This window comes from Agelaius phoeniceus, chromosome 6, assembly GCF_051311805.1.
Source record: "Agelaius phoeniceus isolate bAgePho1 chromosome 6, bAgePho1.hap1, whole genome shotgun sequence".
Classification (NCBI taxonomy): Eukaryota; Metazoa; Chordata; class Aves; order Passeriformes; family Icteridae; genus Agelaius; species Agelaius phoeniceus.
Genome location: NC_135270.1, coordinates 56,695,929 through 56,756,876, shown reverse-complemented (window position 1 = coordinate 56,756,876; position 60,948 = coordinate 56,695,929). Strand labels below are relative to the sequence as shown.

The window sequence follows — 60,948 nt, the reverse complement described above, 5'->3', positions numbered from 1 at the left end:
TTGGGAACTGGCCCAAAACTGAGGAGTGGCAAAATGCACTTAGTTCCCCTGCCTTTGTAAAAGGCATGTCTGGATGCCAAGGGAAGTTTCCATATCCTGCTGCCTTGTGTTCTCCGGGGCTCGTCTGGGACCTGCTGTGCCTCCAAGTCCCCCGGCTGTGACCGGAGTCTGGGAGCTCTGCTCCTTCCTTTATGCAGGGTGGAGAAGACAACGGTCAAGTGTTTTCAGCTTTTCTGGCTGATTTGTGCTCATTACAAAGCTGGCTGCCTGGGCCAGTTTTCTGACGTGGGTTGGGTGTCCTGGGGACATTTGCTTTGCTTCTGCTGGGGCTGAGCTTGTTCTGGGGACAGAAGGCTTGGTCAGAAATGTGGGGAAGGTTTTGAAAAGATGGCTCTGAGCTTGAGGATGCCCTCCAAGAAAGACCCAGTCCAGGGTGAGGGGGTGAGTGAGCTGCCTTGCTTAGAAAGCAAATGTAGTGTGGGGAAACACTAAATCCTAAAGACACTAGAGTGCGTTTTGGCTTGAATAAATTGTGAATATTGTCCATAAATTACCTTTTTATCAGGCAAGATGGGTTCTTTGGTCCAGATCCTTTCCTTGTGATTAATCTTGTGGTGAAGGGGTTTTGCCAACACTCAGTATTGGGACAAAAGATAGCACAGGCTTTGTAAAAGGGAACTAAAGAAAATGATACAGATACAGATGATCAAATGACTGTTTATTGGGAATTACTGCTGTGTGGGGAAACTTTTCACAGATTGGTGCAATTACCTGATATCAAGATGGTGCTTAAGCTGTAAAAACCATCCATAGTGGTACGATGGGCAGCAGATTATGAGGATGAAAGCAGGCTGTCATTAAAATAAAGATGCAATTACAGGAGGTGTTTTAATTTGAGTTTATGCAGCATGAGAATTTGTATGTAAAAAATTCCTACTTTGGGAAAATGTGGGGGTATGTCTTTTGTTAATTTTCTGTTAAGACTTTGCCTCTGGTGTGAGTTCATGTACTGGACTACTTAGGTTGCCTTCTACAAGCACACCTTTCAGGCCACCCAGACAGGGCTTGGGTCCATCAGACTGGAGCAGCTGCAGGCAGCTATCATACTGGATCAGCCAAAAAGCATACTTAATCTTAATCTAATATGAAAATAGCAGTAAGTGAAAATCTGCCATTTGTTTGACAAGAGCATCTCCCAGTCTGGGGAGCACTCCCCTCGATGGCCACGTTTCGTGCAGAAGAAAAGCCAGAGCAGGCAGAGAAACTCTGAAATGTGCTATGTGCTTGATATGAAAAGCATGTGAGGCTTTTTTTTCTGTCTTCTGGAAGGAATTAATATAATAGAGCTGCCACCTTTCATCAGTCAGATTTGGTGGCAGCTGAGCTCAGGGACGGTAGCGGAGAGGAGGGCGTGTGAAAGGTGTGGAGAGAACTGGAATTTGCATTGCAGAGGAAGGGATTTTTCTGTGCATCTCCAGGAGAAGTGAAGGGCTGTTCTTTGGTGTTTGCTTCTGTCAGAGACTCTGACAGATTTTGGGCTGGGCTGAGCCTGCTGGGGTGGGCACAGAAAGCATCTGGGTGTGCAGCAGACGTTGCTGCCAAAGAAAACCAAATCCTTTCTTTCTGAGAGCCTGTCAGGGTTATTTAGAGGTGGGTTTAAAATGCACTGCTGTTTTCCCTGCAGTGAGGAATACCTCTCTCTGAACTCTTCCCTGAGGATAGGCTACACTGCCGAGTAGGAGGGAAACATCCCAGCCTGAGCTCACATCTGAGTGTGTCTGAAACACAGTGGAGCTGACACATTTCAGCAATCTAAGGGGAACTCTAGTGCAGAATTTGGTATTCTACGTATATAATGTCCTATATACAGTTTTACAACCTATATATTCAGATTTTTTTTTTTTATTGGAGATGTTTATGTACAGTGTCTAGCACACTAACATTTGCTCTTACTTGCTACAGCCATAATTGTGCTGGATACTGAGTGCCCCTGCTCCTGCTTGCCCAAGTCTTGACCTTACCAGTATACAAGAACCCCCTGGGCAGGGATGAGGATCTGGGGTTCTCACTAGGGGCCACAGAAGCAGAGGACTCTCAGCAACTCACCAGAGATTACACATCCTCAGGTCCTGTCCCAGCAGGACATTTGGATAGGTCCTGCAGGGGATTTTGGATTTGGTGGCTGCCCTGCTTGCCCCTGTGGAGCACTGGAGCTGCTGCTCTGAGACACATTTCTATTGAGCTGATTTTTATATTGGCTCAGTCTTGGCATGTCTAAGGCTCCTGGGATGGAGCTGCCACAGCTTGCTGCAGGCATAAACCTGCTGTTCTCCTATGGCTGCCCCCAGGATTTTTGGCTGCATGGTAACTACCTGCAGTTCTCAGGACACATCAAGCCTCTTTCTGTCCCTTTACAAGAGTTTCTCTTACCCACAGAGAAGCAGAGTTGAGCCACCTCAAGAAAAAATGTGACTGATTTGAATTAAGAAGAAAGTGGAGAAAGAAAGTGTTTGGTTTCCTTCCTGAAGTTTTTTGGAAGATGTCTGGGACATTGGGACATTCCACCAGTGAGTGATAAAATTAACAAGAGTTCAACTCATCTCTCATTGTCAGTGTACACCTTGAGAAGGAGCTTGAACAATTCTGTTAAAACTGCACCACTGCAGATAGAGCTAAAGGCAGGGAACTGGATCTGCCCACTTGTTTGTGCCACAGGTTTCTGTCATCCCTATGACATATCCTGAGGTCCCTGGCTTTTTTTTAAGAGGCATTTACCTATGCCAAATCCCAAGGTTTTTTTCCAGAGGGGGTTGTACAGGGAGAATCAGAATGAAAATCAGGTGCAGACCTGGGGATGTGTTTTCTCTCTCCCAAGCACTTTGAGTGATCTGATATGATGGGGAAAGGGTCTCTTTGCCAGCCTCAAACAGGATAACTGGTGTCACCTGGCATATGAGGCTAAAGAAAGGGGAGAGGTGGGAGATAAAGGTTTTGGTGTGAGGGTGACTGGGTGGTGCTGTCTCACTCCAGATAGCAAACCCAAGATACTGACCCCTGTTTGCCTTTCCCCTTCTTGCTACTTAATGACAGCATCTTAAAAACATTCTGCACGTGTTTTGGGGTATGGGCTGGTTTTATGGATGCTATTGTAATCTGCACAGTGCCTGGCACAGAGGGGCTCAGATCCTGATAAATCCTGGGGCCCCCAGGGTGGATGTCCAAGATTTCCTCCTTTGGCATGGGGACTGTCAGATGGAAGGTACTATCTGATTTTTCACTGTTGAATCTCTTGTCCCTGCATTTTTGATTGTTCCTTTGCCTGGACAGTATAAAAATGAGAAGAGGCTCTGTTCCCTCCTCCCAGTGTAAAGCATTATTCAGAAGCTTCCATTCCCTCCTCCCAGTGCAAGGCATCATCCACAAAGGGGTGAGCATTACAATCATCCAATTTCCCACCTTTAAACCAACCAGTTTTGACTGAGTATTTGCTTGGCATTCACACACTGAACAAGAAAATATCATGGTCTGTGAGCCTCTTGTTTGAATGAATCACCTTGTGAGTAAGGGCCACTGGGTCTCAGACTGCAACTGGCAATTCTCCTGATAGAAAATCTTATTTTAGTGAAAAACCTCAAACATGGGGATCTTTTTATTTGAAGCCTATCAGCATCCCATCCTTCCACCCCTTGCAATTTCAGCAGAGATAAGCCAGGTCTCTGGAGTATATTGTGTTCAGAGTGACCTTCAGGGAGCTGGCGCCACGACCTCGGTGCCGTGCCCCAAGCAGATCTCTCTGCACCTGCCAATATCACCAGGAATCTGCTCTGCACAGCAGAAGGTGTTGCTTCTTGGTGGACCTGGCAATTGGTTTGAAACCTCCTGTTCAATCTGAATTTCAATCTGGCATTGAATGTGGGGGTTTTTTTGCCTGGTTTCTAAATGGATCAAATCCTTCATTTTCTTATTTTGTCTGGTAGGCATTTTTGTACTGTGTACATTTGTGAAGACTGGCTTTCTTATAGATTGCCCTTCTCTTGCTATCTCATCACTGCAGTTACTGCAGGCCTAGTCAGTATTTTTGATTCATGGTTGCATAAAAAAAAAAAAAGCTATTCAGGACAGGACACTGGCAGAACTTTGACATGATTTAGGAGCATTTGATGATTTCTTAGTTATTTAACCTGAAGACAGTGTTAAGCCTGTCCTCCCACCACTGTACATGACATAAATGAAAAATTGGGGGGAAAAAAGCAGCTAGAGAGCCACTCTTCTGCAGATGGCTAACATACACGAAAAGGATTTTCTATTATGTATTTGCTTAATTTAAGTAGAGATAGCATTACTAGCAGGTAGTACCTGGCTGGCATTTACATCTGTCAAGCCTAAATGAGAGTAGGGTGTTTGTGAAGTTGAATGATTTAACATACCAGTCTTTTCTCAGCTGTCATCTATTTCAGGAATTTCAAATCTTTCTAAATTCAACTTTTCTTCTTCTTGTTTGGCTTCAGAGTGGGGGAAATTTTTACTGGAATAAACAAGTAAGTAATTTTAGTAAAATCATAGTGGTGGCGGGGGGAAAAGGTGAAGGAGAATAGAGTAACTAACTCAATGAAATATTGACATGGATAAGTGAAAGAAGGGATAAAAGGGAGAGAGAATATGTGATTATCCAGCATCCCAAATGTGCAGTGTTAACAAAACTTTTCATGTCAAGAGAGATGGTTAGCAATTGGCTTGGTCTGTCAGGATTAAGAGCAATTGCTCAGCCTGCTGGGAAGCCTCACTGCTCAGGTGATGGAGCGAGAATTTCCTATTTATTCAGCAGCTTCCCCGTGAGCCAGGGAATCAGGTCCTAGTGTCAGGCTCGGGCAGAGAGAGTGGCAAGTTCTCTTTCCAAAGTCTGAAAGAGAATTTTTTCTAAAAGCTGATTCTGCATGGTGGAAGCCAGGGTGAGTGCTGCCCTTGCACACAGTTCCTTTTTCATGGGTCCCTTAGGAGGGAATGACAACTCACAGCCATTTGGAAGAATGTTCTCATGACTATTCCAGATGTTTCCCTCTCACATTGAGCTCTTACCAGTTTCCACGACTCTCTCCTTGTTTTCTCCTTTTCCTCTTCCCTTTTCTGCCTTGTCCTGAACATTAAGTAGCAATTAGTGTGATCTGAGCTCTTGCAGTGGCACAATACCAGGAAACTGGATAGTGCGCAATTCCCACTGGTGGATTTACTGCAGTCACTTGGTGTGGGCGAGGAGAGGATGAGCTGTTGGTGACTAATCACATTTCCTCAAGGGCCTGGACTTTTCTTGAAGGTCTTTCTCAAGGCTAGACTCATCTAAGGAACTCCTGATAGCTTCTTGACAGATCACCTGTCTGGCTGCTTATCTGCTGCTGAGCTGGGAATCCCAGGTGGGATTAAGCACCCTACAAGGCAGAATCACCAAAATTCAAAGACATTGATTCACACTTGTGGATTGCAATGTGCTTTTCAGAGGTACAGGCCTTTGAAGAAGCAACAACAATGGATTTTGAACTGTTTTCAAGGAATAGGTGAGAGAGGAACCATGCCAGTTTTAATCCACAGCAGCTACGGTTTTACTGTTGGGTGCCAGACTAGCAGCTGGAGAATGCTGGGGAGCATGTTGAGCTTTGATGTTTCCAAATTGTGGTCCTGGGGGATTTCACTGTAACCAAAAATGTTTGAAGTGCTGGCCTCTTGCCACAGTTTAGGATGAGGAATGTTTCTGAAAACCTTCACAGATCTGTGTGGAACTGGAGTGCATTTTTCCCATGCAATCCCAGGCAGGACTGAGACGGATGTACCATGGAATTGTATTACTGTCTTAGGACATCTCTAATTCACAACCCCAGGGCAACAGCAAAATACTAGGCACCAGATTTTCAGGATGTAACTCTAACTGAATATCTCATTCTTATTGTCTTGGGAAAAAGGAATATCCAATAGTTCATATTTCTAAACTGTAATATGATTTCCAATCCCTAGATTTTTATAAAGTGTAAGAGTGACATGAATTTGGTGTGTGTATATACATCTCTGCATCTTTACATGCAAAAAGTACTGCAGAAAGTAATGTGGGTTTTGTTTTGGTGGTTTTTTTTTTTGTTTGTTTTGGTTTGGTTTTTAATAAGGCAGTGATGTGTCTCCTGTTAAGGTGGCTGTAAAGGTAAAACACAGAATACAAGCCATTAGATTAGCTGTAATTAACATGATTCTAATTTTGGCCTGAAAGAAATTAGTGTAACAGCTGAGGGAAAAACAGGGGTCCTGTTTTGTTGTTGTTCAGTGATGATTAGAAATAAATTGCTCCCTGATATCCATTAGGAAACTGTGAGTTCTGGAACTCATGAAATACTATCAGAGAAGAAACTCTGTCACCCATTAATGTTGGAATGTCTTTAATCAGAAGGTTCAGTGGGACATTGCCCATATACTTTATAAAGAAGCCCTATGAATGGAGATATTTTCCCTCTCTCTCTACACAGCCCTTCACCATGCTTTTCCCTTCTCAGCTTCATTTCAGGTCTGTGCCTGCATTTGGCTTGCAGAGCTCTCACCCAGGTCTCTGGGAAGCTTTTCAGCCAAGAAACGGGTTAAAGAGCCAGTTTTGCAGTAGACAATTAGTCTCTTCTGGCAATATCCTAATTAATCCTGTTATTAGGCTTTGCCACTAATTGCTGTAGGAGAGGTCTGGCCCCGATATAAGCCACCCCCTTTGGCGTGGTGCCCCCAGCGCAGCCTGACCCGGCGCTCCCATGGAATTCTGTGCAGGAATTCGCCAGGGCGGATGGCAAGGGGAAATGTGCTGTGACCCTTCCTGGGTTACAAGGGGAAATGTGGTGTGGAACCCCTTCCTGCATGTCTGGGCAGTCCAATTTGGGGGCGATCACCACGCTGTGTGTGCTCGGTGGTGTGTCCCAGCCTCCAGGTGCACGATGCGCCACCGCAGCCTGCTGTGGATAAAAGGCTTTAGATTAAAAGCCTTGATCACCTCCCGTTAATGCTTCACGCCAACGGGGCTTTTAAAAGATTGTCTCGATGATAAAATGAGTGACCTTCAGATCAGAGGGTTTCAGAAGTGCCAGCTATGCCCTCCTATTAGATTGTTATTACGGGTTATAATGTCCTGCTATAAATTGGATGAGACTGGGTGTAACAGTGAGGCTGGGTTCATTCCTTCTCCCCAGTCCCCATCTCACCGGGACCACGTTTCTCTTTGTGCTCACTGCACAACAGCTCACACCTTCACAGTTTCCTGCACTTCTCCCTGAATTTTGCTCCTCGGCGTTTGTAATGTTTTGTAGAGTGCTCCACCATCCAAGGAGCCCACTTGAGTGCTCACTAAAAGCAACACTCCAGCCTTGTGTGGGTGATGCTGGGTGCCCCTGGCCCATCAGCCAGGTGGTGTTTCCCCTGATGAGGCAAAAAACGGGAGAGCATTCTCTAAACAAGGGCAGGAGGCAGGGAAGATGACTACAAACAAGTGTAACAGTGCTCTTGTGTTGCAAACTGCATGCCAAACAGGAACCTCTTGTTTTTCAGGAGCTGCGTGTCCTTGAATTGACTGTGCTCACCTCTCTTGCTGAGCCCATCCTGCTGAATCACACAACCTCACCTGGATGTGCTGTGTGTGTGATGCAGCAGGGAGGAACAATGCTGGGTTCAAGGGGGTCTCTGAAACTGCACTGAAACTATTCTGAACTAAGCAGAGTGCCAGGCAAGTCTGAAAACCCCGTTTGTTGCTTCTGATACGGGAACGTTTGGACGACAAGTTGTTATCAATAATTTTAATAAGGTGCCTGTGAACAGTAACAGAATTGATGCACAGATGGTGAAAATCCTCCCAGAAATGGCTTTTCAGTTCAAGGGAGTGACTCTTCCTACTCCTACTCACTGATTAACACTGGGTTGGTGAGTGTGCTACAGACCAGGGGAGAGAAACTCCTCATGAGATGAGGCTGGCAGGGTTTGGTCCAGCTTGTGCATCCCATCTCTCTGCTGGCCTTTGCAGCTCACCTTTCTGCATTTACTGCTGAGCTTTATGGGCTTGCAGAATGATTTCTGGAGCTCTTTCAGATCAATACACAGTAGAGGTCCCTCTCTGGAGGGCATGTTCTGACATGATATTACCCTGTCATCGGTTCTTTTCTCAGTTTATAGCTTGCCTTAATATTTAAATGGGTTTCTTGCTGCAGTGCTTGTGCCCCGTTTACCCAAATAATCTATAACTCAATGACTTCTAAATCCACTTCACAAGTTGTTATATTCATTATAAATGAGTTGTAGTGCAACCTGCATCTCAAGTAGACATTCTCATCTGGAGGTCTGTGCTGAGATCCAGCAGGAGCAGCGAATATATTAAACCCATAAAACCCCCAAGACATCCCATACCATACAAAATGAGCTCTAACTACAGACTTTATTCTTCCTTATCACTTCTATTTGCCAGCCATTCAATGGAAATGTATCAAACACACACACACACACACTCTCACCCCAGGCAGCTGTTCCTGCAGCCACAGCACCTCGCCAAGGTTTTGCAAGTGGCTGCACTTCCAGCAAGGCTGTGTGGAGGTGGCTGAGACTGCAGATCCCTGCAGTTATCTGTGTGAGCCTTCAGAGCCTGTGCAGCAAGGAGCCAGCCCAGCAGCATCTCCTGTTGGGCTCCAAGCCTGGTCTCACTGATTTCAGTGGCACCAGGATCCCTGGCTGCTTTTTCCCACTTGAAGAGGCAGCTTGGTGCTGACTGGCCAAGGATTCAGACATGCCTCTGTGTCTTTGGGGGCTTTATTATTGTCACAGTCAGCTTTATCTGTGCAAAGGCTTTGTCTGGTAGGGTCTTAGCTACTTTTTAATCTCAAATCCTGGCTGATTGCTGTGCTAAAGCCAGCTTCACTCCCAAAACATTGTTTATCTGAGAATCCTCCATAGATGTTGCTTTCAAGATTTAACTTCCCTTTTAACTCTGGTTTTGTGCTGCTGTGGTTTTTTTTTTTCCTTTGTTTTTTGGTTGGTTGGTTTTTTTTGTTGTTGTAGTTTTTGGGTTTTTTTAAACACCATGGAGTAGTAGATTTAAAAAGGATTTTTAAAAGAGGAAATCTGGAGTTTGGAAGAGACTCCATACCCCATTCTGACATTGAACACAGGAGAAATATTAGAACTTGGCAATATTCCTTTGCTTGTAAAATCTGATAGATTTGGATTTGACTGGTTTGCCTTGGATTGAGTAAGAATGTTAATAGTGTATGAAATTCAATGAGCTCTAATGCTATTTAAAAAGTCCTAATGAGAAGGGTGCTTTTGTGTCAAATTCTATTGGTTTTTTTATTTCCTTTTCTGCCTTCCGTATTTGAAGAGCACTAAAAATATTTTTAACAACTAAGGAGGAAAATAGACTTTTGTCTGAAGGACCTATGGGAGTAGAGGAGTCTGGGGGAAGGCAATGGAATTTATTTGGTTGGTAGCTTTTACTGTATAGATTTATTCCTCTGTGAACCATTAAACTGGGGAGTTTGCTTGGCTTAAAGCTGGGGCTAATTGGGATCTGAGTTACTGACTGGCTTCCTTCTCTTCCCAATCAAGAGTCATTGTCTTTCCTGCCTGTTGAGACTTTTGTGTGATTTACTGGAAAGTATCAGCTTGAAGGACAAAGAATTGAGATTATAATTTTGTACAGTGGTGGGTTTTTAAGTGATCCTTAGATTAAATGCAAGATTCCTGTCTATAACAAATGGTAAAATCTTGTGCATTTTGGTTTTGGTTGGACACACAGTTTCTTAAAAAAAATCCATGAGGGGAAAAAAATATCCCTAAAGTGGTATTTTTTTATCCAAATAAAAATATTTAGTTTGTTGAACTGAACTGAAGCTTCTTGTTTTGAACATTATTAGATTGGGTCTGTCTGTGTCCTAAAATCACTGCCCACAGCACAGACTTGGTTCCTTTACTGATCTTTCTGCTTTGACTGGGTTTTGTTCCTACAGAGGCATCATAGGAGATATATGCTTGGTATGGAGCCCAACTCACAGAAAGGATAAGAGCAATGAACTCTCAAACATCCACTTGTAGTAGGCACCAAGGACCATAAGCTGATGCAGTTGTGCCAAGCAGCCTTGAAGCAAGCTGTTTCTAATGATGTTAAAATAAGATCTTTCATAATTTAAATAATCTTTGAACTTAAATTCTGAAAAGAACTTTGATATTTTAGCTTTTTCTCCAGCCTGGAGAGGAAAACAAACATCCAGTGATCAGAATTCACTATGGAATATTAAATCTGATTTTATTGTTTTGCTTTAATACTACACATACAAGCAAAATTGATCAAGACCTGATGCTCCTGAGTTATATCTTATACAATTTTATGACTTTTCAAAAAATATTTTCAAACATTTCTGCTCCAAAAGCTTGACAGGTCCCTGCACAGAAAGCCTTAGGACATGGAACTCCAAATATACTGTTTCATTCATTCTCACTAGCCTCTTAAAACCTAGTACTCATTTTATGCCAACAGACAGAAGAGCCTTTTTCTAACTGCAATAAATCTGATGACAATTTACTTTTTATTAAGTCTTATGTAATGCACTGTTTATCTCCTGGATAGAATTTCTTTTTGACTTCTGACTTAGTTGGAAGCAGAAACAATTACTCCTGCAGCAGGGAAAGCTGCTCCTTCTGCAAGTGCTCCCAGCGCTGTGCTTGCCTCTGCTGCTCTGTGTGGATGGGAGGTAAGCACTGCTCTCAAAGGCTTCTACACCAGCCAAAAGCTGGGCTTTAAGTTGTGCTAGGTCTGGTGTGCAGATTTAGCCAAAGCACCCAGAAATTCCAGTTTGCACCTTCCCAAAGGCTGCCTGGGCTGAGTCCCAGGGCAAAGAGATGCTCTGCTTCAGCTGCAGCTGAAAACTTCACCTTGTGGTCCTGAAGATGCTTGCTCAGCTAAGTCTTTCCTAGAATAAAGCAAAAATGGATCTGAGTGACAAAGCCTGGATGGTGCAGAGCCCAGCCAGGTCACTGGTGGGACTGGTGTGGCCTCCACTGCTATCTCCAGAAGGGAAGGAGGCTCAGCATCTTGCACAGGGCAGCCTCAGAAAACCTCCTGTGACACTGCTCATAGCATCATACAAAGCACCAGCCATCAGCAAATAATCTTTGCCAGTTATGTCCAATAGTGGTTTCAAATCCATTGCTTGTTTTCTCTTTTCAGAGGTTCTGCTCTGGTTTCCCGAAGGAGAAGTTGTAAAAAGCCTTGCAAAAGGCAGATCTTGCAGTGTAATGTCTCTTCCTCTTTGAAAAGGATCAAGTCCCATAAATCCTGCACAAGAGCTTGGTCTTTGCAATCATCTAGTCCAGGCTACAGACCTAAGAAACAAAAAATAATCAGCTCAGGCTGTGGATGCCTCATCCCCAGAATTAATTGTTCAGGTTTTTGTCATTATCTCTTGGCTCTTTTGCAGATATTTTTTTCCAAGTTCATTTAAGAGAAATCTAAAAAAAGAAGCTTTCATTGCAGTATCAAACATATTTCTGTATACATCACAAAAATACCTCTCTGTATAGTTCAAGGATGTATCACTGTTCTATTAACTGTGTGACATCTGCATATTGGCACAGGTTTCATGCCCTGGCTGCTCTCGAGGGGCTGTACCCCTGTTCTATTGCTGGTACAGCCATTATTCCAGGGTAACTGGTGCACAAGGGCAGTGTTATATTAAGTGCAACATATGCTAGAAATCAGAAATGGAAATGCCTCATCATTGCAGTAAGAGCACTAAGCCAAGGCTTAGTTAGCAGCTGGGACTCAATATAAAAATAGTAAACCTGGGTGAGAAGGGCTCATAGGAGAAAAAAAAAAGGCAATAAAAGAAGAAGGAACTTCTAATTTTAATTTTTAAAACCCACTGGGGAAAGCATTTTTGCTTGATTTTTCATCAACATAGAAACAATGATAATAAGAGTCCTGAAATCTTCAATGAAAAATCTCAAGGGTTTTGGCTGAATGGTCTTGCTCTCTTCTGAAGTGGTTTTTAATTTCTGCCTTTCGTCAAACCTCAAGTTTGAGCACAAAAGGGAAAACTTCTGAGATGAAACTTCTACAACTTTTCAAGTTTTGTTTGTATTTTGTTTGTTGTTGTTGGTTTTTTTTAATTTTTGCCACAGTTGTTTGTAGAGCATATCAATATTACTGTTAGCTTTTTTTTTTTTCCTCCTGGAAGAAAAAGGTAAATATATTCCAGAAGAATATCTTATAAATCTGTGTTACATCACAAAGGAAAACATCTTCACTAAAAAATGTAAATACATTCCAGAAGAATATCTTATAAATCAGTATCATCTCACTAAGGAAAATATATCTTCATTGGTCTTGAAATAACTCAGGAAACCTAGAGGCAGGGACCCAACTGCACTGCCACCAGACTGGATGTGGAGCAGGGCTCTGGCATGGGGAGCACAGCAATAATCTCCTTTGCTCTGTAGGGAGACACCCAGCCTCATAACTTGGTGATATTCAAGGTGTTTTCCAACCTTAATGATTCCATGATTCCCAAAAGGCTCTAGAGGCAGAGTGCTGTGTGCTGTGCTGCTCCACCTGGGGCCCCTTTCTGTGAGTCTTCATCCAGACTGGATGAACCTCTGACCTTAAATCCTTGAAGGTATCTAGGTGGTTTTTGTGTAGACAATTTGAGAAAATTGTGGGTTTTATTAAACTGTTCAGTCAAGGGACCCAAGTAGGGCAGTGGTTCTTTGCTTGAGTTTTAGGTATTTCTTGAATCTCTGTCCTTCTGTGCTTCTCAGATGTGCCCCCTCCTTTTCAATACTTGAATCTACTCACAAATCCTCTCCCAGAGCTTTGATGCTTTATGGGAAATACAACACATTTGAGGACATGGCACTGTAGATGAATGAACAGGAAAAAAAGAAAAGGGAACTAGACCTCCTATCAGGATCTACAGCTTCTATTTTTTTTTGCCCAAATACTTTTTAAAAGAAGTTTTTAGGGGAAAAAATATCATTGACTGTAAAATTCGAATGAGTGGTAGTGCCATTAACATTTTCCAGTTGAAATTCTGTTTATCTGTTTCTGCCAGCCTGCTGGCTCTCTGTTCACTGATTTAAAGGATATGCCATGGCTGGTGAGCAAACTCAGATGCCTGACTCTAGTGCTGGCCCTTTCCACTGGGCTCAGGAGTCCCTGGTGTTTCCATGTTGGGATATTTGTCTGTCTGTTCATTCAAGTCTGATCAACAGTGCAACTTCTCTGATAGATTTGGAAGTGATGCTTCACTGCAGCACCAGTTTGTGGGCCCAGACTTTATTGCTATAGCTGCTCTTGTGCAAGCTGAATGGGCTGATGATATTGTTTGGTTTCCTTTCCTTCCTTGTGTCTTCAGCATTCACACACCTTTCACAGCACTACTGCTTCTTCCAATACATATCTAACAAAAAAAAGTCCATAGACTTGCTGGATCTGACCAGAGCTGTGTGGACAGTGTTGGTCTGGCTCCTGCTGGTCAGTGTCACTGTAAGAAACCAGGTGTTCATTGAGGGTAGGGAAGAAAATCTTTCCTAAGCACGCTGGAAAAGCTGCCTTGACAAATTTCTGTTGAGAAATGTGGCTGGAAACACAGATTTACTGTTCTAGATGGTACCTGCAGCCCACACACCTCACCTGGAACCTCCTCAGCCAGGTCTGTCCTGTGTCACACAGGACCTGTAGCCCGAGGAAGGCTGAGAGCACAAACACCCCTGCATGTCTTGTAAGCCTCCTTGCAGCCTCTGAGACAAGCACTGGTGCAGCAGGGGCTTCTGCTGCTGGTGGGGCTGGCACAGATGTGCACTGCTCTGGATCCTTCTACTACAGCTTTCACAGAATCACAGAATCACAGAATCACAGAATCACAGAATCACAGAATCACAGAATAATGAGGTTGGAAGAGACCTCTAAGATCATTGAGTCCAACCTATGCCCTAACACCTCAACCAGACTATAGCACCAAGTGCCATGTCCAGACTTTTATTAAACACATCCAGAGATGGTGATTCTACCACCCCCCTGGGAAGGGCATTCCAGTACTTTATTATTCTTTTGGTGAAAAATTTCTCCCTAATATCCAACCTATACCTTCCTTGACGTAGCTTGAGACTGTGTCCTCTGGTTCTTTGCTGTGGGGATCCTATAAAAGCACTCCTTGAGGGAGCTCCTGTAGCAGCAGAGGGCAGTAACTTTGGGAATTGCTTCAAGGATGCCCTAAAAAACTCCCACCATCCTCCTGTGTGGCATCAGCACAAAGAGCAGCCAATGATTTGTCTTGCTCCATCCTGAATTTGCAGAAAACTCTGTTTTACCAGCCCAACTCTGTTTCATCAGCCCAGCCTGCCAGGCCTTGAGAAGCTGATGGCTGAGGGAGGAAATGAGGCACACCAAGACTGTGCTATTGTGGTGGAGTCACGACCTTGCTGACCTCTGGCCCCCAGCTCACACAAACAATACTGTGACCAAATCAGGCTACAGCCTTCAACAGATGGAGAGTCAATACAACAGCACTGAAGGATAATATATTGATTTCGTTTAAACAGCCAGGAAAACCCAGAATACACCAGTTATAAAAAACATGTTCTGCCCTCTAAGTTGACCTCTTAGAAAATTTGAACAGAGCTATGTAAAAAGTGAGAGAGAGACAGAGGAGATGCTCATCAAATTAGGAGAAGAAATTGCCTGAAAATGGCATTTGGGAGACAGAGTTAGACAATTTTTAAATAATAGAGTTGGAAACACAATGAAAATAGCCCTATCAAAATAGAATATATGTGACAGAATTTTTATAAAGCTTCACAAGGCTTCTGCAAATATAATATGCAAGCTGGGAATATTGGATTCCAAATAATGAAAAGCTCCCAGTCAAGCTCCATCTCATTGCAATGAGCTGTAGTGGCTTTAGGCAGATGCTAAGAGGTTGCAAGAAAGTGCTTAAGCAGTCTTACATAAGAGATAAATGTGATGGATCCACGTGTAATAGAAACACTTTTGGGATAAAAAGAATCTCCCATAAAATCACACTAGAGGCAAAGGTGGAAGCTGTGATGGATTCATCTGTGTCTGCTGCAAGAACTACAGCATAAGAAAACAATCTCAGGCTGGATAGTGAGTAGATTAGAGGATCAAGGATGTTTTGCATTTGAAAACCCAATGCAAGGTTAGAACTGAAAAGTTAGAACTGAAAAAGGAAGATTCTTGCAGAAAATATCCTGTGGGCTTAGGATCCAGCTGCTCTCCACAGCTGCACCTGTGACCTTTCCACGTGCTGAAGGGGCATTTGCAGGTGCACTCCTACCAAAAGCTGAGATTCTGCTGCACACACAGGGCCTGACCCTCATCCTGGGTATGCAGGCATGGGCTGCTGTGCACCCATGAGAGGTCTGGATTTCCACATCTCACACAGTTTGCTGCAAGGAGAAATTTAGGCAGAGAGCAGCAGCAGCAGAGCACCTCTGTAATGGTCCTCCTGGTGTGTGCACACACACAAGCACACTTAGACACTCCTGTGATGAATAGAGACCTGCACAGGCTGCCCCTCCCTCTGACTGCACAGTTACCCATTCCTAGCCCAACACAACATGTGGTGCACTCTACTTTTTCATAGAATACTTCCCAAAAATAAAATGGAAAGTTTAATCCTCCCTCTCAACACTTTTTTTTTTAAACCTTTGCAAATGATGTTTCTTTCTGCTGTAATTTAGGATCTGTATAAATATATTCTGCTGCAAAGGGTGATAATTACCACACCCACACAATTTTATAATACACACATCTAATTGTAGTACAGTTATTTGTGGCAGCCAGGCACTGAAAATATACTTTTAGTGTATGCCTCTAAGCAATGACAAAAAGTCTTTTTACTGCTACCTGAATCTATACTTTCAGGGCATTTCTCTTTCACCTCACTAATCTGCTTTTAGATTTTGCTCTTTGTGTGGCTTTCAAAACTTCCCCTCTGCAATTAAAAATATAGGTAATTAGTAGGGACATAAAAAGACTCTTTAAGAATGTCTTGTCAGTGTGTCACAGTGCCTTGTGCAGATGCCCAAGCTGAATCCAAAAAAGGTGAAGGACTTTCCCATTGGTACAGCAGAAGGAAATATAGATATTGCTCTTTCTTGTGGGTCAGTCTGGTCAGGGCACGACTTTGGCCAAGGCAGGGGGATGGTCATGGTCTATTTTCATCCTTTTATGGATGTCTTGCCAAAGGAGAAGCCAGGTCCTCCACTCCCTTTCTTTTCTAAGAAGCAACAGCATTTTCCACAAGTCACCCTACTCCCAGAGGTTTTATCTGCATTGTCCAACAAACCAGTGCCATGGTTTGCTCTCACATCCTGATCTATTGATTGCCAGCACCCCATGAATGTCAAAAAGGCCCTCGGAGGCAATCAGCTATTTCTCTTCGAATGTAAATCCCAGCATTGTTCGGGAACCCTTGCTGCAGGGGCTGTTCCCTACAGGCAGTCCCTGCAGTTACCTTGTCTCTGAATTCACTCCTCATCTACCCAGCCTCTCCCTGCATGTGCCCTTGAGGGGCAGCTCATTCCTAAATCGCTTCCCTAAGCCTGGATTTCTCAGAACTTGAACCGGGATTTGCTGGAGAGAGAAGCCTGAGCCTGAAGCGCTCACTTCCTCGTGTAGTTGTAGCTCCCCAGATTTAGGATGCCTGAAAGGATTATGTGCTGTTGCCAGAGGCCTTCATCACCCAAAAAGTGAGATATCCTTACTGCTCACCTTTTGCAAGGGAAGAGGACATCCAGTGCAGTCAGAGAGAGCTTTGGGTCAGATCTCCAGGGGTCCTGCCTCTGGAAATTTTGAAGTCCAGACAGAAAACCAATCCCAGACATAATTAGACAAAGTCCTTAATGAGTCACAGAGTCAGAACTTGCCTCTGCTTGATGGAGGAGACAGAAGGAAATGTTTGTGACACCTAGGGTGAGACATCTGAGGGCTGTGAGCTGGTGTGCAGTGTCAGGGATGCTGTGGGTGACTCAGGCTGGGTTTAGCAGGCAGGGCAGTGCCTCTCTGCTTCTTTGGGACATTCACCCTCTTGAGGTTAAGCTGCAGAAATTTCGACTGCAGAGGGGAAAAAACACAGTGCAAAGGCAGAGTTTCAGAGTTGGGCACATATGTGGGATTATGGCAGAAGGAGTAGGGCTGGGGCAGAGGCTAGAAGGGGGCAGGGACAAAGCTGGCATGGAAATTGTTTGCGGCAGCAGCCAGCAGCACAGGCTCCACACGGTGCCAGGATGCCAGAGCATGCCCTGAGCCTTATCTGTGGATCTCTGCATCTCAGCTTTGTGGGTTGGAGCAGGCCTTGGCCAGTCTGCAGCTCCTTCTGTCCTTGGGGTGTTCCCTTTCACCCTGTGGAAAGAACTCTCCTTGAAAACAATGCAAAAGCCCTTAGTTCTCAAAGGTAGTGAAATGGTTTGAATGTACCCTGCTCCCTCTGAGTGGACTCCTGTGGCATTACAGAGGTGATTACACCCTCTGGCAGTGCAGAAACCCTCTCTCCTCTGCCCTGCAGCACCTGTGGGACCTGCAGGAGCCCTGGAACTTTCCAGCCTGGTGGCACTGTCAGGAGCCCCCTGCCCTTGTGGCACCGTGCTGTTCCCTGAAGGGCACCCTGCACCTCTCCAAGGCTAAAGCAGGGGCAGGACCAGGCTGCCAAGGTTCCAGGGGCACAGCTGCAGCCTCCTGTCACAGCTTGTTGTCAGGAGGCAATTAGTCTAATAATTGCTGGAGATGCCCCTTGGGACCTGACTCCATTCTGGGCCCTCTGACCCTCTCTAGACTGGATTTCACCCTGAATTGTCCATGTCCTCCTGTCCTCATTTCTTCTCTTCCTCATTTCTCCTCTCTCTGGGTTTCTGGAACAGATCCCAGCATCAGCCCCTCCAGTCCCTTCACCCTTTCATTCTTCCAGCACTTCCTGAAACCAATTTTCAAATCAGCTCTAAATGTGAATCTTTTCTCATGGATCTCCACTGCCTATCTTATCTATCCCATGACTGTGAGCATTAGGAATTTATGGAGGTATCACTAAAGCCCAGCCCTGAGGACTTTTGTTGCACAGTCACACAACAAACTCCCAAAACCACCAGCCTGGCCCAGCATCCCCCACTGTCTCTCCAATACAATGACAGCAATAACTTTGTAGTCTAGCTGTCTTCATTGATTCATTTGGATCATTTTTGAATAATCTTGCTCAGCACCTTTTTCAAGTCCTGGCTGATATTGATTAGAAAATCTGGAAAACATTAGTTCATTGGAGGTAAACAAATATGAGAGAAGTCTTGAAGAGAAATATGTCAGAGACATAGAAAGATAGGTCAGGTATTGATTTTTGTCTGTCTCCATGCCAAGGTGAGCCAGGCTACACTGAATGAACAGCTGGAGACGTGAGGAGACTGCAGAGAGTCCCTGCTTTAGGGGCTGTTACCCTGGGAGCAGTGGCACAGCACAGATTGCAGCAGGGTCTGGACTCTGGGATGCTGTGGCTGTTGCTCAGTGAGAAAGGTGGCACAGTCCTTGGGGAATACAAGCAGAGGTCTTCAAGGCAACTTTCCTACAAAGCTCAGAATGGATTTTTTTTCTCTCTTTGAGAAGATGCTGTTCCTCCTTCTTTGGGTCTGATCTGACAGATGAATTTGGGGAATGCCAGTTACCCAAATGTGGTGCCAAGTACCACTGAGCCTTGTGCAGTGCAAGTGCAGAGCTGCCCGGTGCTGGGAGGGTTTAATCTCAGCAAGGATAAGTCTGAAGCAGGCTGGAAAATCTTCCTGGGCAGATATGCAGTACATTCACTTGGAGTTACATTGCTGTGCTTGTGCTCCAAGACACAGGACCCCAGGTGTCCTGGCTTTCGTGCCTGCTCTGCATTCCTTATAAGTTATTGAGTGGTTGGGAATTAAAAATATCCCTGTGAATATTCTGATTTGACAAGTACAACTACGTGCACAGATAATAACAGAAAGCTTTTCTAATGGAAATAGAGATAAAGTTAAAAATCCAGAGCCCTGTTTATTAAAGCTTAGGTTGCACTGTGATGTGTTACACTTGGTGACTCACCCTGGTGTCACTGGGACCTGCATACTAATGCTGCAGGGCAGGAGGCTGGGCCATGAGCAGGCAAAGATCATTCCAGTTAGGAAGATGACCAAAACCAGCTCTGCTCATGCACTACCTGCAGCTCTGCCATGAATAATGTGCAGAGCACCTAATCTGTATCCCTAATCAGTTTAAAGGCATGACTCACACATCAGGCCCGTGCCAAAAGATGATGAAGGCAGATCTGAATGCTGGGGCTGAGAAGTCCCCTCTGAGCAATGGTGGCCCCTGGTCCTGGGGCTGAGCCTCTGAGCCAGTGATGATGCTGCAGCCCCAGTGCTTGGGGCATCTCTGCTGCCATGGCAGGGCAGCACTGTGGTGAGGTCACTGTCACTGTCTCCTGCTGGGGCTCTGCTCCTGGCTCCTGGTGGGTGACTGGGAGCCCTGGAGCCTGGAGGGAGCATTTCAGCTGCCAGCTGCAGTGTGCTTTGGAAATGCAACTGCATTAAGAGCGTGTGAGGGCTGAGAGATCCCTTCCTTCTCCAGGCTGAGCTTTGTTAATTTGAAGGAGCAGGTCCAAGCAGCTGAGAGGCTCCCAGTGAATGCAATCTGTACCAGGGCCATTTCTGTGTGCACAGCCCTGGCTATTGCAAGGTGCAAGGATTTGCTCCTCATCATCTTCAGGAGTGGGGAATTGCTGCAACTCTCTTCTGGCTCCTTTCAAAACAGTTCAAACCTGCCAAATCACTAGGGAGGCCAAGGGCTGCTGAGCTCCTGTAAGAAATCAAATGAACACTCTCTCTTGAAATGGCAAAGTACCAAAGCTGGTCACTGACAGGGGGGTTCAGGGATCCTTCACTCAGACAGTTGCGTGGGGAAGATGGAGTGGAAGAGATGACAGGAACAAGGGAGACAAGTGGATTCACAGACTGGGACCTGCTATTGAACTGCTGTATACCCACAGGAGTATACTCAGACATCTTCAGGTGGTGCAGGCTCACTGTGGAATATCTTGGCTCCCTCCCTTGTGAGTGCTGCTGCTTTTAACTCTGAAGCTTGCCTCTCTGAGGGATGTCTGTGTGGATCAGGGCTGGGTGATGCTGATGGAGTGTTGCAATATCTTTCCCACTGAGTGACAGGCAGCATATGAATCATCAACTGGTACTGAAGTGAGGTGGGGAGGGGTGTGTGGGGTGGGCAACCATCTCTTTCAGTCTCATTTCTCTTTTGACAGGTCTCCCAGGGCTTGTCACACAAGGCTTGTATAGCCAGGGCCTCACTCTTGGTTTTATCCTGGGAGCAGTAACAGAATAATTGCCTATATAGGATAAGGAAATAAACACCTTGATGCCTCTTGGGAAAAGATTCAAAGAAGACCCCTAAAAAAATATAAAAAAAAGAGCTTCTAAAAGCCAGGCATTGCAGCATCTAAATAAGAAGAGCTTGGCCTCTGTTGCCATTCAGCATTTGGTGAGAGCAGGCTGTGGGGCCTGAGGCAGGTCAGCCCCTGGGGCTTAGCCAGGAGATGTCTCCCACCTGCTGTCAGAGCCTGCAAGGGAAATACTGAGGGCTTTGGTGCCTAAGTGGTTTTCTGGATCTGCCTCTTGGCAAAACTTCTGCTTATTTTAGAGCACTTGGGAATTCATCTGCCCTTTTCATTAGTTTCCATTTTGGGCTCCTGCCTTCACCCTGCAATGGGCAGAGGCAGCCAGGTGAAATGGCTGAACTGAATCCATCTGGACCAGGATTTTGTAGGGGTCTCTCATGAAACAAATTGGTTCTCCCATGCTGTTCAGACCTTCCAGCAGTGCTGTATTGGACACATCTTCTGACACACGAGTTCTTACAGGGCTGCTGTGCCACTGGTCTAGGAACTGCCCAGGAGCTGCTGTACCCTCAGCAGCTTCACCCACCAGGGGTGAGAGCAAAGATTGTGACTGCCATTGCCTGAGCAGAAACAATAAATATACAGCCCTCTCCCACTCCTCTGTAGTGACTGATCCTCTCCCCCCACTGTCAACAGGGGGTGGGCCAGGGCAGGGTTGGAAGTGCTGCTGCTGCTGCTGCAGGGCTTGTCCTTGTTTATTCCTCAAATAAACCCTTTCATTTGTCAGCTGGCATTTTGGCCCAGCTGTCTTTCCTTGGGGCTTGGCAGGAACTGAGATAGAAACTTTAGCTTGAAGAAGGGCTCTGCAGGAAGAGAAGTTTGGTGCTGCTGAAGGGTGCTGGGGATTCCCTTTGCAGGCAAAGAAACCCTCACAATACATCAGCCTGCTCCTAATGTTGGAAAACACACCTGCTTAAAAATTTTTGTAGAACTTTAGTCAAGGGGTTTTGTTTGCCTTTTCCCTGGGGAAAAAAGAATTTTAACTTTCTTTCCAGGGCCTTGTTCCACCAGGTGGGGTCTGATGAATTCAACACATCAACAGACTGGGAGCAGCCCAAAAGACAAAGGGACACCAGTGGCCATCTATGAACATCTACCCCAGACTCTGCTACTGGCAGTGATGGACACATCTCCTCTGGAAGTGACTGATAAGAAAATCAAGGAATGAAGATCCAACTAACATCAGAAGCAAAGAAATTCAGATCTAATAGGGGACCAAATACTAAGAACTACACAACTTGGGACCAACAAACACTGACCCAATTAGTTTCTATGAGTGTTGACTGTATAAAAGATCTGAAAAATCTAGTAAAAGTCATGTGTCGTGGAATGATTCTCTCTGCATACCCAGGCTATATATGGATGAGATGATTTCTGTGGTACATCCTGGCCCAGATAATAAAGTAATGCCTTGGCTCTCTAACTTTAAAAAATGTTGTTGGAGGGTTTTTGTTTTTCCTGCAGTTTTGGTGACACTAACAGTTACCTCCTGATGTTCATCTGCTTAGACTTCAGCCTCTTCAGTGGTCAAATGGGAGTAATTTAGTCATTATTTCCAGCAGCAAATTGACTCCATTAGAGTTCAGCTGACCGATGCTCCAGCTGCTAAAGGGGTGGGAGTGGTGCTGCCTGGCTGCTGTAAATGCAACATCATCTGGGGTCCTGGTTTGCCTTTACATCTCTGCTTTCCCTCTCTGCATCCCTTCCAACTCATCCCTTGGTCTGCTGTGTTTTTAACCTTTTCTCTGCCCGTGGTGTCCCTTTCATTGCCATGAGCACTGCCAGGCTGGCAGGTTTGTCAGCTTTGCTGTGTGCCCCTGAGCCCTCTGTCTTTGGGATGTTCTCCTTACAGGCAGTGTGACGTGGGTGCTGCAGATATGTAATTCCCTGTGGCCCCTTTGACTTGTACCCTGCAGCTCCCCTTTGTGCTCACAGCAAGAGGTGAGCCTGGGGGAAGGGGAAAACCCCCCTGCCTCCATGGCAAGTTCAAGCATGGGCACAGCTACCACCAGGGCTTTGTGTCCAGGAGCAGAAACTCCAGAGACCCTACTGTGTTATACTGACCATTTGTTAGATCTTTAAACTCCATCTGTTTAGGCTGAAATCCTTTTGATGGCTGGGCATGAACAATTTAGTGTTGATGTTCTGGGATAAAATTGGCTCATTTTGAACTTTGCTGCTCACTGTTCCAGCTGGTAAAGCTTGGACACTGGGTTAGTGACATGTACACAGCTTTGCTAGGGATCATTAAGGGCTGGTGGCCAGCACCATCAGGAGAGTCCAACAGATGTGATTGTCTTATCTCTGGCACCCCAAGGCTCTCCCTCTCCATTTGCCTCTCCCTGTGCTGGGAGAGAAGCTCTTTGTTCTGCTGATTGTTTCATTAGGAAATTACAATTCTGTTGTTAAACACTTGTATTTTTCCATTCCCCCCTCTACATTTATCCGTGTTTAGTGTTCAAGTTTTTTTCCATCCATTTTTTGTCTAAACTGCTCTCCTCTATGGCATATGTTGATGCACAGAAGGGTCAGAGCCACAGGGATCTGATCTTTGAGATGAAACAGTTCAAACAGAATGGCCTCAAACACCTCTGCTCTGAGTGGTTCTGAACAACCTGTGGGTTCAGGGGTGGAAAAGAAACCACCCAGGGAACAAGAAATCACACTAAGCAAAAAACCAAAACAACCAAAAGTCCTGCTAGAGCTAAACATTTTATAGAGGTTATTTGGGAGATAAAAGCCATTTCACTCTGTATTTGCAAGGTACAAGTGCCAGCAAGCAGGAATGTGGCAGAAGGTGACCTGATTTTGATAACAGCTTTTTCTCAAGCATTTGATGTTTTCACTAGTTATGCTGGGTTTTTTTGTTTGTTTGTTTGGTTGGTTTTGGGTTTTAGTTTGTTTGTTTTTTATCTTTTCCCCATAACTCAGGAGGGCAAAAATGAATCACAGAAACTGGAGATCTGGAGTTTGTGGCAGATCTGGTACTGATCTGGGACTTTGCTGTTTTAGCAGAAGGATTAGGTCTTTGAGACCCTCATATATCCTCACTGAGGCATGGGGCCAAAATAAACTGGAAAGCATTAAACAGTGAAAATTGGCATTTTACAAGCAAAGGGAGTTATCAAGTTTAAAATGAAATACATAAAGCACACAGATATCCAGAACTCTCTGGGAAAGGAGACTGAGAAAGAAAAGGGATGTTCAAAGTGATGCACCACAAAAAGTGACACACTTAGCTGAATGTACTGCAGATCATCACACTGTCCTACTAGAAGATCAGCAAAGTCTGAGATGAGTCCTGTCACATCTACTTCCAATAGTCATATTAGCTCTGACAGTGATCCAGAATTTCATGGCATAAATTTAAGCAGTTTGCAGTGAGTGCATATTGCCACTAATTTCAATTATCTGTAATTCAGTGGAGTGGAAAGGACCAATGCCAGTCCTGTGAATGATCTGCTAAGGAGGGTTACAGAATGGGTTTCTGGCCTGGTTGTAGTTTGGTGAAGCACCAATAGTGCAGCACAAGCTGTCATCTGCTGAAAACAGGAATGTTAGGCACTGAAAGTCAGTGGCATCTGTGTGAAGTGCCAGGTATAGCAAGGGAGATAAAGCTCTGCATTACACTCAGTGCAGTGCAGAGCCATGCTCATGGAGTACTTTGTAAGAATGAGGCTTTAAGTGTCTCAAATTGGAAACAACAACTGCAAACAACAGCAGTGTTATGAAACTGTCCCTGTATCTGGGTGTTATTGCCATTTAGAAAGACACACATTCAGAGTAAAGGGAACCATCTCCAAATCCCAGGAAGAGTGGTGAAAAGGAGCACTGAGAAAGTGTCAAATCCAACAGCCGTAGCAAGCTGGAGTGGCTGGAGCTCAGCCATGGCATGGGCAGAACTGATGGATTTACTGCTGCTGGGAAGCACTTGTGCTGACAGCACAGGGTGATCTGTGGGCACATGCTAGAGGGGCCAGAGAGAATAATTTAATGTAGTCTGAGGAAGGCAGAGTTGGAGGTGAGTTCTGAGTGCCTCCCTGCCCTCCAGAGCTGCTTACAAACCTGCGTTGTGCTCTGCCTTTGGGGACATAGAGCTGATGAGGCTGTGAGGCCGAGGATGCCATGGTCAGCAGCTGGCACAGCTTTCTGTGACTCCCTCCCTCTTCTGTGCTGCATCACTTCCCACCAATGGCACAGACACCAGCACTTGAGAAAACACCTCAGAAATAGCACTTCAGGAAAGAATTTGGACTTCAAGTGATGGCAGATCTCCCGTGTTGCTGGTAGGTGTTATTTTTGTAAAACAGCAGCAGCAGCAAAGGACTATTCAGTGCTTATTTTCTGGCAGAGCTTATGTATCACAGGCTCTCCTCGTGTTGGAGTCTTCTCAGCTGGATGAAAAGAAATCTTTGTATCACATGAAGATATTCAGGTCTTTGAAGGCAGCCTTCAGTTGCATTGGTTGTTGCATTTCTCTGTCAAGCATTCTTACTGCAGTGGCATCCTGGCAATTTGAGATAGGGTGGGCTTTTTCCTGAATTTGTTTTAAATGAAAAACTGAGGGAAGACCTCCAATAGTTCAGGTGTAGACCTCTGGAAAGATGCATTCAGTCACCATCTCTGCTTTGGATGCAGCCACTGGAGGGAAATGGCAGTTTCTTTATTTCTTCTTTATACTTGACTTTGGCTGTTTAGGGCTTCTGATATGTCAGCAGAGGAGAGGTAATATCTGTGGATTTGGAGCCTGTTATGCTTTTCAGCAGACCCTCCTGTTTGTGCACAAACCAGGGTGCTTTGGGGTTTTCCCTGGGGAAATCAGGGCTGGGTGACCCTGAAATCAAATGAGACCTTTCTCTGGGTCAGAAATTGCTTAAATGCTGGCCAGCAATTTCTGATTTTCTCATCATGGGTTTCATGCCACAAAATAAAGGCCCTCACAGACTGTTCTGATCTGACCACCCCCTACACTTTTCTTCTGCACTTCCTCAGCTTTCATTAAACTTCTTTAAGGAAATCAAACTTTCAGTATCCCTATAAATAGGCACCTTTTCATTACTGATTAAGAGGGTGAAATGCAACCATTTGCTGCAATTCACACTTCTAGGGATGTGGCATACACAACTTCTCCTGAGCAACCTGTTCCACTGTCTCACCACACACATAATCAAGAAAATAATTTAGGTATAGGAAGATGCTTGATGATAAAAGTACTGGGCAAGAATATATTTCCTTTCTTCTCACTGTATCCCATCCATCCTCATGCTGCTTTTGATCCTCTCTGTATCCTCTGTTCTGTCACATCCATCTCCCTCAGCCTGGGGTCTCTTCTTCCCTGCTGCAAGCACCACTCTCACCTTGTACTTGCCACTCCAGAAGGAATGAGTTTATCCCTGAGTTCTCTTTGCTCCTGGCCTTTGGCAGCTCTTCCTCACTTTCAGGCTTTGCTCTCACGTTTCAAGTGAGAGACCTCTGCTTTTTTTAAGTGTGAAGGCACTGGCCAAGTTAGACACATCAATCCTCTGTTTATTTACAGGTCAGGTACAGGACAGGCAACAGCAATCTCAGATTTCCTGTGCTGCTTTACACATCCCTGACCTCTGCAATGACCCAAACTTCCATGAAGGGTAAGAGTTAGTTCAAACTCTGCATCACATCAGCTCTTAGCCCACAGAATATCATGTGGGATGGCTCAAATATGCCAAATTTTGTGTTGTGATTAAGTGGAATTGTCCATGATCTATTAAGATCTGAGCAAATTACAGCCACATTAATTAAACATAGGCACTCTGGTTGAGCCTAAGCCACAGATGGCATCCCACAGATGGAATGCCACTCTTGATATTCACAGAGCCACTCAGCCCTTTAACTTCAGCTTGTGCTGATTAGTAGAGCAATTTATTTTAGGTGCAGCTATTGGCCTTTGCTGAGGAGAGTGCTGTTAAATGGATATCACTGACAAGGGCCCAGTATACACAAAAAAGGGGCAATGGAGAGCAGGGATAATGGAAACTCTAAGAGCTCTCAGCTGTTCTTCTGCCCCAGCCTTTCAGAGCAGCAGGAAGGGAATTGGACACTGAGTTCCAACTGATATTCAGCAGCATTTGGCTATTTTACTACTTTAGGTGCTGGTTTTTAACTGATTGTAGCAGTGATCTGTTGGAGGATCTTATGATTAGATCTTCTAGTACTCAGCATGGAGCTCTTTTATAAGAGAAAAACCCTTTGAAACGGAGTCCTAAAATCATCCTTGTCTCTCCCTCCAGAAGGCTTAAGTTATGGCTCACTTGGTTTTGTGTTGGCTTTTTGGCAGTGCTTGTGGGAAAGGTGCACAGCAGGGTTTATTTAGCAGGAATGGCCATTGGTGATAACCTAGAGTGGGGCCCCATTCTCTTAAGCACTGTGCATCTTCTGTGCCAAAGAGGGGAAGGATTAGACAAAATAAAACTTCTTACATCCATCCACGTGGAAGCCAATGCACGGATATGAAATGACTTTTCATACAAAAAAAATCATACAAAAATCTGTGGCAAAGATAAGACCTAGCACAAGACAGCCTGAGTTCTAGGCCAGCACAATAATGTCAATTATAGTCATTAATGTCAAAGGAGGAGGAGGAGGGAAGAATACAGGGAAGATATTTCTGCAAGGAAGAGGATGGTGGGGAAGTATTTAACACTTTAGGGCATCCCAACACTTTGTGTAAAGATGTGTGGGATTCTAAAATCAAAAGAGATTTCAAATGCACCATTTGTTTCAAACAATAATTTTTAGTTTGAGAGGTGGGAGGGAATTTGCTATTACTGTCTTTAAAAGAAACCAGCCTCTTAAATTGGTATTAATGGTGCTGGAAAGGCTTGTGAGCTTTTACTTCATCTGCTACAGGGCCTCTGTTTTTACTCTAAGTAACCAGGTTTTCCTGAAAATACAGTGTTTGTCCTGATAAACATTCATCTTCAGAAATAAGCTGAAGGTAGTTTGGAGGCTCTGGTGTGGGTTCTGTCAAGCTGGATCAGAGCTGGCTCATGTCCTTCAGGCCCTTCTTGCTAAAGGTAGCACTGGCCAACAACCACCACCATGTAATGGCACAGCTCCTGGAAGAGTGGGGAGCACGTCACTGCCAGGCCCTGGAAAAGCTGGAAGCTCACCTTTTGGGAGAACAAGGAGAAGAGCAACCCAGTGCTTTGGCAGCTGATGATGCACATATCTCCCTTCAGAGAGCAGTGAGGCAAGAAATACCTGGGAACGAGGTGCCCTCATCTCATGAGAGAGGCATGGAGTGAGTGTTTGGGGCAAGGCATGGACTACAGAGTTTGGAGGGCAGAACACTGTAAAGACAATGCTTCCCACCTTCTCAGCAGCCCCTTCTCTCCACTGACATCTCCAGAGGACCACCTGCACCCTGCAACAGAAGGTCAGGACCCACCAGTTTGGAGCTGTGACGACACAAGGGCGATTCGCTCTGGACTCTCTCTCCTCTGCAGCTGAAGCACATTTAGGTTCTTTCATGTGGGCTGTGGCTGTCCTGGGAGTGCTTTCTCTGCAAACAGCTGTGGGGAGCACGAGCTTTCTTTAGTGCAGCATCTGCAGCTGCTCCTTGCTTGGCCAGCAATAGAAGGCTGTGGTTGTGTGTCTGTCCGTCGTCGTGTGTGCTGGCTCCAAGCCCAGACCTTTGGCCAGGACTGCTCCCACTTTGCTCCTCAGCACTAAAGTCTGTGATGAACCTCCTGCCCTTTCCATGTTTCAGTGGACTTGACTGAAACAGAGGTGAAGTTGTCTTGGGCAGGGGCTTCTCGTGCACCTAGAGGGACTCACCCAGAGCAGTCAATATCAACAGCACCAGTGTGCAGAGCTGCACTGGGGCCAGAGGCTGCAGACCTGAATGCTGGGCTGAAAGAAAGACTCTCTAGTGTCATGGTGGGATGTGGGTTACACAGTTTGTGGTGATTGGGAGTGGGGCTGTGCCCAGCCTCATCCCCAGTGGGTGCAGCTGTGAGCAACAGTGATAGCAATGAGCCATGGAGTGCCCAGGGGCACTGAGCAACCACCCAAGGGAACAGAGGGCACACAGGTGCAATGCATGAACATGAGGGCATAAAAGGTTGGGCTAAAGAACAATAAGAGCAGATGCTTGAAGCCTTCTGAAATGATTTGGTGTTTTTCTGTATGGTTTGAAGCTTTCTGAAGTTGTATGATGATACTCTGTGTATTGTGGCCATCCCAGCTGTGGCAGTGGGAGATGTCTTGATAGCAGTGGGCAAGTTTGTTCTCTCTCAGTTTTCTGGCTGTTTGGAGGATTTTTGGGAGTCAGGGCAACAAACTTTTTCATCTGGTTTGGAGAAAAAAAAATTATGAGAAATATGTTTCAGAAAAAAAATAGTTAGACTATTTTATTTCCTATAGGGAACTAAGATCTCAAGTTTTCATTTATACTCTGAATAAAAACTGTGAAATGTTGGGCTTTTCAGTAGGAGAGAAATTCTAAGTTATGAACAGTTCTGATTGGAATTATACTTTCTTTTCCACTTTGGCCTTGTCTTCTAGATAATTCTCATTTCCATCCTGAATTTTTTAGGTTAGGATTAGCTGAACTTGACCAGGTGATTTTGCCTGCTTTACAAGACACCTACAGACTGCTGGGAATCCATTAATCTCATGACTTTTGGAAGATCTATTTTCCTGTCAGTTTGTTTCTTTGATAAGATGTTGGGGTGCTCTGCTGGGCTTAATGTTCTCAGTGAATCCTTGATCTTGGTCAGCCTGAAGCTCTGCCACTGTTATTTAGCTTCCAGAGTTTTGCCCAGAGACATATTGAAGCCTTTGGAAGGCTTCTCCTGGTTTTATTGTTTATGTAATTAGAACTAAGTTACTTGTTTTCAGACTAAGGAACATCCCTATTTTTTTTTTTTTGCTCTCCATCATATCTGAATGTACGGTTTTCAATACAAACATCAGCAAACATTTATTCCAGACTGTAATTAGTTTTACCTTTAGGAATGTTTTATATAAATTCTCATAATATATATTCCAATATAAGGCTTAGTTGTCTTTTCCTTTGGAAAACATTTTTTTGTGCTTTCTTCCCTAGCTTGATAATGTTGGGTGATCTATACCTTCCCAAAAGTGTGCTGTTGGTATATGTGGCTGTTACTGGTATTTACAGACTTCTTTGGGTTGTGCTCTACAAAAATCACTGCATAGAGAGTGGTGAAATGGAGAATGCTGAAAATTATCCTTTAAAAATAGTGTTGAAAATTTTTAGTATCTGCTAACCTTGACATGAGCCAATATAAGGACAATAGGGAAAAACCAGGTTATTCAGAAGGAGATAAAGATATGAAATTAGAGTTCCAGAATTTAATCAGAAAACTCCTGACCACTGAGAAAACCAAAATCCTTTTCATTTTGAAGTAACTGTTTCATAAAATATTCACCAGTCTGTCCCATCTGTGTTAGTAGCACAGCTTATTGATTATCTCCCTGTATCCATGTTGCCCTTCTTGACCCTATTTAATTTAGCTCCTGTGTGGGCACTTATCTTTGTGGTCACTGTGGTTTAATGTTAGTGACTGGAAATTGATACACAGAGCTGGAGTCTTCAGCACTGGCTCTCAGCCTCAGAAGCCATTAGGCCCTGTCATCTTTGGTCACCATCTCTCCTGTCCTACCTCAGGATTGATAAGCTTCCTGTTGATATGATGATATCCAACAGAATATCATTATGCTGTTGGGAAGAGGCTTTCTGTCATTTCTTATCTGGCTGTTTAAATTGTTGTGCCCATGGGCACAGAGTGATAGGAAAAGTGGGAATGGCTTTAAACTAGAAGAGGTTTGGGATAGATATCAGGAAGAAAGTGTTCAAGGCCAAGTTGGATGGGGCCCTGAGCAACTTGATCCAGTGGGTGGCAACTTCATCTAGAGGAGGGATTGGAAACAGATGCTTTTTAAGGTCGTTTCCAGCCCAAACCATTCTAGGATTTTGTGTTCCTACGATGTGATGAAAACACAGGGGGCCTTCATCACTGGGGCCTCACAGCTGATGTCTGTGGGGTGTTCTCCTCTCTTCCAGCGTGCTGCTGCACAGCCACGCTTACTTTAGGGACTGGAGCGAGTAAACTCAGCTCCACACACACACACAAAAGTCCCATGCATCCAGCTCTGGGCTGGGGAGGATAAAGCCCTGGATTGTGCTGTCCATGCCCAGAAGCACCGAGGTGCAGCCAGGCATGCAGGGGAGCTCCAGATTCCTTTAAGGCAGTGGGTTTGGCCAGCAGTGGCAGGAAGCAATCCTGAGGTGCAGGACAGTGCCAGGAGAACAAGGAGCCTGTTATAAAACAGGCCCCAGCACAGAAAAGGTAGTGCTGGGAGACTCCAGAGGAGAGGTTGTTTCATGGAAAAGCCAGCCTGTGGGAGGTGAATGCATCATCAGAGAAGCAGGGATGAAGAGAGCTGTGAATGAAGCGAGGCTACGCAGTTACTGGTTTGGAGGTGTCCCCTACCTGTGGGTCTCCTGAGGAGTGTGTGCCCATGGGGGCTACACAGCCCTTAGCAATGCCTTGTCTGGATGCTGTTAAATAAGGTTTGAAGAGTCAGAAGACAAAGCCTTATAGGCTGGAGGGGCTGGGACTGCAAGGCTGCAGCAAAGGACTCTTTCCTCCCCTGCCTGCAGGCTGCTGAGCGCAGCAGGGCCCCAGCCTGTCATTAGAGCTCACTCAGAGCCACTTCAGCCCCAATCACCAATATGATGGTTGACTGGCAGGGGCTTTGGAGGGGGAAAACTGGCAATTACAAACTAAATGGAAAGGAGGAAATAATGGAAAAATGGAAGTTACAGAACAGAACTGACCACAGAGTGGAAAGGGACTTTGTGGAAACTAATAAAGCATCATTACCTTCGCTGGAAGTACATGGAGCACTGCAGCTGTAGAATGTGAATCATAAAAATCATCATGCCTGCCCCATGCTGGCCATAGACCTTGGACCAGATCACGCTGGCCTTTTCTAGCAGCCTTTTCTCTGTTCTGCCACAAAAAAAGAGAGGGGAGCTCATTGCTGTTCCCATATTCTGCCCATTCCTCCCCTTCCACTCGATAGCATCGTCATGCAAATACATCTAATTCAATTTTTCTACCATTTGCTGAAGAAAGGTAGTCTCTATAAACTCTGAATCCCCATGGCTCTCAGAGAGTTGAGGACAGGGGACAAAGTTAATGCATTTTCACTTCTCTCTAGGTAGTTTTTTTTATTTCATTTTTACTTAACAATATGTTTCTGTGACCCTTCTTGCTTTTCCACCAGGGATCTGATTACCTTGTAGCAGTCCAACATAGTTTTCTATGGGTATAAACCAAGCCATAAGAACTAGAGATAGAAATAAATCTACTTTTAACTACTTCAGCTATAAGAATGTACAGAAGCCCTTATTTACTGTGAAATTAAACAAGGACAGATACCTGTTTACAATCCTTGGTGTGAAGCCAGCAAATGTGTTTCATTACTATGGCTAGAAAGAAAAACATCCTCTATAGATATTTTTTTTTTACCTAAGTAAAAGAATTAAAAGAAGTGGAATGACCTGACTTCTTGTGTTAGACTAAAAACTCGAAGCAGGGAGAATAGGATGACTTGGTTAAAAAAAAGGTCTTGAATCATGTTCAGAAACAAATTTCTCAACAAACACTGACTCGTTCTATATACCTGCATTTTTACTGAATATTTGGGAAGAAAAGCTTGAAATGCCAACAATCATCCCTTTAAAAGAGGGAAAAGAAAGAAGAAATAAAAAAGCCATTAGCTAACTGCTGTGTGTCAGCTGGTGAGCTTGATCAGTGGTGCATTTTACAGGGTTGTGCACTGTCATTATAGTAGTTGATTGTCCCTCAGAAATAAAATATTAGTATGCATCTGACTGCAGAAGCTTAATAATAATAATAATAGCAGATAGTGGTAATGCATTGCAACCAGGGACAGTCAGCAGCAGCAGCAAAGTACTGACTAATTGTCTGTTTGAGGCCCATTTTGTCCCTCTTAATTTAGCCAGCTGCCAAGAATTGCTTTTACTTTCTGTTCCAGATATCTGGGTTGGGATGGATGCTCTGACTTCCTCCACTCTGTCCCTGTCTTCCTTGGCATAGATAATTGTGACCTTTAATTCCAACCCAAGGAAGTCTTGCCCACTATGCAAACTACTTATTCAAAAGCAGATGGTAAGCCAAGGGTATTGCTTTAGGGGGCTGCTAGTGGGGTGACCCAAAGCCCTGAAGGTCTGATGCACATCTATACTCTAAACTCAGAGCAGAGATGGTTTTGTGGTTGTGTGCTCATTTTTGTGAGACATGGGATTTCTATATGGAAAAAACCCCAGATGAGCAGTGATAGTGCAGGGTGTGCCAGCAAACAATTAGTGTCCTGAAACCACAGAATCGTGGAGTGTTTGGAAGGGACCTTAAAGACTTAATTCCAACCTCACTGCTGTGGGGAGGGACACCTTGCACCAGCCCAGGTTGCTCAGGACATTGAATCCTGCATTTCTGATTGACATCCTGTTTTTACCTTTCCTTCCACTTGCCTGTACATTCTTGGTCTCTCTAGCCCCTGTCATTTTCAGCTTTGGTCTCCTGGGGGTTGGCAGTGCAGCTGGGCTCAGGGATGCAGGTTAGCTCTGCCCCTCTCAGCCACACAGGCATCAGCTGCCTCCTGCTTAAACCCCTGTACCTGGGGGAGCCCTGCTGCAGGACAGGGCTCATTATCACCGAACACTGTGTGCTGATGACTCTAAATAGCTTCTGGAGGGAGCTCGTGCCTTTCCAGCTCACAGGGGGGGTGGAGGGCTGTATCTCAGGGTATCAGTGTCCCCTCTGCTGGGCTGGGCTTGCTGAAGTGCACGTTTCAGTGGGAAAGGGAAGACAAATAGATAGATTTCTAATTTCTTGCCTGTTCCTTCCACAAACAAGCCTTCCCTCGAGCCTGCAGATTTATCACAGCTGAGAGGGAATTCTGTGGCAGCTTCTTATTAAAATATTGGCAGCCTATTACTGCTCCTTACAAATGATGCAGATGGATCACTGACTGAAGCAGTGCTGAAAGGCAGCTCTGTCTGAGGTGAAGTGCTCTTTGTCCATCATGGCTACCTGCACTTTTCCTTGCTGCAAAGCAGATTTTAATTTTTTTTTTTTTTAGATACTTTTCCTACCTCAGCAAATCAAGATCTTAAAAGTTATTCCAGAGGCTCCCTTATCTTTTAACAAATATCTATGGTCTCTGGCTCTCCTGACCTTGAATTGGTTACCTGTGCATTTCTCACATCAAGATTAGATTATTGCCACTGCCTCCTGACAGCCTGGCCTGATAAGACCCTGCACAATTTCCAGCTGGTGCTGAATGCTGCTGCCAGGCTCCTGTAATAGAGAGATGAGCTCCACATTTCACCTCTGTCCAAGGCTCTGTGTTATTTGCCAGTTAAGCAATATATTGACTTGAAGAATTCCCCATTAAAGACAAACTGCCCTTTTTATCCACATTTACACACGTGACTGCTTTGAGAAGTGAGGTGGAAGCACGGGCAGGTGCTGGGAAGGGCACCTGACACATGGCCTCACATCACCTGCATTAGTGACAGATGATTTGTGGCTCACCTCTAAACTGGATGGCATGAGTCCAGCCTGTTTTCTCCTATATCTTTTTTATTTCCTCACCTAAAATTGGAACCAGCGATGTCTGTAGTGTCCTGGCTGCCCTGCCCTGCCCAGTGGTGTCTCCTGTGTTTTCCAGAAGGGGTTGCAGGAGGTGCTCTGTGGCCAGAGGCAGCAGCTCTGAGCCCTGCACTCCAGAGCTCAGCTCATTCCCAGCCTGCTGGAGGTGGATCAGGGAGCATCACACACCCTGCACCATGGAGTGTTACTGCAGGGCCTGCAGGAAACAGCGTGGTGCCAGCTGAAAAATGAGTGGCAGGGGGCTTAACAGGAGAAAGAGGTGCAGGGAATGGTTGAAATGTGTTAAAGTGCATCAACTAATGAAAACCAAGGTGGGTGAATGACTTTTTGACTTCTTAGCTGGAGATGTTCCTTTTTTATTCTGTATTTAAAAATATTTTCAGTTTCAGTGATTGGTTATAAAAAGGAAACTAGGTTTGGCATTAAAGCTGTTGATGTTCTTTCTTGTGATTGGTTGTAAAAAGGAAACTAGGTTTGGCATTAAAGCTGTTGATGCTCTTTCTTGTTTCTTTTTTTTTTTTTTTTTAGAACTATAAAGTTTTACATCCTTGATATCTGGGCCATACTGAGAGAGAGGAGGAACTGTAAGTTTTAACAAATAATTATCCTCCCTACTTCCCCTGGACTGACCTCTTTCCTTCCTGCTCCAAATAGGCAAAATGAGCCTCTCTGCCCCAAAAAGGGATTAACCCCTCTTCCAGTCTCCAAGGGGCTGGTGGATTTTCCATCACCAGAAACTTTCAAATCTTTTCCTAAAAGACAAGTTGTGGATTAAATAAATGTTTGTTTGTTTTCTGTGTGTGTTTTTTTCCCCCAGTGGTCAGACTTACAGGAAGAAGTGGATGCTCCAGGCCTTTTAATCTTTGCTAACAATAAAATACGAGTGATTGAGACAAGGTGGATGCTTCTCCTCTGTCCCTTGCTGCATCCTGAGGACACTCAGCCTTCACAACACTGAGCTTGAGGCTGTGTAAGATTCAGTTCTGCTGCTCCAGGATTGTACAGATACAGGTAGAATGGGTCTTCACAGAAAGTGAATTTTGCTGTCGTGTCCAAGTGGGGTTTTGTGTTGTTAACTAATTTTGTATTAACTGGGAACTTTTTACCTGCCATTACCTGCACAGGCAAAAGTGAAATACCACAGACTTGGTAGAGTTACTTCTGCCTCTTCAAGGTCAAAATTCTGCAAGGGAGGAAGGATTTTGTGTTACTTTTGTTATTTGAACCTGAAGAGGGGAGAAGGTGGTCAATGAAATACAAATGTGTGTCACTGGTGAGAATCCTTTGGGATTGTATTAGTGAGCAAGAGGGTAGGGAGAAGTTAGTAAAAATTATGTGGAGGTGCTTTGCTTTAACTTCCTCTGCACATCTTTTGCCAGTTTTTGTAGCTTTCCAAATCTCAATCCAAAGACTTCTCTTAAATATTACAAAGCAAAAAAAAAAAAAGAGAAATGCTTCTAAGCAGAGGAGCTCAGTCTGTTTCAAGAAATATCATGTTCACCAAGCATATGCACAGTACTCAAATTAGCTAATTACTTTTAAGCAATGATAGCTCTAGAATGCCCTTGACCTTCCAAGGAGGAGAAATTTGTACTACTGCAGTATATAGAATTTTAATATTAAAAGAGGTTAAATAGCAAAAAAGTCAAAAGCTCTTTGCTTCCTCTTTGGTAAGAAGTGAGCTAATGCCAGCAATTTCCATGGCAACTGCAAACAGACTGTCCTGTTCACTTCCATGTTATAAATAAAACAAAAATATTCTCTAAATTACATGCTGTGCCTACATGTATTTGCTATCACCATGTTCAGCAGACACTGGGAAATATTTCTGTACACATTTGTAAGAAAAAAATTACAAGATTTATGGGTACTGCGTAGCCTTGGTGGGCTGCGTTCCTTTGACGAAGTAATAAAAATAACCTCAAAACAATGCCACCCTTTTTATTGCTGATATTCTCTGAGTTTCACAAATAATTACAAGTCCAAAACCTATATCTTTCCAGCAGCTAGTATACACAATAGTAAACTTGCACAGTTTTAAACAGGAGTCAAAAATAATTTTAAAAAGGGCAGGTGATGATTGGGAGTTTTGCCTTTTTATTTCTGCTGGGGTGCACACAATGGAAAGACACTTGGTTTGTGTTCTAATTTTGTACATATTCCTGTAGACCAGTCCTACATTGTGTGCTTTCACTGCACCTTGTATTCTGTTCTGTTTCCCATACAATAGATCTGTTTGAGTTCACAGTGACTCTTTAGGTGTGCACAAACCTTCATCCTGCTCTTCTTTATGTCCAGGTGTCCTTCCCACGTGTGCAGCTACAGGGCTCTGATAAAGCTTTGGGGTGAGGGATAAAGCACATGAGCTTCTTGTGCAAGAGCAGCTCAAGAACTTTTCTGGAGACTCCTCAGCCCCAGAGGGTGCTCAGGCAGAGGGCAGGGCCTGCAGAGCACCCTGGTGTGCTCACTGCCTGCTCTGGGAAGGGAGGTCCATTTGTTGTGGGGTGACCATGCCAAATGCCACTGCCCAGCCGTAAGAGAAGGACTGGGGGGTGTGAGACAAGCTCTGAGACAGCTGCTGCTGTTAACCCAAGGCTGAGGTGACCTTGGAGGAATCACCAGTGCTGCTAAAGGCAGAGAGGTGCATTAGGCTGAACCTGTCACTCTCCATAAGGTCTTGGCTGGGACTGCCCTGCCCATTTGCTGCTTGCTGGGAATTCAGCAGGGCAATGGCTCACTGGCCAGAGATGCTGACACCTTACTGTGCTTCCAGGCTGCTGGCTGAGCCTGCCTGAGCAGATCACTTGACATTATGGGGTTTTGAAGCACTTTTGAACACTGACCTTGTCTCTTTTCACATGCAGGTTCTTGGGCTTTACTTCATCATCAAATATGTGTGCTCACATGTTGAGTTACTGTGAGATGTAAATGCAGCAGAGGAGACCTGTTTCCACTAGTACCATTGAATTATTTCTATCTCCTAACTTAAACTAGAAAATTCTGGCCTGTCCTATTGCTTTCAGGGAGAAATGTCCAAAAATGTATTCTTCTTCCCATGCAAGCAAATGCTTCTTGGTTTTTCACCCTCTTTATTACAAGAAGATATTAAGTCAGGTTTGGTTGCTGAGGTTAGTTGCATTTTACTGTGCGTGTGTGTGTGTAAAGAAGGACACAAGTAGATATGGATTTATTTTTGTCTCTTGTATTTTCACTCTTGTTAAAGCTTCCACGGGTTGAAGAGAGATAGCAAATACAGCATAACAAAACCTTGGCACAGCAATGAGGATATAATAGATTCTGTTTATTAGATATGAATTTTTTTTCCAATTAGAATAGCAGGCAAGGTTTCTAATTAGAGTACAAATTATTTCAAGTGTATTTTGCACCATTAAAAATCTCTGTAGAGGACAGTGCTACACTTGAGTCAGAGCTGGGAATCCAGCCAGGAATGTGACCCCCTTGATCCCTTCACTCTGGGATATTTAAAAGCACAATTGAGGGTGAGGCAGAGGAGGAAATGTCTCCATTTTCTGTTATTCAGTGCTGAATCCTGCCTCATGCCAGGCTTGACTCAGCTGCCTCAGGTTCCACCTTCCCCTTGCTTGCATTGGAGATCCCTGCTATTTACACTGAAGATCCCTGCAAAGCTCTTGAAATTATGCTGACAAATTTAACTGTTTTTGTGGTGTCAGACACACCATATGCTAGTCTGTGAGTTTACACTGATTTTTAGCTTTAAGGGAATAGGGAGATGGTGAGGGCCTCTGCTAGTGCTGTACCTGCAGCAGGGAAGGAGCTTCCCATGTTGCTACCTGGGCCATATGAAGTGAAGGCTGGTGAGGATGCTCATGGTTTGGCCAAACTGGGGTTATTTTGGGGGTCAATTTGGGATTCCAGTCCCATGACTCAGTGCAGAAGATGCTCTGTGGCACAAATCTCAGTGATTTGTGTGAGGTGGGTCCTCTCCTGATGCCACAAGCTGCCTGTGAAGAAGAAGGAACAACATGACCTGGATGGTGCTGCAGGGTGTTATTTAGCAGAGAGGCATTCATGGAGGAAGAAATTTCAAATATTGTCCATAGCTGATTTCTGCTGTCCATACCCCAGTGCTTCCAGACACGTTGTCAAGGCTCTGAGGGCATAAATAAATCTTAATGGCTCTGCCAGAGCCTCTGCTTGAGCTCAAGCCTATGCCTCCAGTCTCTGCATGAACTCTGCTGTAGGTGAACCCACCTCCTTGGTGCTGGGCTGTAGGGATCTGCTTTTGGGTGTGGACATCCTGAATGTTCCTTGTAGGCTGTTTCTAGGCTTGTATTTCACCTCTGTTTCCAGATGGGCTTTGGACCCATGTTGTAGCCTGTCACAGACATGTTTTATGAAAAATCCTTTCCTTAGGAGTTTTTCTCCTGAGAGGCTGAGAGACCTCAGGAACAAAATGTAAACAATGGTTATCTGCTGCTGTGGAATGCAACAGGTGGATCTTTGATTGGCCCATGTTGGTTGTTTCTAATTAATGGCCAATCACAGTCCAGCTGTCCAGACTGTCTCGGTCAGTCACAAGCCTTTGTTATTCATTCTTTTTCTATTCTTAGCTATCCTTCTGATGAAATCCTTTCTTCTATTGTTTTAGTATAGTTTTAATATAATATATATCATAAAATAATAAATCAGCCTTCTGAAACATGGAGTCAACATTCCCTCTTCCCTCATCCTGGGACCCCTGTGAACACCAGCACAGTAGCCCTGTTTCCAGTCCTCCCTTTGGTTTTGTTCCATTTATTCCTCATTAGACTCCCTGGTTTTCCCCGGATGTGCTGCACCAGCTGCCTGGGCTTGGACCATGGAGAGACACCAGGATCCATCTCTGCTCACCATGTCCAGACTCTCTGGGGCTGTGCCAGCTGGTGAGAGCACTGCCAGGGCTGGGTCCCCCTTGCTCCTGGGTGTTCCTGCCTGGGGAACCAGCAGCCATCCCTGCTCTGCAGAGCTCTCTGCTCCTGTGACCTTCCCAGCTGCCTCCCTGTGTGCCATAACCACCAGTGGGGCTGTGACAGCTGCATCCAGCTTACTCTGGAGCTCAGGGGGATGGAGGGCAATGTGGGAACCAAGGACTGGCTGGAATGGTGAACCACATTTCTTGCTGTTTGTCAATATCTCCATAATTTAACCTTCTTACTCCATGAATAGCTGACAGCCCAGGGCCTCTTGAGCTCTCCTGCACAGCAGTAGGCTGCACACCAGATCTCTTCTTGAGGGGACACCTCTCTCCTTGAGGATGAGAGGTTTCTTGCCACAGTAGATTCTTGGTAAGTGATTATTAGCATGATAAACTTTGAAATCTTAGCTAAATTATATAAAGGATTGATTGTGCACATATAATCCCTTAGTCTTAAATTATTGACCAAGTCTAGGACTGAGTCTGGATCCAGCTGCACCTGAACTGTCCTTTGAAAAGATGTTTAGGACACATGGGGGGGGTCTTTTCTGAACCTCATGACTTTTCCCATCTCATAACAGGAGGATCTCCCTGACAGTTTTGTTTCCCCTATGAAGGAAATACTTGCCATCAAATCTTGTTAAACAACCGCCTCATTTGCTATCACACTTCATTAAATTGGTGATTTATATCAATGAATATATTGCTGCTCCTCCCCAGTGGGTAGTGTGGCCCTTCCCAGTGCCCATGCCCTCACCAAAGTGCTGCTCCTGCCAGCCTTGAGCTGTCCCCTGAGGAACACCTACCACAGAGCAGGACCTCTGTGCTTTAGTGCCCAGACCATGTCCATCAGATTTACAGGGAGTGTGAGTCTCAGATCTCAGCACATGGTTTGTCCCTTCTCTCCTGGCATTGCCACTTCTCCAATAGACCAAGCACCTGTGGGAATCACTTGCCCTGGCCTCTGCCACCCAACAGAAGGATACAGACTGGGTTTTTCCTTCTTTTCTAGGTAATGGTGTTTCATTAACCCCTTCATGGAGTTCCCTTCTTTGCATTATGTTGTTGGGATGGGGAGTGTGATGAGGACATCTGGTCCTTTATCTTTATTTGGGAAGATTTAAATAATTGACATATCTCAGTGGGGATCAAGGGAAAGGGGAAAAAAAAAAGATCCTTCAAGCCTCTCCAGTTGCTAAGAGACGAATGCTTCAACTTTGAAAGCCTCCATCCATGCAGGGGATATTATCCTGGCAAATTGGACTTTCAAATCTGGCAGCAAGGGAAAAAAGGTGATGCCCAAAAAATACAGGTTGCTGAGGTGATCTCATTTCAGAGACATCTGTTCTCCTGCTCTAGGAGGGCACAGGGCTGCTCTGGCTGGTGACATATGTGACCACATTATGTGTAATAAGTTTGCTTGTGAGTGTTTTGCTCCTGTGCTCACAGCTTGGCCAGGTGACCTCCTTTCTTTCCTTCTTTCCGGCGCAGTTAATTTTTAACTCCTCTTTTGTGTACAAAGCCTGATTGTGTAGTCAGGCCGTGTGTAGCCCTTGCTTTGAAGCCTGGAGCAGGTTTGTATGCAGATGGAGTAGCAGTTTAAAGTTTAAATCCTGCAAGCCTCCCTTGCAAGGTCCCTCCCCTGGCTGGCACAGGAGGGTGAAGCCCAGAGCCTGCTCATCTGTGACATTTGTGTCTGCAATGGAATAGCAGCTGCCTCACTTCATAACTTCTCTGGCCCTGCAGCTCTCTTCAAAAGCACTGCTGTTGATTGCCCATCAAGTGAAGCTTTAGGGAGGATGATTTAAAGGCTATGACCTCTTCTCTTTTTGATGTTCAGACTCTCTGCATCGCACGATGGCTGGGGAGTAAATACACTATTGCACTGCTCCTCTCTCCAGCCCTGGGATGCTCACAGCATGTTTTGTAGAGGGTTGCAAGCAAACCTCCAAGGCCCCTGTGCTCTCCCCAGCCTGTAAAATGGGCTGGGAGGTTGGTGTGTGCCCAGATTGAAGCTGGTCATGGTGCTCTCATTGCCCTTTCTGTGCTGCAGGGTGTCCTACTTACAGCACTGCTCTGCTGGGCCACAGTCAACCAGCCACAAAGTTTGTGTTTGCAGAGCAGAGTGGGGCAGGGTTGGGATCTGGGGCTTCTGAGTCCTGCACTGCCCTGGGGGCAAGGCTTTTGCTGCCCTGGGGCTTTCGTGGTCTTTGACAAATGATGCCCCTGCAGAGACAAACATCTAGAGCCCTATCTGCTCCTGCTTGGACACAAAGGGTTGGCAGGAGCAGCTTTATTTTGTGAACGTGGCTTTCAGTCTCAGCCACAGTTCACCGAGAGGTGCACTTGCACATGCTTGATTTTAAGGTTTGGAAAGGACTCAGAGTCTCAGAATGTAGATTCTGCCACTTGTGCCACATTAAACACCTCCATCATGTATGGGTTTGAATGTAAGGCTTCACCTTGCTCAGTTCACCTTCAGACTTATTCTTAAAGGCAGAGGAAATGACAAAACCAAATGTATTTGCAATATAAAATATACAGAATATAAAAGACCACAGAATCCTAAAATTTTTAAGGTTAGAAAAGACCTTTAAGATGACCAAGTCCAAGTATCAACCCACAACCATTAAATCACTATTAAATCATGTCTTCAAGTGCTATGTCCAGATGTTGCCTGCATCTCCCAAACTCACAGTAGCTTTGGAGAATGACCAGTAGTGGCCATCTAAACTAGATGCTTTCTATTTTATTTGCTAAACAGAACATAAAAGAAAAGCTAGAAAACACATTAAAAGTGAAAAGGAGAAGATGCATGGAAAAAGGGAATAAAAAGTGGGGGGAGTTGATCTTTAGCTCTGTGTCAACTTTATTCACAAACACCAGCTAGTCAGAGGCTCTTCCTGAGACAGTTTCTTTTCAAGAACAGGACAAAGGGTCAGCCTTGCCATGGTGGCCTAGAGACTAAAGGAGGAGACAAGTATCATAGGCTGTGTGCTAGAGTTCATGCTGTCCAGGTCACCTGTCCTCAGGGACTTGTGTTGGATGAGGTATCCTGCGAAGCAGTGACAGACCCATCCTGTTGCTATTTTGCTCTCTGGTTTCAGCATACCCAGTCTGGGCTTGTCACACTGGTCCCTGCCCTTCCTGTTTACCAGGTGTGATCCAAACTCAGCCATCCTCGAGCAGAGTCCCTGACCTTCCTGTTTGGGTGAAGTAAATCAGTCAATAAGTTTCATTGACTTTTCTGTGCAAAGTCACACGAGAAGCTGATTTTTATTTCTCTTGGACAATAGTGCATGGCCACGTGGCCAGCCTCATTCTTGTTGCTTCTCTTACTGTGCAGAGAGCTCTGCATTTTCACCTGGAGAAGAACCAGCCCCAAGCATTGTAGTTTTCCAGGAAATTAAGACTCAAAGCCAAACTTTTGCAGTCTTTTTTCCAGCTTTTTTTCCCCCTTTCCTATGCTGCTTAATTGGAATCTCCTGACAGTGTGCATTCTTAATAGACTTTTGTGAACACAGGTCCTGAACCCTACATGGTAATGTAAAACCATTGCTCTGTACTTTCTGTAACAGATGGGAAATGTAATCTTCTGGGTCCTGTGACAGGGTCTGCTCATTATTATATGAACAATGAGAGAAGAAACATAAAAGGTGCAATGTACATTTATTTCCTGACACCTTGTTTAAAAAAGGCAATGGGCCCAATTCTTACTCCCTGTAAGAGCTGCTGAGAATACTTTACTGTAAGAGACCTCCAGCTCAAAAGGAGGATTGCTTAATATGACTGAGATGTATTTTTCTTAGTACACTAAATTTTTCTCACCTTCCACCTTTTAATACACCTTGTTATTCAGGCAGCTTTGAGTACTGTTGTGCATTTATCAAAAGCGGGTGGCAAGGCAATTCGTACAATTACGTGAATCTTGGGATGTTTGTCTCAGAATCTTCTTAGCCTGAAGTTTTTTGCTTCTGTCTCAGACCTGAGGATGATCTGCAGGGCCTTTTCCAGCTGCTTTTCTGTGTGTGACATTTATTAATTTAATTTTATTTTTTAAAAGACATCTCTTCCTGAAAATCTGCCTCATTCTCGCACCTCTGAGGCTGTAAGAGAAGACCTCTACAGGATACTTTAATGGGGGGAACATCTTCAGAATCCATCTTTTGACTGAGAATCTGGAATCTGCTGGGATGCAAACAATCTAATGAAAGTCAATGGTGTATGGTTTCTTTGATACAGTTTGTGTGCAGCTATCAGAAATCACAGAGTTGTCAAGGCTGGAAGAGACCTTCAAGATCATCTAGTCCAGCCATATCAGGTCTATCATGTTAAAAGCACTGAGGATTCAGACCAGACTTACTAAATATCAGTCAAAGGAGCCTTAACTATAGCTAGACCAACCAAACAACCAAAACACTGGTGACACCTTTTCTTTTGCATTCTGCAGGTATTGAAGCAGCTTGAATGACAGCCTCCAGAGAACAGAAAGAACCCAATAATGCATTTTCCTGCTGGACAATGCCTTCCCTCTTCTCCTTTACTGTGTCATTTTCTGCCTCTGACCTGTCTGCTGGCAGCAGGCCAGCTATAAAGTCCCTGGTATCTGATCCTCTGCTATCCTCTTACCTTTCCTGCCCCAGCCTGCAGATCCCTGTGCTATCTGACCCTGTTTGAAGTCTCAGTGTGATGGACTCCATTTCCCCTATCAGCCCTGCAGGTCTAGCTGGTTTCAGCATTTCAGCAATCTTCTATGTGGGTTGGTGCATTACCTGTAAGGAGTGCAGTTTCATGCTGGAATTGTTATGCCCTACTTATTTTTAATCCCTCTCCACCATCAGCACCTTTCCCAAAAAGAGGAGTCAGGTTTTGCAAGCATTGCTTTGATCTGGCTTGTACCTCAGGTAACATCTGTATCAGGGTTTGCATATTGATTCCTGGTGAAGGGTTCACAAGTCAGATTGCCTTTAAAAAGCACGAGCTGTTTTCCAATAATAATTCCTTGGTCTACTAATAAACACACAGACACACAAACAGGCATACCTGGGTTTTGGATGTGCTTACAGCAGTTCCCTCCAATACTGCTGATTCTCTTTGTTTTAAGGGAAAATAAATGACACTGGATTCTGCTCAGGAGAAGGTAATTCATCCCAGTTTTATTTGAAGATCTTTCTAAAACAAACATGGCTAATTTGAAAGTCTAAGCGCTTCAGCTATCAGAAGTGTTTAGCTCATCATATTTCATAAGTCCTAGCTAAATCCCACATAATAAAGGGGCTGTGTAGGTATTACCCTTTCCCTGCCTTCACCCAGGATGAAGCCAAAACCATTGTTCCTTTGAATCCTATTTCCAGAGGGAGGTAACATCCATTGTGAAAACTGCTCTTGTAGGGTGGTGCTGGCTGGAGACAGATGTATATTACAGTGCCACCACAGCTGTGCTGTGACATGTCACATCCTGTACTGGGAATTAAGGAGTAGCGTGTTGGGTCACCTTGGTGCAGTAAATCCACTTAGCAAGTTTTCCCTGACAGGGTTTGGTACTACCCTAACCACCCCCTCCATGCAGAAATCAGTTGATCATTTTTAAAGCCTTCCCTTCCCCCTTTTTCCTCATGTTGCTGTGTATTTATTTCTAGTTACTAGTGTAGGAGTGTTGGGGAGGAAAGGAGGAAGAACACTATAAAACCCTGGCTGTTTGTATTTCACAGATCTAATTACTGCATCTTTACATGGGAATGTATACAGGCACGTGAATGTATATTAGAATTGGGCAAATACAGCACAAATATATCCATGTGTGTCCTTCCAAATGAGCTAAACCAACTGAAATGTCAGTGATTGATTTTCTAGTGGCTGCAATTGCAGCCTTGCTTATTGGTTTGTTTGTGAACAGATGAGAAAGTGAGATTTCATCCCTCCGTAATTTCTGCAGAAAGCAGAAATATATAGCAAATAATTATCCATGAGAGTGTTTGTACAACAAATGGTGCCATGTCCTTTCTGAAATTTACTTGTAATGTGGGGAACTCACAAGGAAAATGTAAGAGCACGGATCTACCCATGGGCAGTGACAAAGCTGGGATCATGCAGTGTCCCTCACCTTTGACAGTGTGTTATTTCCACTGCTCTGGCAAAGAAACAATAACCTTTTCTATTCAAAAGTCTGAAATATTTCCTTAGATTTTTTTAAGGCCTTGTCTGTTCACATCCTGTGTGGGTGGTGGTGTAGCAAAAGTCAGTGTCTTTTGTGTCATGGCATGAAGCTGAGGAACTCCTTGATGCAGGATATTCTGGTTGTTGGGAGTCCATATATGATTATGGGCAGTTAATGGACAAGTTATTGGAGAAGAATTCATGCAGATTTAGTAAACACCAACAAAGCACCTCAAGCCCCTCTGCTGCTGGAAGTCTGAGCCTCAGGCTGCTGGTGATGAGGGGAGTGTTCTTGAAGTGTTTCAATGCCCTGTTTTAGAGCCCTCTCCTATATATCTGCTGTAGTCAGATGGAGACAAGATTGATGGAGACAAGTTACCACTCTTCCCTGTACAACCTTTCCATTCTTGGATCCTGTGAGGGAACTGTGAGGTCTGTTAGTGAAGCTGGGATGAGTGAACTGTTGTGGCCAGCCAGCACACACAGGTCACTATGCAAGGAAATATTTTAAATCTTATGTAACCCCTTCTGGGGACAGGTTTAAGTTCTCTCTTGGATCAAGGCAGACATGAGCAGGCTATTTGTGAGCTAGTTACAAAATGCAGCTTGCATTCCTAAACTGATCCATTGCACGTTTAGGAAAAATAGAGTAAAAGTGATGAAAACCACTGCCTTGGCTGGTAATTTGTGATCAGACAAAAAGTTAGGATCCTGGAATGATGACTTCTTCATCCAGCTGCAGTGCATATGCAGACACACATAAAAAATGTCACTGAATATTTTATTCCTATTAAGTTATCAACAAACTCCATGTGTTGCACAGATAACAGGAGAGACCAACGTGCTGAACAGAGGTGCCTTGTCGTCACTCTCTAGGTTTGATTCTACCCCATTCAAATCAGTAAGAATTTTGCTACTGACTTTGGCAAAACCAGGATTTTCATCCTGAATTATCAAACTGCAGGAATTTAAGCCCATGAATTATTTTCACATGCTCCAGATTGGAACCAGAATGTTTCTTTCAGTCATAAAAAGAGGTGATACATTCCTACTGGCTCATCAGCTTAAATTTCCTCTCACATATTCTAACAGCTAGGAAAGGAAAAAAAAAAAAAAAGAACAATGAAGCAAAAGTAGTATGTTGAATTAATAATACAATTTATACACTTAAAGGAATTTAAAAAATATATTTCCATAGAAATTGCTTCAGAAATACATCAGAGGCACAAATTAGGCCCTCTGAGGTATGAGTAAATGTGAGGATGTAACACATGGTAATCGAATCATGTCATTTCATAGACACAGAGGTGATCAAAGCATTAATAAAAACTGCAGGTCACCTTGAATCAAGGATTCAGTTTTGAGTGTCAAACATTTCTTTCCAACATTTATTTTTGGCTTGTGGGGCTTGCAATGACTTGGGAAAATTTTGTCCCTGTGCATGAGTCACCAGCAGTTCAGAGGAACACAAGGCTGAGGATGTGACTGCACATCCCACTTGGTGGAGCTGACCTGGCCCACACGAGGCTCTGAGCAGCCCCAGACAGAAGGATCATAAGGCACAGCAAAGGGATGGGTTCAGGCTGATCCTGCAGGATTCTCAGCCCAATTCTATTCCTTCATCAGACATAAACTGTGCCAAATATAGACAGCTAAACCCCCAGGGTTTCCAGGTGGCAGAAAACTGTGGCGGGTTTTTTTCCCTCTCAGTCTAAAACAAGCCTTCCTCTTTACTTCACATGAACCAGAAAAGCCAAGGAAAGACTGTTTTTGTCACATCAACACACAGCGTTTCTGTAATGAAATCTGCTCCCCAGATGCTGCAGCTTCTCAGAGAAATCGATGATCTTGTCAGTTTTGCTGCTGGTAGCAGCTGCTCTGTGTCTCAGGAATTGTGGCTGGGCTGGTGCCAGTGCCAGCCAGGCTCTCACAGCCCCAGCTCTCTGCCAGAGACCAATGCCCTGGGGCTGCTGCTCTGCTGTCCCAGCACCACTGACCTGGGGCAACCTGCAGAGGGGATCTAGCCCAGGGCTGGCCAGCAGCCTGTGAGGCTGTTTGGAACCTCCAAAGGCCCCAGATCCCATCCCATGGCCAAGAGCTGGAGACCAAGGCTCTTCTGCCCTGGAGTGATGTGCTGGGTGCCATGCCCCAGATCCAGAGACCCAGGAAATCCCATCCTCAGCCCTGACATCACCCATCTCATGGGTCCTTCCCAAACCTAGAACTCCACAGTTCTCCAAGCTTTTCAGTTCCCCAAACTGCAGTTCCCCAAACTCAGGTGTATTTCCTCAGTTCTTGGGCCACAGGGTTTCCATTGCATCAGATTCCTTGGTTTCTGCAGAGGATATTTTTGGCAAAGTGTGAAGGGTTTCCTGAGATGTAGTTACAGCCTCTTGGCTGTGGTGTGGCTCCTGATTTATGTGGGGAAGAGTGAGAAAAACCAGGCCCTGAAAATGCTTCAGTAGAACTACTTAGGACATGCCTTGTTTTCATGTTGCAAGAATTAAGGAAAGTAGTAAAGTAATTTTTATAGACAGAATTTGGTGAAGAACTTTTCCTGGGAAGTTGCAAGGACTTTTTTTGTTTTGAAGCTCTGGGTTGTTTGATGAGAACCCCTCGAAAATATTGAATCAAAATCTGCTCTGGGAAAACTGATTTAGAATCAGAAGACTTTCTGAAACAATCTGGTTTCCTTGAAGAGATTTTAAGCTTAGTAGAAAATCCAATTTTCTGTTGAGAAGAAAATAGTGTCAATTGTTCTCGATTCTGGTGCAGCTCTTCAGTTCCCCTGGGGTGGAATAGTATAAAGTAATCTTAATGGTTATCTGAAAACTGAATTGAGTCTTTCCCAAGGACCAGGAGGTCACCTGGCCAAGGAATGAAGGAGAGAGGGCTGGAGCAGGAGACTGCTGAATCCTGCCTAGAAAGATGGTGTCTCCATGACTGTAGCTTGTGTTACACTCTGTGTGGTAGAACTCCAGGCTGAAGAATTGCAACTTAAATATGCCCCCAGTGGACCATTACTAAGTGTGAAAACATCATTTATATTTTCCAAATAATTTAAAACAAAACAACTCCTACCTAATGAAAAAGACAAATTCGTCACCAAATCCCCTCAGTGCTATTAAGTGTTCCTGCTCGAGGAATAGCATGAGCTGCACAAGAACATGGTCCTTGTAAGAAACAGAATAAAGTGCCTTCATGCTGCTAGTGACCTCAGCTGGAATTCCTGGTTGCTGGAGAAATATTGGTCTGTGCCTCCAGGGGAGGCTGTGATGTGCCCAGGCTGCTCCCCTGACACAGCACTAATGGTTGTTTGTAAACACCTCCAGCCTTAGTGGCACAGAGGATGCAGGATCATGTCAGGTATTCATTACCCTGTGAATAAATATAGAGGTAGAAACTCTGGCTTTATCACTAGCTAGGCAGTGGATATTTACTCTGCTTTCCTCAGTGCTGCTTCTCATCTTGGCTTCATTGCATCAATAAGTGCAGTCAATGAGTGCTTCTGCAGCCTCCTTGCAGGCTGAGCTCTATTCCATGATTCAATCACTGGTGTAGCTTATAAACAAAGCAATTAAAGTAGATATTACCAATAAAAGAACATTTGGGGCATTCCTTCATTTCCAAAGACTTTCCAGAATTCATCTTTGCCCTCACATGGATTATGTGTGTGGATGAAATGAAATGTGCTGCTGTACTGCTGTGCATATAGAATGCATATTCACTCCTCCTTTATGCCATAGATTTTTATAGTTGTTAAATTTCCTTTTCATTATATTTGATTTGCTAAAATGAAGGCTTGTTTTATCAAAACTAATTACATGGTATGTATTTAATGTTCTGTCCCTAAGGTTTTTGTAGTAATAAAATTGATTGTTACTGATTAAAATGGTTCTATTACATCAGCTTAATGTCACTTGAGGTGAATGCAGTATTAGAAAAAAGGCCATTAAAATGTTGAATAGGGAACACAGAGGTAAGGATTAAAGAAAGAAAAAAGATTTTTTGAATGGGCAGTCTTTAAAAAAAAAGATCAAGAATTTTAAAACATTTGACATGGCAAAAAGAGATATTTGAGATGTGTACAAAATCTTAGTGTTGTTATTGGTTTCATGTAATTCATTGGATTACCACTCTCCAGCTCCAAGGTAAATCTTCAATATATAACCTTAAAACAGAGTTTATATTAATTTATTGTGTATTTACAGGCCTGCCAAATACACATAAAGCTGTCAATAAGACAAAGGTAATATTTGCAAATTATTTATAATGATGGGGATCCCTTATTTCTCTGTCAAAGTAAACTCAAAAGGTTATTAAATTATATTACATGGAGAGGAAGGTTAAGGGCACAGCCCCAGTCTGTACCAGGGTTGTTGGGAATGTCTGGTGATGGCAGCAGGAGTTGTCCTTGGCTCCCTGGGATGGGCCCTGGGGCAGAGGGAGAACAGGAAAGCATCACATTTGAACTTGGAGTGAGATCACAGAGAAAAGAGGAAGAAATAGAGAAATTAAGAAAGGAGGAGTCAAAAGAGGGGAGATGCAAGATTGAGAAAGAGAGAACAGCTTAAAGAACAAGTCATTTTTAAGGGGAGAAGCTCTGGGGCTTCTTCCACTCCTTTTCAGGTTAGAAAACATGAAGAGCAGAATATTTTTCTTTGCCTAATTGCTGTTAGAGTGTAGCTCTTTCAGAGCTTTGCTTGGCTGCACTTCCAGTGAGTCATGGTATCACAGAATCCTAGAATGGTTGGGCCATCAGTCCTGTAGATCCAGGCTTTCCCCACCATGGTCAGGAACATCTCCATCCCCCACTAGATCAGGTTGCTCAGGGCACCATTGAACCTGTACTTGAGCCATTATCCACATGATTTGTCAAAAGATCAAATGTTTTTTATTGAATCCCAGCTTCCTGGGCTCGTGTGACCAGCCAAGAGTCTGATTTCTTTCTCTGTCTCAAAACCTGGAAATAGAATCTGTATTTAGCTACTCAAAGGCAAGTAAGAGGAACTAGAACTGTAAGGACAAGTAAGAGGAACTAGAATTACAAAATCTGCATGATTTTTAAGCTGCTCCTGTACGTCAGTATCTCACTTCAGAGCAGCTGCCCAGAACATTTCCTATCCTCTCCTGTGATTTTTAACAAACTGGGGACTCTCTGTCATCCATGCCTCCTCTCTCTCTGATCTCTGGCAATTTTAGTCATAATTCCATATTCTTTTTTTTTCAGATGCAGCTGCTGAATGGCAGTTCCTGATGTCATTTGCAGCTGTCTTGCAAGAAGGTCAAAATGTCCCACTTCCATTGGATCAAACTAAAGAGACCTTCAGAAGAGCTAAATTCAGTTGTATGGCTCAAATTAAAATTACTTTAGTTTGAGGCTTAGAAACACAGCAGAGTAGGAATGTGTTATGCACACCAGGACTGGAAAGTGGCATGATGCAAAACCAGAGGAAAAATCTGTGGGCTCTGTGGGAGGAGGAGGAGGGAAGGAGGAAAAGTCCTGAAAATGGGAAGCTTCCAGGGGAAATAAAAAACCAGAAACAATGAGATAATAACAACCAAAGTGGGCAGCATGTCTGATGTTTCAGTGACATTTTCCTAGAAAAGTAAATTCATCCTCCCATCAACTACCCAGGAAACACTCCAGACAAAAATTATTCTTGACACAAAAAGGCATTTTCTTGAGCTTAACCTCTCTGTAGGAGATGATGACCAATAACTGGGGAGAGAGTCTTAAACTCCAATATTGTGAGATGACAACTGCTGTACAAATACATAAGGAAGGAATAAACTTCATCTGAGGGAAAATGAACCTTTTCATATAGAACTATGCTTTAAAAAGTTCTAAGTAGTGTGTGCACTTGTATTTCCTTCTGCAGTCAGTTTTAATCCATCCTTCACATTCCATTAAATTGAAAATATGTTTAATTACCAGAAAGGAGAGCTTTGTATCCATGGAGAGTATGATTTTTGTTATTTTCCAGGAATGAGTGGCTGGGTATTAGGCCCTTGAGGGCAGGAAGATAGAAGAGGAAACGAGGAAACAGGAGAATCTGAGGCATCATAGCTTGCAAAGTGTGTGTGCAAGGAGAAATTATTGCACCTTTCCTGTAGCCAAGTCTCAGCCTGTCCCAGTAAGGGAAGTATTTTTATACTAGAGCCTACATGTGACTTTGTTCCATACTTAGACAGTCAAGAATATAAAAAAGGTATGAAAAGGTGACAGATTATGAATTTTGCCATTCTCTGTGAAATCAACTCTTCTTCAGAGGGGCATTTGCCTGGGTCATAGAGAAACTTTGTTCTTCAAAGAAGTCCTTAGAGGACCAGTAGCTGGTTGGAAATCATCCCTATTTGTGCACACATTAAGGACAAGATTTTGGTACTTTTATGTGTGTATTTTTCACTGATACACAAATCAGAGTGGCATGTTTTTCTTTCAAACATCCTGTTTATTTACTGAAAATGAATTTTTGAGAAAACTAGACATGTTAGAGCTGGGTTGAGTCTCATCGTTTCAGATTAAAAATGAGTCATAAGAGAACTCTTTTTAAGTTAAAATGCTGCATTTTTGAGTTAAACCTTGGAACATTGTGACAAATTGTAGCAAAATGTAAATTCAAAACAACATTGAAGAGAAATCCTTTGTTTCAAGCTGAAAAAAGTATTTAAAATAGCCAATTTCACTGAGACATTCAAACTTCCATTTTAGATCAGTCTGAAACCACTGCAATTTGCCTGGGAAATGTGAAGTCCATGATTTACGCAATTCCACCCAAAATACAGTTTTGGTGCTGGGCAGCAGGACCTGATGCTGAACAGCTGTGCAAATCTCAAGGAATTCATATTTTAAGAGAATCCTGGACTGAGCAAAGCTCCTCACTTTGTCTGATTCGTGTTGTCAGGTGATAAAAAGAGTTCAGGGGGGAAATGGATCTTACAGGTATTTTGAGAATATTCATGCCATCTTAAGGCTTTCTAATAAAGGCACCTAATTTATGAGCTTAGGCATGTTATGTGTTCCAGGGGGAGAGGTAAACTCCTGGTTTAGCTCTTAAATTGTGTCTGAAGTCTCCACTGGCTGTAAGGCAGCCTAAGCACACTGCTGAGATTGGGTACCTAGGAGTCATGGGTGCCTTCCCTGGACTCCTCAAAAGGCCATATTTGTGTGTTTCAGATAATATTTTCAATGTTTAACGAGCAATGGCTCATCTAGAATCTGGGAGGAACCAGCATGTTGTTCTCCAGCAACATCTGGCACTGCAGCCTGTGGGAGGACCACAGTGCCTTGCTGCACGTTTCACAGTGCACTGGATTTTAGTATCTTGTAGAACTCAAACCTGAATATCACATGTGTGATATCCAGCAAAATTATAGTTATTCCTGTGTTTACAGGTTTAGGGAAAACAGGCAGGAAGATGGAGCTGGGAAGTGGGAAGGCTGGCTGCTAGCAATAATTGCCAGCTGTGCACGCACAGGAAAGGGCAAGAACCTTGTGCCTTTATGAAAACCTGCTTTTAGAGCTGTTAAATAAAGGGGAGAGGCAGGAAGGGGAAGGAGTGGCTCCAGCAATTCTTAGCTGGATCTTTATAGCAAAGAAAGGGTAATTGTAACCACAGACTGAACTGCAACAAAACAGGGCTAATTATGGTCGGCTGCCAGTCTATGTCTTGCATTTGTGATATACCCATTACAGGAGGTAGTTGGAGGTGAAAGAACAGAGAATGGCTCCTTTTCTTCTCTTTATATGGAATTTCCACTAATGAAGATGCTACAGAAGAGTCTGCCTCAAAGTGAAATGCTAGCTCCTCAGCTGATGTAAATCACTGTAATCCCACTGAAGTCAACACTGGAGATTTAACATCACACTAATTGAAGTCAATGGAGCCAGGCTGATATTCACCAGCTGAGGTAAATTCCCCAGTGCATTCTTTCTAGCTCTAAGGAGTGTTTGGAGCCTGCTCTCTGGTTTGAGTCACAGAGAGACCCCAGCTGTGCAGTTCAAACCAGGCTCCTTATTTAGAGCTGACCTTTCCTAAATTTCAGTTATAGTGTTGAGGCTGGTGGTTTCAATCCAGGTTCATCCCTTCACTTAATTTGCAGGGTTTCTTTCATCTCCCTGGTCCTTGTGGTTGCATTCCCTTGTGTTTGAAGATTTTTGCTTTTTGGCCTGTGTTATCTAATTAGGCCTGATATATTTAGCTGTCACAGAGTACAACAATCTGTAGCTAGGCTTCTGTTATTATTGATGGTAATATTGTATGGAAGGATCCCCAGATGGTGTTAAACATAGTCTTATGAGCTCCTTTTCTGGTGTGTAAGCAAATGCTCAGTTTATGGAAGACCTGCTGTCTGATTTGGTCTCTCTCTTCATTATGCAGTGATCTTTGAGCAAAAGATGTAACAAATTGTGGATGGTCTTTTCTCACTCTCTATAGCAGAATACAACTCATAGGGCAAGTATTTTTGGAGGAGGCAGAACTGGTGGGTTGAATTTTTGAAGGAGAAACTTTGCTTCAGGATGCTTGTGCTCCCTTCCAAGAGGAATGTCTGATATGTCCAGAGAACTCAAGCCATTTAACCTTCTGACTCTTCTACCAATGAGAGGCCAGTGCCAGAGAACCTTCTTCTCCTGTGTATTGGGGAAAATGCTAAAGCAAAAGCCAGATTACACACATTTTCTTCAATGGATCCTTTAGAGTGTGTGCAATTGTACAGATGAATTGGTTTGAAATGACAGAAAAGACAGCTTCTAGTGCTGAAGAGGTGTAATCTGAGCATCAAGGGGTTTCTTTGCTACTGGTATGAATGATGTCTGGGATGGCAAGGCTTCTCTGTCACAGCTCTTTGTGCTTCCTGGCTTGTAGGTTGGCCCTATTTGTTATTCTTGTGGGTTCTGGCAAGACAGGTAAGATGTATAGCCAGGAAGAAACACCAGCTTAATGGAGAAGAGACTCACTTAAAGAGAGGAACTGAGCTTGTAGTCTCAGGCTGTAGAGAACCTCAAACCTAGAAGTCCTGTTCTGAAGTGAATATTTTAATAAATAGTTTTTGTTTGAAAAACATATGATTTGTAATGTATCCATTTTTGTCTCTCTTCAAAGGAGACAGCATGAAGAACAGAGGGTCCAATGAAACTTTGGCTAAGATAAGGAGGTGACAAATGACTTCTGACTGGGTGGGAAGGACACCCAAGTCACAGTTTTGGACACATGCAGAAATTAGCCACCTGATGTAGACATTTGAAGTCTCTCTTATATTTGGCTTTTCATAGAATCATAGAATGATTTGGGTGGAAAGGGACCTTTAAGCTCATCTAGTTTCAACCCCCCTTGTCCCCTTTCACTAGAAAAAAGCTTTTAAATCTTCTGCTGTGGAAACAGTCAAACTTTGCACCTTCTGTGCAGAGGTAGGTGCATTAGGAACAGTTCTGAGGGTTGCATTAAATGTGCTGACAAAAACATAGACATACACTCAAACACAGGAGAGATTTGGGGTTCTTCCTTTTTGTGCAGTAGGTGAGACTGTTGCTGTAGATTTTAGAGTCCCGTGCAAGAAGTGTTCTGTGTCACCACTGCCTGTATTTCTGCACTTTCTTTCAGGACATAAATGCTAAGGACATGGCTGCAAGTGATGCACAGAGCCCCTGCTGTGCAGTGCCTTGTGCTGCTAATGAGACCCTGTGTGATCTCTTATGGCTGGAGGGGCTGCCAGATGCCACTAGGAAGAGTCCCAGGGAACTGGTGAGGAACACGAGGCTTGTGAGAAGCAGTTTGCTAAGAGCAGCAGCTCCACAAGAAACTTTGGGTTTAGCAGCCACTGCCTTCCAGATGGACAATACCTCTGTGAGCAGCTGCAGATGAAATCTTCAGGCTGCAGATGAGGGGAAGGGAGGAGAAAATTCTGCAAGCTGCTGAGACAATGAGAAGCCAGTCATTAAAGTCATAAAATGGTTGAAAGAATGGTGAGAGTGCTCCTGCCTAAAATCATGACAAATGTTTTCTTCCTTGCTCCTTGGGAGAATTCCTGCTCTGCTGCATCCTGATATTTTTTTCTCTCCTCAGGGGATGGTAGTCATCCTGCAATTACATTCTGGTCTTTGTGCTACCAGAGGGACAGATTTTATCTGCTGAAAGCCTTGGGAAAGGTCTTACAGCCTCTCATCAGCACAGGATCAACTCCTGAAAATGATATTCTGAAGTAGAAGTCTGGTTGGTGTCTTCCTAACTAGTTAGGAATGGAGTTTTGCTAGGCTGAGCACAAGTTATCTGAAAGCCAAAGGATTTACCTGGGCAGTCATTCCTGATGTTGGGAATGGGAATGGAGATGGGTTTTAGATATTTCATTTATTAGATATTTCATTTCTCCATCATTTTATGTGGGAGAATTTTACCAGCAGCAAAGGCTGCCTCTGTTGTCCCAAGAGAGAGCCAGCCACGGGTGACTGCAAGAGGACTGCATTGCATAAAACCCTGTGTGAGTGAGGGGAAACTATTTTCCCAGGAAGACTTGTAGTTAGCTTTGCCTCTGGCAGGGTAAAATGAGGAGAAATCATCTGCTCTGTGCACTGCAGGCCCTTTGGAGCCATTAGGGTCCCCCTTTGTCACAGCACTGCCTGTGAAGGAGGGGACAGCACAGTGCAGCTCAGGGATGCTGTGTGTCATTGTGCCAGGCCAGCCAGCCTGGCCAACAGCTCATTGATGCAAATAGGTGCTGATAAATAGTGTGCAGCTGATCACCAGGTTTATCTGATCATTACTTTAATGTACTGAACTCTGGAGCCTTCTCTGTTGGAGTATGATTTTATTAAGCCCACTGCACGATGCTGCAGGCCAACAGTGTGTGTCTAAATGGGCAAATTTGCAGATATCTCAGGACATTTGAGGTGAGCTGGTACCAGATGAAGGAGATCCTGGGTCTCTGCTCCTGGGCTGGCAGATAGCACCTCCCAGAAAGGGAGTCTGCCAATGTTTGTTTGTACACTGCTTTCTTGGCTGTATAAAGGCCCTCATAGGGACTGTACGGTCCTTAAAGGCAAGGAGAGAGTTCTGAGATTTACCCAGCAAGGCTAGGAGCTAGAGTTGGAAAGAGAATTTGCCTCACTGGCACATCTGGTGCCTGACAAAACCCTGATTTAGCTGATTTAGCACTTTGCAATGTGAAAGTTTCCACTGTGTTGGCCTATTTGGAGAAGCTCTGGGAAGAGGGACAGGATTCGGTCTCTTCCTTTGTAACTATGTATATTGTGGGCAAAGAGAAGTGCCTGCAAAGTCTGCTCTGTTCACTATGGGTTTGTCCTCCCACTGTGTTGTGACAGCCTGGCTTGGAGACAGATTTTTTATTACGTGGATTCTAAAATTTTCTTTAACAGACTGGAATATAGTTCTGCATTTAAGCAATTCAAAGCTTCCAGCTGGAAGAAATATGTCCAAGGCTGTGCTTTGCTGCAGACCTTTCTGCTCCTGTCCCTGTCTTTACAGTCACAAATGCACATGGGTCTGCAAGTTATGTCCATGGTCTAACTCAGAGAGCTGTCTGAAATGGTTGGCCTTGTTCCCTTCAGCAGAAGCTAAATAAAATATATGAATGTCTGCTGTCCTATTGTAAAATTTTCACATTGACTGTGATTTTACTCTGATTCACTCTGTGCTAAGAACCTTGGCTAGTTACAGAACACCTGAGTGAGTGGATGTCAAGTGCCCATTACCCACCAAACCTGAACATTTCTCTCAGTTTCTTCTTTAGCTGATTTGAAAGTAAAAGAAAGTCTGTCTGATTGCTGGAGCAGCAGTTAGCAGCAATGAATGTTGCAAACATCAGTCTCCAGTCCAGAGCAAACCTTCATGCTCTTCTCCTTCCTGGTGTGGCAAGACAGGGATTTCCTGGAATTGCTGAGCCCCTCAGAGGAGCAGACAGGCAGTATTTGACCCAACATGGGCCTTGCTTTCAGGACAGATTCATTTTGTGGATGGTGCTCTGCTCACTCACATCACTAGAGAAACCTTTAGCATTTTGAGTGTTCAGGTCTTCTACATCTTCTTGCTGAGGCTCTGGAAGTGCTTGGGCAGCACAAGGGCTGTTTGTGGCCCAGCAGCACTGTGCACAAGAGTCCTTTTGGGTAACAAGTGTCCTTTTTGGCAGAGACAAAAGCTCTCAAGGTTCCTATGGGCTCTGTTGGAGGGGCTCCCCTCATGCAGGTGAGCACTGTCATCCCCTGAAAACATTCTAAAGGAGAGATGATGAAAACATCTCCTTGTCCATCTTGGCTGGTCCAGAGAGCTGCCACGTGTCCCTAGGGATGGAGGCACCCCAAAGCCCCTGCCCCTGTTCCCACACACGCTGGGTAGGGCGGATCAGGGACAAGCAAAAATCACCCCGAGTTCCCTCTTGTGCATTCAGTCCCATGCTCAGGCACAGCTCAAATCTGTGCCAAGAGGCAGTTCAGGTTAGGAAAGGGGATATGCCATTTTTCTCTACCTCTGCTTCTTGTCACATTTTGTTAAACGCGGTCATGTAGCATGTAATGAAGACATCTGTTCGTTTTGTAGGAAACTGTGAAAAAGTGCCTGCGTTTGCCTTGTGCCATCTGTTGCCATTCTGATAAACAGTCAAAAACTCTGGCAAACATAAACAAAAACAGTGTGCTCTGGTGCTATAACTGCACCATTTTCTTTCTTGGTGTTCTGTGTTTGAACCTTCCCTTGTGATGCATTGAATATTTGGGCCTCTGGCCTGCTGCAAGGAGATGTGATGCTCAGCAAACGCTGCAGTTCTGCTTCTGTCTGTGTCCCTCCCCTGAACCTGAGACAGTGAGGGGAAGCAGGAGTGCCTGAGCTGCTGGAATGATGTGAAATGCTGTCTGTGCCACCTGGACGGCTCAACTTTCTCCCCTCCAGATTTTGTGCCTCTGAGTGGAAACTTGGCTGAATCAAGGAAATTATTCCAGAATATGCTACTGATCAGGAGGGATTTAGATGTATTATACAGGATTATTATTTTTCCAGAAGTCTGTCTTGTGAGCAAAGGTTCTGTGCTACAGAATGTGTTGAAATTAAGTAGCTTATATTGGATTTCTGTGATGATGAACTATTACTGTATGGAAAGACAAAATAAAGGGCACTTTTATTTTGGCTCATGCTGTCAGAGAAACATGAATAAGACAATGCTGGAGAGGAGAGTATGGTGGCCAGCTAAAAGCAGACAGTGGAGAAAGAACACATGCAAACTTTTCATTGTGGCTTTCAATGCAAGACCATACAGAAGATCTCAAATATTACTATATAAACAAATTTTTCAAAAAAACGGCCAGAAGTACTCGCACAGGAGTCTTTAGCATGTGTTACTTTGCATTTACCAGATCCAATCTACAGAAATAGTTTCCATGAAGGGGAAAAAAGACATCTTTTTAACTCCTTCTGCTACATAGTTACTAAATATAGTGTTTTCTTGTGACAGCGCATTTTTGCTGGCATATATAGACTGTGCCAGTTAACAGCTAAATTACCTTTTGTAGATTTCTGCCTGAGTTGCATATAAAGTGAGCTACATTGCAGGTTAAAAATAAAATGCACTGTTCTAACAATTATTAAAATTCATGTCTTATAACGTACTTTAAGCAAAGAAGTTGAATGCAGAATGCCTAAGCCTATATTGCAGTCTAGGGACTGCTCTGACACAGAAAACAATATGAATACAGAGTGGTAAAAATATAAAGAAGCTAGGAAAAGATCACAGGAGAAATACCAGGCTTTCTTTTGAGACAAGCCACGGAAATGTGAAATTAAGAAGTGCTGTAATGCATACTGACAGGGAGCAGAGGCACAGCTCACATTGCAGCTACAGCTGGTTATTTTTAGGCTGGTTTCCTTAGGAAGGCTCTTGTGAGCACGGGGGGATGTTTGTGTGTGTACATGCATGCACCTGCCTGTCATGACTTCTAAACCTGCTGGTCTCTTGCAGCTGAGTTTGACAGAAAAGGTAATTTGCATCCTGATGGTTTCCTGAGAGTGGATGGGGGGGGAAGGTCGACTCCATCTCTTGTTGGGTGGGAAGGAATTCAGGTGGGTAGAGACTGGAATAACACCCCAGATACGGGAAAACCTCGAGAGGGAAGCTCTAGCACCTTGTTAGGCACAGGAGAATCTGGCTGCAGGGCACCAAATCATAGGAAAACAGGTTTCAAGAGTTCCACTGCTTATGGAACAACTTTTGAGGAGGTGGGACTTCTGGCAAAAGCTTCTCTTTGGCAACTTCAGCAGACTCTCCTCCTCTGTGGACCAGACAGGGCAGAGAGCATGGAGCACAGACACAGCAGGGGGTTACAGCAGCTCTAGGAAATAGAGCTGCCAGGGGCTGCAATTTCTGTTTCTGAGAAGATGCTGTAACCTTTTAAATTTAACTTTACCGCATAACTGTAGTGTAAGTATATGAAAAAAAAATGCTGAACTTGCATTCTGACTAACATTTTGACAGTCAGAATGCTATTGAAATTATTTTCTTCAGAAAATTTTTCAGTAGAAATGTGTGCTCCTCCAAAAGATTAACTTTGTGAAACAACATACTTTTTTGTTAAAAAAAGGATAAAAAAAAGAACCTTGTCAGAAAGAGTTTATTGCTTGGAGTCTAACCAATTTCAGTATCAAATGATAAATCAATCTGTACAATTACAGCTCTAATGGGGATTAGGTCACAGTAAAGCTCATGAGTGCTCAAGACTTAATTAGCTCACTGAAATCAGTGTGACTCTACATTGACTTGGTAAGTCCTGAATCAGACTGGGAAAGCTTGATGAGCAGAAGGACTCAGTGCTGTGGTGCCTAAATTTCCGTGGTCTCCCCAGCAGGGGCTCACTGTCATCACTCTGTCCTGGGGTCTGAGGAGGGTCAGCTGCTCTTCTCTCTAAGTAGTGATCAGATGTGTAATTCACCTTGGACTGAGGTATTATTCACATCTTCTCTCTACCTGGGGGATGGAGAATGGCCACAGCTAGCTCAGAGAGTGAGAAAATGGGCTTTGTTTTCTCACAGGGGACTTGTGAGAATTTTTAGGGAGTTGTAGAAACCATGATAACTTGTTAGTATAAACAACCTGCAGGTGGTGTTTTCCTACTCTCTTTTTCTGTTCTTCTCAAGGACTGTTTGTGAGAAAGATGTTTTTCTTAATCAGCCAATCAAGTAGAATGTGTCAAATATGTCTAGAAAAAAGAGGATTTTCATATAAAATTCCATTCTCCTGCAAACCAGCCTTTGAGTGAATTTGTGTCCTTTCTGGCTCAACAGGGACAGGAGAACCCTCATTTCCCACTTGAACCCCACTGGGTTTGGAGATTATCCTAAGACAGGAGGTACTGGGCTCCTTTTCTCAGAGCTCTTTGTTTTGCATGGGGGATAATTACATTGCTACAGACAGTAACTCTTGAAATTTGTGGTCAGGGTGCTTGTAGGACTGACCATCTTTTAGAGTCCTTGACAAACTGGTTTGCAATACCTTTATGTGAGGCAGGTGCTCTTGGCTTTGGCTGAATTCCAGCCTTGTCCCCTCTCTTCTGTCATGATCCTACTTGAGGGTCCAAGCAAGGGTATGTGAGGTTTCTGTGCTTCCAGCTGGGTCCAAGAGATGTTTTTCTTTCTTGTTGTTTGACCTTGTCCATGGACAG

At 44.1% G+C, this 60,948-nt stretch overlaps 1 long non-coding RNA gene across 1 annotated transcript; it reads left to right on the top strand.

Annotated features, from left to right (window-relative positions):
- Positions 1-342: 342 nt before the first annotated feature.
- LOC143694250 (uncharacterized) lies at positions 343-35,533 on the top strand. Its single transcript, XR_013182597.1, has 3 exons — positions 343-441; positions 34,727-34,782; positions 35,016-35,533. It is a non-coding gene; the product is annotated as an uncharacterized LOC143694250 (long non-coding RNA).
- Positions 35,534-60,948: the final 25,415 nt, after the last annotated feature.